Consider the following 72,089-nt stretch of genomic DNA (forward strand, 5'->3'; position numbering starts at 1 on the left):
GAAAGAGGAGCTCTGGAACAACCTGACAGCTGTGCTCGCTGCTTGTGTCACTTGGAGGGTACAGAGGCTCTGCTTTGCTGCATAAAATGAGTGGATCCAACAACAGCTGTGAGGAGTTACAGGGAAGGCAGGAACAGATCATTATGAAAATCTGTTGAATAATCTTGAAGCTCTCCATGAGAAAGACTGCCTTGGAAAATAATAAGTGAGCTCCCTTTCCTTAAGAGTGTTCTGTAGAGACCAGGTGGACATTCATCAGGAACATAAGAAGAGACTTCTCCTGTGGCAGGAAGGCTAAAATAAGTGAAATCTTTACATTTTCAACTCTAAGGCTAGAAATTCTGTTATCAGTATGGTGAGACTGAAGATAACCCCACAGGCTTCTACTTTGGTCAAATGGAGCTAAATATCATCTGGAAGCTTTCTAGCAGATTATGATGCACCATAAATTAGATTATCAAGAAACCTGGCACACAACTGGCTCTGTGCATGCATTTGGGAGTGGCTGAGTGAGGGAGCAAAGCTCCGGGTTGTAATGTTTGCCAATTACTGTGGTGTAATTACTCCCACCACAACAAACTTTAAGCTATCCATAGTTTAATAAGTGTGAATTATTTCCTGAAAATATAACACAGCTCTCACAAGTCAAAATGAGGTGACTCCTGCACACCACTTCTAGCTCATCACTTAGCAGTCAGCATGCAGTGTCAAGATAAAATTGATCAATCAGTCATATATTTGTTTGTTTGTTGTTGTTGTATGTTTGCTGTAAGTCCCATATGCTGAAAGGGGCTTACAGGTGACATGATCTTTTTCCTCAAAGAACAGGAAGCTAACAGGGAGGAGCAGTGGTGGTGGTGGTGTCAGTGGAAGGTTAAAGATTAAGACACACAGAAAAAAAAGAGTTTTTAAGACATGGAAGCATGCGGACCATAAAGGTCTGTGCTAGCGGAGCTCAGGAAGCAGTGAAGGGACAAGAGGTAACATTTATCGACATTGAAAGGCTCATGTGCTGTGTGAGTCACCACTTTTTACATCTCAAGAAACATAATCACAACCCTGTGAGGTAGCTTTTGTGCTCATTGTATGGATGAGGAACCAGAGCTAAAAAATAACAAGATATGTACTTCAGCTCACTAGTGTAGCTCTGACTCCATCAGAGTCTACAGACCAAATCCATCCTCCACTCCCTCCTTTGCATCGTCAGGGAAGGAGGAAAGTACAGACTGAAGCTTAGCTGGAAGGACAGATAGAATTGAAATGCTTCCTTCAAAACGAGAAGCCTACAAGGCAGAGAAATAGTCCTACCTGGCTGGGAGGCAGCCTGCTGCAAATGACTTGAACAGCTCTTTGAGGCCAGTGTCACTCCTGAGCCATGGCTGATTTAGAAAGCAAGGCAAAGCAGACAGCAATGAGGCTGTGCCTCAAACCCCGCCCATCGGCACTAAAACGCTTCCCACTGCCAATCTGTCAAACAGACTTGGTCTTGGGTTTTTAGTTTTTGCTAAAAATTCTGTATGGGTGCAGTGGCATGCTCCTGTAAACTCAGTTACTTGGGAGGCTGAGGCAGGGCTATTGCTTGAGACTAGGAGTTTCAGACCAGCCTGGGCAACATAGCGAGACCCTGTCTGAAAAAACAAAACAAAACAAAAATTCCAGCAGTATGAGATGGGAAAGTAAATCATTCTCTGAGCATCAGTTTCTTCTTTTGTAAATAAAAAGAAATACTGTCTGATTCACATTTTGTTGAGAAGACTAGATGTGCTAACTTTATAAAAACGCCTAGCACAATGCCTGGCACAGAGTAAGCATTTGATAAACATGCAGTTCCTTTCCCTCCACACAGTTGCCCGGTTGCCTCCCTAGCTGGGCTGTCACAGCATATACACATCTTTGCATCCCCAGCAACTAGCACAGCACCAGGCAAAGTGTGCAGGTAAGCCCTGTTTACATACAGTGCTGATTCATTACTCTGGGCTCAGAAATACTTCTTACGTTAAATAAAACAAGTATATACGCACATACATAAATCCGCTGTAGTGTGAAGTCAGTGTGTGCCTTCCTCGGGGCTGGTCATCGCATGCAGATGGAGAAGTAGCAGCTCTCTGGCAAGGCATCCTGGTGGGCCACTTTCTCAGTCTGAAAGCTGTCTTGACTTGTTTATTTCAACCAGGTTTCATCTCTCCACCATGTTTTCTTTTTCCTTTATGGGCGCTGTGTGTCCCATTTCATTAACGAATGATAGTGCTGGCGTGGCCACTAAGGGTCCAAAGGAAAAGTGTTGTGCTGGATGCCAGAGTTCATGTATTATGGCAGCACAAGGCAAGTTCAGTCTAGGAAACCATAAACAAGCTCACAGGGCTGTTAGGGAGGTCTGATTTTTAGGAAGGGCCTCGTGTCCATCACTGAAGCCTGGAGGATTGACTAGTAATTGTATGAATGGGATCTGGAAGGAACTGTGGTCTGAGGCTTGTCATGACTTCAGGGGTTGGCACCGTACAAAGCCCCGTAAGGATCACGCAAAGGCACCCAACCATACTAATTCACCCTTTCCGGGAACTCAGCTCCCCCGCCCAGTGCTGCCTGCCAAGGTATGCCCACAGGCACTCCCTGCATGTGGCTGCAGGAACCAACTATGAAATCTACCTATGCATTTTCTAGTGAATCTGGCTCTGATTTTAGCGGACAGCAAGAGCTGTCATCTGGTTTTTATTAAATTCCATAAGTAAGAGAGTAATTCATACTCCAAAATGTTATACTGTGTAAATAGTGAGACTGATTGAAAACTATTTTGTCCTTTTCTCTATTTTGTGAATTTTCTTTAATGAGCAAGGAGTACTATATATGTGTGTGTTTTAATTCAAAGGATAATTCATGGCAGAAATACAAGTTTAGGGACCGAAACTTTCATTACTGGAGGCTTTGAGAACCATATTCCTGCAGCTCTGATGAACAGAAAGTCATTTTATTGGGATGTTTTCCTCCATTTCTGTGAGTTTGAGTGAGCTTCCTTCTAAGACTGCAATTGAAGACTGGGAAATATGTATTGTAACCAGGAGGATGGGTTACTGATGGAATTCCCTGCACCTCCTTTAGTTTGAATTCTAGGTTAAGTTCTTGGAAAGCAATGGCTTTTCAAGAGCTGGGCTTCCCTGGCATGGAATGCAAGTCACATGACAGCTCTTGTCCAGTCATACACTGAGCATCACCTGTGCATCAGGCACTGTGCGGGGCACCTAAGATGGAAAGATAATTGTGTCTTCGCTGTAGTAAGATGGACAGGGGCCGGGTGAGGTGACTCAGGCCTGTAATCCCAGCACTTTGAGAGGCCAAAGTGGACAGATCATTTGAGGTCAGGAGTTTAAGACCAGCGTGGCCAAGGTGATGAAACCCCGCCTCTACTAAAAATACAAAAGTTAGCCGGGGGTGGTGGCGTGTGCCTGTAATCCCACCTACTCGGGAGGCTGAGGCAGAAGAATTGCTTGAACCTGGGAGGCAGAGGTTGCAGTGAGCCAAGATCATGCCATTGTACTCCAGCCTGGGCAACAAGAGTGAAACTCTGTCTCAAAAAAGAAAAGAAAAAAGGAAAGAAAGAAAGGTAGATAGGACCGCAACATGGCTATACTAGGAGTGAGTTATGTATGAGAGGGTGTGGGTGAGTGGCCAGGGCAGGCTTCGCAGAGGCCAGGACATTTCAACAGTCTTCCCTTTAGAGTAGGAGTTTGCTAAGCAGACCAGAAGTCTGGTTGGCTGGCAAAGAGGTGGGTCAGGGTAAGGGGAGTCCAGCAGAAGGAAAAATATGCGTAAAAACACAGAGGAATAAACCGCTGGCCTGAGGGATCATCATGACCCCCAGATCAAACTCATGTAAGTTTCTCCAACACATAACAGTTCTTGTCTCAAGTAAGACACTAGGAGAGTAGGCCACTATGAGCCCCAATTCCATCAAACGCCTCCTAGCCCTGTCATGTACGCAGCATAAGTACAGGGGATAATACAAACATGTGATATCACCATCCCAGGTCACTGAGGATGAGAGCGCTGTCTTCCTGTGATGCTTTCTGTCTTTTTTATGAACTTGCAGAAAAAAATTCAAAAAGTCTGAGGCTGCCCCTTAAGAATAAGAAATTGCATATGAGGGTTAGCATACTATGTTTTGTGTAACCTACTGGAGACCCTGGGATGGCTTTTCCTGAAAGAAATTATCTGAGTCCTGCCTTACCACCTAGACAAACAGGAAAGGGAGGGGGTTGATTCCATCAACAGTGTGTGCTTGTGTCTTAGGTGGGTTTCCAGTCCAAGAAATACAAATAACTGTAAGGCAATTTTTAATCTTTACTGAACGCTCTTGAAGCCTATTGAAGGGAATCCCAAATGCACAGCAAAATATCTTAAAATTGCCTTTCCCTATCTCTCTCAAGTCATATATATCACACATTTATGGCTCTCTCCTCCTAATTTTTTTTCTCCCTCTTTCCATATTCCTCCCAAACTCTCTTAAGCTCAACGACAAGAACTCTTGTCTTTTCACCCCAGGCCCCTTGTCCCCTTCCTGGATTTATTCCTCTGGTGGCTGGTAGCTCTGTCTCCTTTCTAAAGTAAATCAATTTCACATTTTTGGCCCCCTACTCCAGTCAACAACACCATATTATTTTTATATTTGTGGCAGAAGTTTAATAGGTGGAATGAGGGGATGCTTTGCAGAGGCTAGAAAACACAGGAGAAAAATTTGTTTTCCTTGTCATTTGAACAGTAAGCATATATAGCCCCTGCTGACAGAGTTTCTTTCTGTTGGCTTCCATATTTTAGGCTACTGGCCACCCTAAAAAACCTAAGTCTTCCCATGTAACAGAAGCTTAATGTAAATGACTTGCATAAGCCTATTCTCCCCTAACTTAATTTTTTTTCTCCTTTATCCATACCAGATTTAAGTCTGGATTCCTTGACTCGTCCAAAGTGGTCAAATGCAAGAATGTTGTTTATTTTTAATGACTGTCTTCCCCATTAACTCCCAGAGACCAGGGGCCTTGGCCATCTAGGTGACCATGAGCACTGTCCCTGGAAAATGGAACATACTCATTTATTCTTCTTCTTCTTTCTTTTATTTTGATGGAGTTTCACTCTTGTTGCCCAGGTTGGAGTGCAATGATGTGATCTTGGCTCACCACAACCTCTGCCTCCCGGTTCAAGCAGTTCTCCTGCCTTAGCCTCCCGATTAGCTGGGATTACAGGTATGCACCACTATGCCCAGCTAACTTTGTATTTTTAGTAGAGATGGGGTTTCTCTAAGTTGGTCAGGCTGCTCTTGAACTCCCAACCTCAGGTGAGCCACCCCCCTCAGCCTCCCAAAGTACTGGGGTTACAGGCATGAACGATCATGTCCCACCCATTTATTCTTATATTCAGCATCTGTTGAAGGGAATTTGAATGTGAGCATAAACTTCTTAAAGGACCTTTCAGTCCCTTGAACCAAGTGTGAACCAAGTGTCATCAGCATCAAAGTTATGCAACCTGGAGCACATACAATTAATAATTGCATTTCACTCTAATTCAAGCCATCACAAGAATGGGTGACCCAAGAAGCAATCTTAACCCCTCATAGATTTTTCTCCAATACTTAATCTACAAGCCAAAGACTTTTGGGGTACAGAAAAAGTCATTTTTTTTTCTTTCCTCTGAGGGAAGTGACCAAATACAAAGTTTTCATACTCAGCTCCCAACTGCTCCCAGCCCATTCTGGCATCTGAAGAGTTAATCTGCTGCCACCTAGTGGTTCTTGGCCAACCTGCGGGAACCTCAGCTCACTTAAGAGGGATGAGGGTGATGGTGATGGGTGGGCGTTGGGCTGTCTCCGTAAAGAGCACAAGGTTCCCAAGTGACTTTGTCTTCCCACCCCAAAGTTTCTCTTTCTCTCTCTCTCTCTCTCTCTCTCTCTCTCTCTCTCTCTCTCTCTCTCTCTCTCTCTCTCTCTCTCTCTCTCTCTTTCTCCTCTCTCTCGCTCTCCCTCCCTCTCCCCCTCCCTCCTTTCTCTATTTCCCTCCTTTCTTTCTCCCCCCTCCCTTTTTCTCTCTCTCCTTCCTTTCTCTCTCTCCCCCCAACTCTGGGCCCTGTTTCCTGTAGACCTGAGGCAAAGCAGTAGTTCAGGCTGGGATTTCTTGCAAGTTTTCCACTGTGGGGTGCCGCAACAGCTGTGACCCTGGCTTGATTTTGATGTAGACTTCAAGGGCGCCGTCCCCAGCGGGGAGGACATTTTTACCTCGGGAGCCTATTCACATTGGTAGCCTTGGCAGGGAAAGTTCCAGAAGCTTTGATTACACAAATACCTCTGCTAGGTACAGGCCCGTCTTGGCAACCTGGGGAGAGAGAATGTGCACACGGGCTGATTAAACCAAACGACCCGTTTCCTTTGCCGGGTTTGGGGGCTGGGGGTCTTCGGCTTGGAAATGATTTTTCCTTGGCTGTGTTGCCTGGAAACTTTGAGGCTTTAATTAGGACTGGGGAGGTTTTTGGCTCCTGCAGCTGCCTCTGCTCTCCCCCCGGGTTACTGAGTGAGAATGCGTGCATGCATGTGTGTGTGTGCGTGTGTGCATGTGTGTGTGTGTCCCCTGCAGTGCAGGCCAAAGCCGTCTGGAGAAGTTAATTGTGTACTGAGGCAGATGTGGCTCTTTTTATTTCAATTGATTTCAGTTAATAACTTTTAACCTCTGAACCACAGTGAGGCTGCGTGTGGTTTATGTATCATGTACTGGAGCCTGGACAACTGAGTGGAAATGGTAGCTATTACCTTACGGCTGCCATCCATCTACCGCTGATCTTTGGAAAGTTTTCTAAATGTTCCTAAGCAAATCCAGAAAGGACATCCTCTGTCAGTGTCTCCCTGGCTCTGTGAGTTCCTAGGAAGAAGTAAGACAAGAGCCAGCCCACCCCAAAGCAGTTATCTTATTTGGTCAGAGAAAAAAGTTAGAGTCAACAAATTAAAATGCAACATTTTTCATCCTTTATTGACTTCACGTTCTTTTTTTAACCTCAACATTACCAAGCAGTTAGTCTCTCATCTGGAGACCTGGAGAAAAAAGAAGAATTTTCTTCTCTGCTTTTCTTTGGTATGTATATACGTTTGTATTTCAACTATCAATGTTATACGTAAACATCTGATGATGATATAAAGATTAAGTACAGAAGTATAAGCCCTTTTGCTCAAAGGCAGATTTTGAGGTCCTGCTGGGGTCAAGGCAGGTGCAGGCATATTGTGGCCCACCCCTTTTCTTCCTTCCCTCCCTCTTTTCTGCTTTCCTTTCCTCCTTCCTTCAGAGGAAGATTCAGAAACACAGGTCTTTCCTTCATGGAGCACGTGGAAATGAGCTCCCACATACCATGTGTATTTGTTTGCTAGGCCTAATGTAAGAAGGTGCCACATGAAGATCTAATATCTAGCATCTATAAGGAACTTAAAAAATTTACAAGAGGAAAACAAACAACCCCATTAAAAAGTGGGCAAAGGACATGATCAGACACGTCTCAATACAAGACATACATGTGGCCAACAAGCACATAAAGAAAAGCTCAATATCACTAATCATTAGAGAAATGCAAGACAAAATCACAGTGACATACCTCCTCACACCAGCCAGAATGGCTATTACTAAAAATCAAAAAATAGGATGGACACCATGGTTCATGCCTGTAATTCCCACACTTTGGGAAGCCAAGGCAGGTGGATCACCTGAGGTCAGGAGTTCAAGACCAGCCTGGCCAACATGAGGAAACCCCATCTCTACTAAAAATACAAAATTAGCTGGGTGTGGTGGTGCATGCCTGTAGTCCCAGATACTTGGAGGCTAGGGTAGGAGAATCTCTTGAACCTAGGAGGTGGAGGTTGCAGTGAGCCAAGATTGTACCACTGCACTCTAGCCTGGGCAACAGGCTACTCCGTCTCAAAAAAAAAATCGAAAAATAATAGGTATTGGCAAGGTTGTGGAGAAAAGGGAATGCTTATACACTGTTTGTGGGAGTGTAAATTAGTTCAACCATTGTGGAAAACAGTGTGGTGATTCCTTAAAGAGCTAAAAACAGAACTACCATTTGACCCAGCAATCCTACTTCTGGGTAGGTACCCAGAGAACTATATATCATTCTACCATAACGATGCGTGTACACGAATGTTCATTGCAGCACTATTCACAATAGCAAAGGCATGGAATCAATCTAAATGTCCATCAGTGAAAACTGGATAAAGAAAACATGATACATATACACCACGGAATACTATGCAGCCATAAAAAAGAATGAGATCATGTCTTTTGCAGGAACATGGATGAAGCTAGAGGCTATTATCCTTAGCAAACTAATGCAGGAACAGAAAACCAAATACTACATGCTCTTATTTATAAGTAAGAGATAAATGACAAGGATTTATAAACCAAAGAAGGAAACAAAGACACTGGGGTCTACTTGAGCATGGAGGGTGAAGGAAGGGAGAGGAGCAGAAAGGATAACTTTTGCATACTGGGCTTAATACCTGGCTGATGAAATAATATATACAACAAACCCCTATTACAGGTGTTTACCTATGTAACACAACTGCATGTGTATTCCCAAACCTAAAATAAAAGTTAAAAAAATAATAATATGATGAGTTAAGGCCGGGTGCGGTGGCTCAACCCTGTAATCCCAGCACTTTGGGAGGCCGAGGCAGGTGGATCACGAGGTCAAGAGATCAAGACCATCCTGGTCAACATGGTGAAACCCCGTCTCTACTAAAAATACAAAAAATTAGCTGGGCATGGTGGTGCGTGCCTGTAATCCCAGTTGCTCAAGAGGCAGAAGAATTGTTGAACCCAGGAGGTGGAGGTTGCGGTGAGCCAAGATCGCGCCATTGCACTCCAGCCTGGGTAACAAGAGCAAAACTCCGTCTCAAAATAATAATGATAATAATAATAATAATAATATGATGATGATGATGAGTTAAAAAAAAGAGAGAGAGTACCAGAGACTGGGTGGCTTAGACAAGAGCAATGTGTGTCTCACAGTTCCGCAGGCAGGGTTGGTCCCTTCTGCGGGCTGTGAGGGAGGCTCTCTTACACGCCTCTCCCAGCTCGCTGGCAATCTTTGCTGGTCCTTGACTCGCAGACGCATTGCCCTGATCTCTGCCTTTGTGTTCACATAGCTTTCTTCCTGGCACTGGGAGTGACATGACTTGACTGTTTTCTAGGGAACCCTTACTTTAGGCTTCTCCTCTTGGGTTGGTCAGTTGCCCAGAGAAGACTCTTCAGTCCCCTACTTGAAGAATATGCACCTGGTTGCTGTGTTCTGGAAGCCACGTGTGAGAAGAAGGCTGGAACCCAAATATTCAGTCAGCTACTCTATAGTCTTTTAATTCCTCCGTTTTCAGTACATCGTCCTCCAGATCTCCATGCTCTCTGGCTTCTCTAGTTCAGAAACCTCCTGGTTACTGTCTTCAGAAAATAAATCTCTCCTACCACTTACTGCAATAGAGAAGAAGAAGGAGCCATGTGGATGCATGTCATGAGGGAACACGGTACGGGGAGAGGCCAACTGCTTCTAGAACCCTTCTTGGCCAGGTGCAGTGGCTCACGTCTATAATCCCAGCAGTTTGGGAGGCCAAGGCGGGTGGATCACCTGAGGTCAGGAGTTCAAGACCAGCCTGGCCAACATGGTGAAACCCTGTCTCTATTAAAAATACAAAAATTAGCCAGGCATGGTGGTGCATGCCTGTAATCCCAGTTACTCAGGAGGCTAAGGCAGGAAAATCGTTTGAACCCAGGAGGCCGAGGTTGCAGTGAGCTGAGATCATGCCGTTATACTCCAGCCTGGCAGACAAGAGCAAGACTGAGTCACTGAGTCTTTAAAAAAGTAATAATAAAATAAAATAAAACCCTCTCACCAACCCTCCTTTTTCAGCCCCACCTTCACTCTCACCTCCAGAGGTACCAGGTGTCACCAGTCCTGCGCTGTTTTCACTGCTCTGAATGTGAATCAAGTTGATCTTGGAGTTTCCCGTGCAGACTGTGTACAGTTTGATGGGGTCTGGCAGGCCAGTCACCGCCTTTCACCGCATTTTCACTTTCAAAATTCTGCTATCTGTGTTAGTGGGTTTCGGGAGGAAAGAGAGCTAACTATACGCGTCCAATTTTCCAACTTTGCCTTTAAGGCCATTCTTGTGTTTCAAGCAGTATGTTCCAGAGACATTCTCAAACCCCAAAGGAGTCATCCTATTCCTGGGCTATCTGGATGTTCTGGGTGAGTTTAGATAAGAGAGGCCCTTCAAACATCCTACCATTCACAACAATGTGGCTGAACCTGAAGGACGTTAGTGAAATAAACCAGACACAGAAAGAAAAAGAAAACTGTGGCATGATCTTACTTATATGTGGATCTTACTTATATGTGGAATCTAAAAATGTCAAATACATAGAAACAGAGACTGGAATGGTGGTTACTGGGGTGGGGAGGAGGAGGAAATGAGGAGACATAGCTCAAAGGGTACAAAGTTGTAGCTATGTAGGATTAGTCCAGAGAACTAATGCCCAGCATGAGAACTATAGTTAATAATACTGTATCGTGGCCGATGTGGAGGGATTGCTTGAGCCCAGGAGTTTGAGACCAGCCTGACCAACACAGCAAAACTCCACAAAACAAAACAAAAAATAGCCAGGCATGGTGGCATGTGCCTGTAGTCCCAGCTACTCGGGAGGCTGAGGCAGGAGGATCACTTGAGCTGAAGTCAAGGTTGCAGTCAACCGTGATTGTGCCACTGTGCTCCAGCCTGGGTGACAGAGTGAGACGCCCCCTCTCAAAAAATTAATAATAATAATAATAATACTGTATTGCATACTGGAAATTCGCTGAGAGAGTAGATTTCAGATGTTCTCACCATCCCCACTCCCGCAGAAAAGGTAACTGCGAGGAGGTGTATATATTAATTTGCTAGTAATCATTTCACTATGTGTATGTATATCAAAGCATCATGTCTTACAACTTATATATATACCATAAGAGGCTGGGAATGGTGGCTCATGCCTGTAATTTCAGCACTTTGGGAGGCCAAAGCAGGTGGATCACCTGATGTCAGGAGTTCGAGACTAGCCTGGCCAACATGGCAAAACCCTGTCTCTACTAAAAATACAAAAACTAGCCGAGTGTGATGGCGCATGCCTGTAATCTTAGCTGCTTGGGAGGCTGAGGCAGGAGAATCGCTTGAACCTGGGAGGCAGAGGTTGCAGTGAGCCAAAATTGCACCACTGCACTCCAGCCAGGGTGACAGAGCAAGACCCTGTCTTAAAAAAAAAAAAAAAAAAAAAAAAACAAGAAAAGAAATATATATACATATATACACACACCATAAGAGAGGGCCCTCAATATGCTTCATTTAATATATGAACATATGGCTGCACATTCGCACACACAAACACACACACTCATGCTGCATATTTTCTCTACAAAATCTATAGCCAACCTCAGTGGAATATGTGGATTCACCAGCCCGATTCTTACTTTGTTCTCCACAAAATTCTCTAAGATTCCCCCAGTTCCTTCTTTCTTCCTGCTCCAATTTATTCTTGACACTACAGCCAGGGTATTCCTTTTATAAAGTAAATACAATTACTGTATATCCTTTGCCTACTTCAGAGCCTTCAGAGAATGTCTCCTCTTTATCCTTAGAATAAAGTCCAAAGCTCTACCCTTGTCCTCTAAGTCCCCTCCCACAGCCTGGGCCCTGACCACCTGTCCAGCCTCTTCCTTGCTAAGGTTTGGCTTCTTGGCCATTCCTCAGTTCTGTTAAGCCCTCGCACGCGCTCTGTTCTCTGCCTGGAAAGCTCTCTCTCCTCAGGCCCCCACATACACCAGGATAAACGTCACACTGCATGCTGCCATCACATCCTGTACTTTAGCTTCCGTAACACTTTAGTTACATGTCGAGGTTAACTGGAAGCACCATGAGCACAGTGGTTTTTTCTGTCTTGTTCACACCAAAACCTTAGTGCCTTAGAACCAGACCTGACAACATGGGAGATATTCAATAGATATTTATCTAATGAATTTTACTTTTTACCTTAGCTTTTTCTAATCTTTGCTCTTAGCTTCACTCCCAGCCCACTCTTCATTCTAACTTTACAGTTATAATCGGGGAAAACATTAGCTCAATATTGGAAGTTTCTGGTCTGAAACAATGCTTATAATTCTCTTTCTGAAAAATGGGGCTTGGTGCCTTTCCAAGGAGAAAACAGTCCTGGATGGCCTCAGAACACTGGAGGAGGTGACTTAAGTTTTGTTTTTTCTAGGCAATCAGGGAAGTTGGTTGTAGTGATAAAGTGAGCAGGTCACATGAGGATTCTCATAAAATCAACTGAACATAGGTCTCTGTTGCAGAATTATAGTTGCAGTAAGATATGAAAAGTCACCCCAGATTTTTTTCTCATTGCTTTCTTTACATGAAAAAAATGTATCCCATTGTATATGACAACCGAAAGCTTGAAACTGAAACTATTTGTTTCCTCATCTGTAAAATGAGAAGGTTGAACTAAGTGCCCTCTTAAGGCTGCTCTAAAACTTGATGACCTTATTCTGATTCCTTATAAGAGCTATTCACAAACAGCTTCTGGATTTCTGAAAATACATTGGTCTTGAGGAAATCAAAATTTTATTGCAGGGTTTTAAAAAATATATAAACACCTTGATGGATTCGGCAGGGAGTCAAGTGAAGAATAGTGTGGATTTGAGATCTCCCAACAATGGCACCATTCTAAAGAGTTCAATAGCCAACATTTGAGGACTCAGCACAGAACTACTTAAGGGCTGGAAGGGCTAAAATCTTCAGTAGCAGCTTTGGAATTTAGCATCTCTGCGCCGTAATAAAACTGAAACAATACCTGCCCAAATGAAAAGGATTAAGTTGACTCAAATGTTATGAAAAAAACAAATAAATAAAAGGACTGTACAATACTTTGTATTGCTATTTAGTAAGCATCTACTCCCCTCCTCTTGCCATCATGGGTACCTCTCTCCCACATTGATGTTGAGTTTAGCCATGCAGTTTGCTTTGACTGATTAAGTGTTCATGGACACCACATATGCCTTAAATGTGCATGCTTGATACAGCTTCAATCTTATGCGCTGGTGGCCTACCTTGACATGCACGTGGCATGGATAGCTACTGTTTCTTTAGCCTAGACACCAAAATAAACAAATTTGGAGCAAACACAAACACAGAACTTCTCAGATGAGCTCAGCCAAATCATGGTTGATCAGCAAACCTTTGAACACAAGAATAAATGCATGTTGTTTTAAGCCATTGAGTTTTAAAGTAGTTATTACACAGTATTATTGTGGAAAAAGCTGACTAATACAGAATGCAAAATATGGATTCTCATGAGATACTACAACACAATGGTTAAGAGTGTTGTTGGTTTTTTTTTGAGATGGAGTTTCACTCTTTTGCCCAGATTGGAGTGAAGTGATCTCAACTCACTGCAACCTCCATCCCCAGGTTCAAGCTATTCTCCTGCCTCAGCCTCCTGAGTAGCCGGGATTATAGATGCCTGCCACCATGCCCAGCTAAGTTTTGCATTTTTTAGTAGAGATGAGATTTCACCATGTTGGCCAGGCTGGTCTCAAACACCTGACCTCAGGTGACCCATCCATCTTGGCCTCCCAAAGTGCTAGGATTACAGGCAGGAGCCACCATGCCTGGCCAAGTGTGTGTTTTTTTTTAACTTGTTAGTTTTAAAGTAGGGCAAAAATATTAAAAAGAGAAAAAAAATGAGCATGGTTTTTGAAGTGTAGTATATCTTATTTTTTTGTTTTGAGTCAGGCAGCCCCTGCACCAGAATACATTCAGAGAGGCTCCTCCATATCTTGCTTTGAATCTCACTTCTGTTATTCACTAGGGGTGCAATATTATGCAACTTAACCTCTCTGATACTCACTATCTTCATCTGCAAAATGGAGGTTATAGTACCAATCTCAGAGCACTGTTGTGTGAACCAAATGAGACCATGTGTATCATATAGCTAAGACAGTTCTTGGTACATAACAAGGATTTAATCAATGTTTGTATTATTAACAATAATAATAATTGTCATCCTATTAAGGGAATTTACCTTTCCTGTTAACGTACATTTTAAAGCTGTATGTAGGCCAAGCGTGGTGGCTCACTTGTAATCCCAGCACTTTGGGAGGCCTACGTGGGTAAATCACAAAGTCAGGAGTTCAAGACCAGCCTGGTCAACATGGTGAAACCCTGTCTCTACTAAAAACACAAAAGTTAGTCAGTAATGGTGGTGCACATATGTAGTCCCAGCTATTTGGGAGGCTGAGGTGGAAGAATCCCTTGAACCCATGAGGCAGAGGTTGCAGTGAGCCAAGATTGCACCACTGCAATCCAGCCTGGGCAACAGAGCGAGACTCTATCTCAAAAAAAACAACAACAACAACAAAAACTATAATTTTTCTTATAAAACTGGATATTGGCGAAATCTGGGAAGATGGCAGAGTAGGGAGCACCAACAATCTGTCTCTGCACTTAGACGACAATTATACTGGTAGAATCTGTCTGATGCAACTATTTTGGACCTCTAGAGTCTATTGAAGGTTTGTGACTTTCAGAGGAAGGCTTGCAGAGTAATCGTAGTTAATTTCAATCTATTTCAACTCTTATCACAGCAGTAGCTACTCATCACCCTCCTCCTCCCTTACACACAGCTTACAGGAACTGTGGTGGGGACAAATCACCTTGTCCTCCAAATATCATAGATCTGTGCTCTGATAACTGGTTGCTGCTTCCAACCACAGAGCTACAAAGAGGCTGGAAGTAACGTTGTTGCACCTCCCACATTGTTGCAAGCCACTTGTCCTCCAACTGAGGTGGCTTCTATAGGATTTAAGGGACTAGCACCCTCTCTCCCCTTCCATTTTCCTCTTTTACTAAAGAATAGGGCATTCAAAACAACTGCATATTTGGGGAAAATTAGAAATGGACTCTGTATGCTCAGGGAAAGGCAAGGCTCAGGAAAAACCTAGGAATAACTTACATTTATGCCTTAGACTAAACCTTGACACAGAGATAGCCTACAACAGCAGACAAAAATAAAAACAATAAATAAAAGCAATTGTAAAAACCAGTAATGTCTGGAGAAGAATTAAATGATTTCCTGAGTTACATTATTAAATTCAAATGTGCAATTTTTAACATAAAGTCAGAACTGATACAAAGAAATCGAAAAATGTGGCCCATTTAAAGAAAAAAAATACAAACTGTTTCTGAAAAATATCTGATAGTCAATCTACTAGACAGTAACTTTAAAACAACTGTTGTAGAGACCCTCAAAGAACTAAAGATGTGAAGAAAGTCAGGAAAACAATGTATGAACAAAATTTAAATATCAATAAAGATACAGAAAACCCAAAAAGAAGCCAAAAAAGTAATTCTGGAGCTAAAAGGTGCAATAACTGAACCAAAAAAAAAAAAATTACTAGAGGTATTCGAAGGCAGATTTGAGCTGGTAGAAGAAAGAATCAGCAAACTTGAAGATAAGACAGTGGAAATTACTGTAAATTAGCCAGGCATGGTGGTAGTCACCTGTAGTCTCAGCTACTCAAGAGACTGAGGCAGGAAAACTGCTTGAACCTGGGAGGCAGAGGTTGCAGTGAGCTGAGATCATGCCACTGCACTCCAGCCTGGGCAACAGAGTAAGATTTAGTTTCAAAAAAAAAGAAAAGAAAAGATTACTCCATCCAACCAATAGAAAGAAAAAGGATTGAAGAAAAGTGGACAGATCCTAAGGGACCTGTGGAACATGCTCGAACAGAGTAACATACATAATGTGGGAGCTCCTGCAGGAGAAGGAGAGAGGTAGAGAGAAAATTTAAAGAAATAATAGCTGAGAACTTCCCAAATTTGATGAAAGACTTGAATATAAACAATCAATAATCTCAATGAACTCTAAGCAAGATGACCTCACAGAGCTCCACACAGAGGTACATTATAATCAAAAAATTTCAAAAAAACAAAGGATATTGAAAGCAGCAAGACAGAAGTGATTTGTCACATATGGTCATGCACTGCATAATGACATTTCTGTCAACAATGGATAGGCAGTGGTCCCATGAGATTCTAGTAGCATAGTTTTGCTGTACCGAATTTCCCATGTTTAGAAGCACAGATACTTACCGTTGTGTTGCAGTTGCCCACAGTACTCTGTATAGTAACATGTTGTACAGGTTTGTAGTCTAGGAGCAATAGGCTATACTATATATCCTAGGTGTATAGCAGGCTATTCTATGTAGGTCTGTGTATGTACACTCACTGATATTCACAGAATGACAAAATTGCCTGACAATGCAGTCCTCAAAATATATCCCTATCACTAAGGAGCACATGATTGTACATGAAAATTTAATATTATCAGCAGATTTCTTCTCAAAAACTTTAGAGGTCTGAAGGCTATGGGCTAATACATTCAAAATACTAAAAGAAAAAAAAATCTGTCAGCAAAGATCTATATATCCAGAAAAACTGTTCTTCAAAAGTGAGGGAGAAATTAAAACATTCCCAATTAAACAAAAGTAAGAGAGTTTGTTACCATTACACTTGCCCTGCAAGAAATGCTCAACAGAGTACTAAAGGGTGAAATGAAAGGACACTGGACAGTAATCTGAAACCATATGAAGACATAAAGTTCTCAATAAAGGTAAATACATGGAAAGTTATAAAAGCTAGTAGTATTATAACAACCATTTTTGTCTCGCCTTTTTTTCTATATGATGTAAGATACTAACATATTTTTAAAGTGTTAGTCTCAAAGGTAGTATTATTGTAACTTTGGAATGTAACTCCACATTTTGTTTTCTACATAAATTAAGATACAAATGCATTTAAGAGAATCATTAGTTTATTTTTTGGGGAATACAATGCATAAAGATGCAATTTTGTGACTTTAACCACCAAAAGGAGAGGGGATGGAGCTGTGAAAGAGCAGAGTTTCTGTATGTTACCAATGTTACCCTGGTAACATTCATTCCAATTAGAATGTTACAACTGTAGGATATTAAAGTAATCCCCAATAGAGAAAATACCAATATAATTAAACAAAAAGAAATGAGAAAGGAATTTAAATGTTTCACTATAAGGTATCAGCTAAACACAAAATTGGACAGTAATGCAGGAAATAAAGAACAAAAATCTATAAGGTATAGAAAACTAACAGCAGCCAATTCCTCCTTATGAGTAATTACTTTAAATATAAATGAATTAAGTTCTCCAGTCAAAAGATAGAAATCAGTGGAATGCATTAAAATTATGATCAATTCATCTCCTGTCTCCAAGCGACTTACATTAAATCCAAAGACACAAATACATTGAAAGTGAAAGGATGGAAAAAGATAATCCATGCAAATAGTAACCAAAAGAGAGCAAAAGTAGCTATACCAATATCAGACAAAACAGACTTTTAATCAAAAAAGTTTAGAAGAAACAAAGAAGGACATTACATATTAATAAAAAGTTGAATATAATAAGAACATATGACAATTATAAATATTTATATACCTAGTGACACACCACCAAATTACATGAAGCAAAAACTGACAGAACTGAAGACAGAACAGACAGTTCTACAATACTAGTTGCAAACTTCAATACTTTTTTTTTTAGACAGAGTCTCGCTTAGTCGCCAGGTGCCAGGTTGGAGTGCAGTGGCATCATCTCAGCTCACTGCAACCTCCGCCTCCCGGGTTCAAGCAATTCTCCTGCCTCAGCCTCCCAAGTAGCTGGGATTACAGGAGTGCACCACCACGCCCGGCTAATTTTTGTATTTTTAGTAGAGACAGGGTTTCACCATGTTGGCCAGGATGGTCTCGATCTCTTGACCTTGTGATCCGCCCGCCTCGACCTCCCAAAGTGCTGGGATTACAGGTGTGAGCCACCACGCCCGGCCCCTCAATACTTCATTCTGAATAATGAATAGAACAACCAAAAAGAAGAAAGTAAGGAAACAGGGGACTCAGCACAATAAACTGCATAATTGCATCTATGTACTAGACATATGCAGAACATTTCAGGATAGACAAATGCTAAGTCACAGATTAAATCTCATCGATTTTAAGAGACAGATATCATAAAAATATCTTCTCTAATCACAAGATAAAGTTAGAAATCAGTCAAAAAAAAACAAAATGAAAATTCACAAATTTGTAAAAATTAAACAATACATCCATAAACAACCAATGAGTCAAAGAAGTAATCAGAAGAGATATTAGAAAATACTCAGAAATGAATGAAAATGAAAACACAACATATCAAAACTTAGGAGATTCTGTGAAAGGAGTGCTGAAAGAAAAATGTATAACTATAAATGCCTATATTTATAAACAAGAAAGACTTCCAATGAACAACCTAACTTTACAACTAACTTAAGGAGCTAGAAAAATAAACAAAACCCAAAGCTAGCAGAAGAAAAGAAATGGTAAAGATTAAAGCAGAGATAAACACAATTTAGAACAATAATATTGAAAATCAATGAAAACGAAAGTTGGTTCTTTCAAAAAATCAACAAAATTGATAAACTTTTAGATGATGGGCTGGAAAAAAAGAGAAGTCTCAAATTACCAAAATTAGAAATGAAAGTGGTACATTACTACTGATTCTACAGAAATAAAAGAGATCATAAGAGAATACCATGTATTTGTTCATTTCATCTAGGCTATCCAGTTTGTTGAATACCATCCAAACAAATACAGTTTGCTGTTGAATACCATCAACAAACTGGATAACCTAGATGAAATGAACAAATTTCTAGGAGCACAAGACCTACCAGGACTAACGTATGAAGAAATAGAAAACCTGAATGCTGTAATGAGGTACCATCCCACACCACTTAGGATATTACTATTAAAAAAAAAAAAGGAAAGTAGTAAATGTGGTGATGATGTCCAGATTGGAATCCTTGTGCACTGTTGGTAGAAATGTAAAATGGTATGGTCACTATGGAAAACAGTATAGCAGTTCCTCAAAAAATTAAAATAGAATTACCATATGATACAGCAATTTCACTTCAAGGTATCTTCCTAAAAGAATTAAAAGCCGGATCTAGGAGAGATGTTTTCCCATCCATGTTCTCATCATTCACAATAGCTAAAACATGGAGACAACCCATGTCCATCAGTGAATGAATGGATAAGCAAAATGTAGCATATACATACAATGTAAAGTTATTCAGCCTTGAAAAGGAAGTAAATTCTGACATATGCTACAACATGGATGAAACTTGAAGACATTCTGCTAAGTGAAATAAACCAGTCATGTAAAAACAAATACTATAGGTTGGTGCAAAAGTAATCGTGGTTTTTGCTATTTTTTTCAAAAAAGTAACACAAAAACCACAATTACTTTTGCATTAACCTAAAACATATTCCCTTTATATGAGGTACATAGAGTAGTCAAAATCATAGAGACATAAAGTAGAACGGTGATTACCAGGAGCTGAGAGGGAGGAGGAAACAGGGAGCTACTGTTTTATGGGTAGAGAACTTCAGTTTTACAAAAGCAAAGAGTTATGGAGCTGAATGGCGGTGACTGCTGCCTAGTGTTATGGATCTATTTAATACCAGAAAACTATAATTTAAAATGGTTAAGATGGTAAATTTATGACGTGTATCTCGCCACAATAAAAAAATGGAAGAAAAATTCTAAACATAAAAATTTATTTAGAAATTTTTGGCAAAGAAGATAAATATCCTACCACAGGTCTAATAAATTCCATATAATATGTAAAGTTTCTTGTATATGGGAAGTTTATTTTCTACGACAGAAGTCTCTGTGTGTGTGTGCATGCGTAAGTGTGCCCTTGCATATGCATGCGTGTGTGTGTGTAAAACACTTAAGTACTGCTATGATCTGAATGGCATGTTTCTTCCAAATTCATATAAAATCCTGGTTGAAATCCTAACCACCCTGCCCCGTGTGGTATTACAGGACCAAGTAGTTTGCAACAATTTCTCAAATCTGAGCTCCTTCTACACCACAGTTTATATTCCCATATCCCAGAGTCTGGAGTATCAAGTATGGTGTCAAGTATTAACAGTCTAGGTCTGACACCCAACTCTTAGCACCAAAAACTGTTCCTCAGAGTTCACATGTAATAGTTCAATGCTGTCATGCTTTGTCATTCATGTATTTAACAAATATTTAGTAAGCACTAGGCACTGGGTTAGGTACTAGAAGCAGAGAGATAAATAAGACATGGTTGGTGCACTCATGGCATGCACAGTGTCGCTATAAAATGGCAAATATGTTTCACTCTGGTGTCAACTCTGATGGTTTTAGAGGGTTGCCTAGAGCACTGGTTAAAAATAATTCTAGGCAGTATTTGAATTCAGTGGGAAAAAGAGCCATAGATGTGGAAAGAAGGAATGACTTTGAACATTTGTTCAACCAGGTTTGGGGTGGCAGACACATATAAAACAAAATATAATTTAATGTGGTAAATGCTATCCATGAGATAAGAACAAAGTCATATCAGAGTGCAGAGAAAGGAATTAATTTTGCCGTGAGGGAACTGGAGTAAGCAAAGGCTTCATTGAAGAGGCTAAATTGTAGCTGGGACTTGACGGATGACTAAGAATCCAGTAGGTGATGAAGTGGGGAAAGAAGATTTTAGGCCCAGAATATATCACGAGCAAAGGCATGGGGGTGTGTAAGCGTGTGGGGTGTGGAGGGAACGGTGAGTAGTCTTGTTTGGTGAGAACACAAGGTGTGGAGATGATGCTGATAGAAATGAGGCTGTATAATAGTAGGTTGAGACCAGATTCTACTGCCTTACCCAATAAGCCATAGGACTCATTGGAGGCTTTTAATCAAGAGACTGTATAGCCAAATATGTGCTTTTTAAAAAGTTACTCAAGAAGAACTAGATTGGCAGTAGAGAAAAGAGGAAGAGGTGGGGGAGCAGAGAGAAGCCTACTGCAATTCTACAGACAAGGGACAGTGAGTGCCCAAATGGGGGTGGCATGGGGTGGGGGCAGAGAGAGAAGGAAATAGCACCATTTATGCTACGCGAACGACTAATTTGGCAATGTTTTTATCCACCTGTACTATATGTTGAATCGCCTACACACATACCACTTCTTTTCACTTATATATGTGAAAAGATAGATGTCTATGAAGACATAAGGTAACCCAACAAGCACAAGAGTGCTCTTGTAAATGACCTGTCATAACAGCTTTGGTCAATATAAAGACAATTCATTAGTCTAATTTTTTCATTGCTCGTGTTCTAATATTATTGTTTGCATGTGTGTATACATAATTAAATTACACTTACAAGTGAGATTTCTAAGAGTAACCTCAAATTTTACAATTTGTCCTCATGACAATCCTATAAAGCACTGTTACTCCCATTTTACAGAGAAGAAAATTGAGGCTCAGTGATTTTAAAAGCTCAAGATAAGTGATGTTAAACCACACATCTTCTAAGTCTCAAAGACAGCATGTGGACCCAGAGCAACTCAAGATTAATCACTGTTCTATACCATGTGAATGATTAATTTGCCAATTTTTTAATCCACCTGGACTATATGTTGAATCGCCTACCTACATACCACTTCTTTTCACTTATATATCTGAAAAGATAGATGCGTATGACCCAGAAGGTAACCCAATGAGTGTTAGGGAAGTGATGAAGGCAGGAGAAAAGCACTAAGAAACATACAAATAAGAGTGACTGAACCCAACCTCTGTAGTAATGCAAATGACTTGGGCTTGCAGTCTAAGAAAAGCTATTAAAATTTTCCTGAGTGCTGATTCATCAAGTAATTTTGATTCTCTGATGCTACTACAATCAACGCATTAATCAATCCCACTGGCAGTACCTAGCACCGTGCTGGGGGAATACACTGTGCATCTTCCCAGGGGAAAGATCCCAGGACGCCGAGGCTTTGAGACAGCATGGTTGGCAGCCCTGGTTCTGCCGTTAGCCTGCCATGTGGCCTGGGACTGGCCACTTGACTTTTCGGAGCCTCCCTTTCACCACTGGAAATAGCATTGATGATAGCAAAGGTCCTTATCACGCCTTCAATGTTCTCGTGCCTGCCTTACAGGATTCATTTCAAGAAAAAATTAAGAATGGTTAGTATTCAGCATGAAGTATAGCAATAAAACACATTCAGTTGCCACGACTGGTTAGTAATCACTTGGCCTCCTCTAAAACAGCCTCCTAAATATGCAAGGGAGTGTTTATCATTCCTGTGCCTATGGAGCCTGACACTTCACTGAGAGAATGAGCTTTATAATTTCTTACTTTTTCAAACGTTGCTGTGTTGAAATCTTGCAGGATGTTTCAAACGGCTTTTAGAGGACTTGAGGCACTTTGAAGTGGGTGGAGTCGTTCAATGCTTTATTCCTCCTTCCATTTCATCTTGCCTAGAGAATCCCCAGTGGTGATTTTTAAAATATATTAAAATTTACAATTTGTGTACATGTTAAGGTACTTAATTGAGACCTTTGGAGTTTGGGCAGCAAGTAGTTTACTCTGAGACAAAATATTTCATAAAATGGCTGGATACACATGCTGTTTCCTAGAACTAAATATTGCAAATAGATGTTTGCATCCTGCTCCTTGCAGAGAAAGACCGACCATAAGGTGGATGGAACATAAACTCGCTTTTGCCGCTTCAACAGCACCGTCAGTTCTTGCTAGCATGCTTTTGACTTCTGACGGGTCTGAAGAAGCACATGTTGAGTGTGTTGAGTCTTGCAACAGTGCAGTCCCTGCTGCCTCCCAGCTCTAATTGTCAAGATACAAGTCTCCAGAGAGCGAGGGCTCCAAACAGTTATTAGAGATGATGACATTCCCAGAGTGCGAGGGCTGCACGCTCTGCCCTCCAGAATAAACGGTGCTCTTAGGGCTTCACACGATGCATTCCTCCTTATATTAACGCAGGAGCTGACAGATTGGTTGAGAAGCTGCAACTAATATTTTCGAGGGCATAAGAGATGATTGTGTTAGTTCTAATTCCAGAGCCGATCTTTTTAGCAGATTATGATGGATGACTCGCCGTGGTGGTCAGCGCCTCCTGTATATTTTAGGTGGCATGCTTTCGTTTGACACATACTTTACAGAGACATATGTGTATCCTATTTTAATTAATGGAAGAAATGATTCATTCACAAGTGAAAGATTTAATTAAATAAAGGGTCAGCATTGGTCAGCCATGAATTGCAAAATACCTCAGGTGTTTATTAGACTCTCTGCCATCTCTGCATGCTACTGGGGGTGGTAGATGGCAGTAAAAGCAGGTCTTGAAAAGAAATGAAATAAAGTTTAATTCGTTCATCCATTCATTCATTCAATCAACAAATAGTAATTGAGCCCCTACTGTGTTTGAGGCACTGTGTTAGGCTCTGGGGATATCATGGTGAAGAAAGACCTAGTTTTTACCTTTATGGTGACTATGGTACAGTGGGGGAGAAGGGAAAAACATGGGAAAGAGCAAATAGGACATAGTTATTACAAACTGTAACATGTCTTATGAAGGAAAAATAACAGTTTTGAGGCGGCTTTCCTTGCAGTGTTTTGTAATCGGTTTTTATTGTCTTGTTTTGTTTTTTGTTTTATTTCTTTATTTTATTGCATTTTTGGTTTTGGGGTACAGGTGAAGAACATGTAAGATCGTTGCATAGGTACACACATGGCAATGTGGTTTGCTGCCTTCCTCCCCATCACCTATATCTGGCATTTCTCCCCATGTTATCCCTCCCCAACTCCCCACCCCCTGCGGTCCCTCCCCTATGTCCATGTGTTCTCATTGTTCAACACCCGCCTACACCATGAAATACTATGCAGCCATAAAAAACGATGAGTTCGTGTTCTTTGTAGGGACATGGATGAACCTGTAATCGTTTTTTAAAGAACTTAATACTCAGCTTTATGATGCCGTACTTGTTTAATTTTGGAATATATATCTGAAATCAATCTGATCCACCTGCAGTAGATAAAATATTTCATTCCTATAAGCAGCAGCTATACATATTGAGTTGCTCAAACTTAGGATCATTGTTATTTTCAGGAAACTTTGGAGAACACAATTGCTTATCTTGTTAGCTCCTTCCTCTAAGTTGGTCAACCTTGCGCTTCGGAATCAGACAAACCTGGATTCGAATCCTGACTTCTTGGCTTGTTCATTTTCTAACCTATAGTATTACTTTGCTTTTCTGACTTCAGAGAATAATACTAACAGTACATAAGACACTGAGTCATTATGAGATAATACATACAGAGTACCAAATACACAGAAAGGACTTCATTGATATTTGTAGTTCATGTTCTTGTTATGTTATTAGTAGTAGTATAACATTTTCCTTCTCATCTGGAATTTTCCTCATTCTTTTTTCTAGTTGCTCATGTTACAGAGGTCACAACTCTTTTGGCACTGAACCCAGGTGATATACGGTTGGTAATAAATAATTGATGAATAAATGAATAAAATTCTTTCTACCTCTTTTTGGAACTAAGAGAACAAATTAACGATAGACAAAGTCTCCAGAAATCTTCCCATGACACTTGGAATGAAGTGCAAGCTTCTTATCACGCTAGACAGGAGCCTACAGGCTTTGGTCTCTGCTTACCTTTCTAATCTCAACCACCAGCACTTCACTCCCGCACGGATTTGAGCCATTGGCTTTGCCTTTCTACCGAATGCATTTCCTCTAGAACTACGTATGGCTCACTTTTCCTGTCTTTCTGCTCAGATATCTTCTCCTCCAAGAAGTCTTCTCTAATCACCTTACCTATTCATTTTCTATATCCTTATCTTAATATAGTGCTTGATTTTTTTCTTAAAGTGTTTTTGTTGTTGGAAATTAAATTTAAATTTAAATTTAAAATTAAATTTAAATTTAAATTTAAAAATCTATAAGTTGATTGTATATCTCTCCCACTTAGAACATGCAAACTGCTGCGGGCATGAGACATGTCTGTCCTTGTTCATCCCTGAGTCACCATGCCATTGAATGAATCAGACAAATGAAAACTCTATTTGTATTTTCCTAAGAATATGTAGGTGTAAGAACTATCCCCACAGTTTCCACGTATGGTAGCCTCTAAAATGTAAGCAAGTTCCTTAAAATCTCTTGCTTGTGGCACTGAACTTAATTTCAGAATGACAGGAAAAGGGAAAATAAATGATTCTAGTCACAGGGAAAATGAAGATACAATCAAAAGGAGGTCTCCTACCCTCAAATTTTAATAGATTCCCTAAACAGTTTTGCTTTCTCACTACGAGTCTAACCTTTTTGTAACACTTCCTTTGTGATTAAAAAGTAGTTGGTTACTCCCATTCTCCAAGCCAGGAAACATGGATTTTCTGTAGTTTTCACATGATCTGGCCCAAAGCATCGAGCAGGAAACTTGGATGTTTCACTTGGCATCTTTCACTGACTGAGAACCAAAGAACTGCAAACAAGAACGATGTCTCCGTTTGCCTAGGGTGTCTTTGTGGTAGAGGAAAGGCGAGAATCATGTATACCAGGATATTATCCAGGAACTAACAACTGTGATGAACTCCCACTGGATTGGAAGAAAGGAGGGGAACTGCTATATTTTCTTCAACTTCTGAAAATGTGAGCCATCAGAGCCTGGGTGTGCCATGTGCAAGTTGTTGCATGGTGTGGGGCCTTGCATTGGTTGTTTGGAGCATTTCGTCCTGGAAGTCTCTCCAAAGAGCCTTGCCGGCTGTTCCTGGCAATGTTGGGCCTGGCTTACTCAGATTAGTGTTGTAGGAGAGGTGCTTTGGGGTAACAGAACTGGCTTCATTTCCACCATGACCACATCGGCCCTGGTTTCCGCCGTGCAAAAACAAAATTCTAAAAAATGTTACCATACTAAATTGTATGCTGCTTTTGTTTTATAAACAATTTTTTTAGTCTGTGGAAACTGTAATAAAGACTAATAACATATCCAGTTGTTTTCCAGAGCGCCAACTAAACCTGGGGGACTTTTTCTCTCAGCATGAGGTCTTGTCTTTCTTTCCTAGCAGATATTCCTGAAATCCGTCTCCATGTGGTCATGTGTGTAGCCGTGGGGTCAAGTACTTTGCCCCCTACCTTGGAACCATGAGCTTCTTTCTGCTTTTGAAAGAGGAGGTTTTAGAACCACCAATAGCACACCAGTGGGGACCAGCTAGAGTCAAGAAAGTGTTCTTGGAGTGGATCTCGGTTCTGCCAGGCAAGGAAGAGGCTCCCTTGTAAAGGGTGTGATGCATTTGGGGCTCACATTTCCCACAGGCAATGAGAATATTTCACAAAGGCTTTGATACTCCCAGATGCCTAGGCAATTCCCTGAAGCTCACTGCTTCCAAATGCCTCACTGCTCTGAGTACGATTTCATACGAGGCAAGCAAGATGAAAGCTTACAACAAGATGTCACTGATTTTCAAACACAAAGCAGGTGAGGGTGATAATATTAATGGAACAAATGTGCTCTAGGAGAAAATCTAGTAGATTCTTATCATTTACACACATGACAAATCACAAAATCGAGGTAAGCGCCAGAAGCCTTTCCCTTGTAACCAGGAAAATTGGGCTAGCTGCTATAATCCCCTGAGGACAGATCCCATTTACAAGTGATTCCAGTGGATCATTTACAGCTGAGGGAATGTGTGCAGTGTTTTCACTCCCAGGCTGCAGGAAGCCATGGTTAAGAATCAGACTGCTGTCTTCAAATCTGACTCTGCCACCCACGACTGTGCCTTAAATTTCATATCTATAGAAAGAGAAAAATAATATACTTACCTGAAAGTGCTGTTATAAAAAATTAAAGAAACTAATCTACAAATGTGCTTGGCATAGAGTCTGGTGTATAGTGAGTGCTCAATAAATATTACTTATAAAATAAAATTATTCTTGCCATTATCACTTATGGCATTATTATTACAGCCTAATATTTGTTGCTAATGATTCCTATCCATTTATTCCTGTTCTTTTCTTCAATTTTTCACTGTCTTTTGAATTGAAATTGTCTTGTAGCCTGTGTATTAAAAGGTAAAATACAAAATCACTGCTCTTGAAGACAAATTTATTGAAAAATACTAGATGATATTACAGATTTCTGTAAGCATGTTCTTAACATTCTTTTCTACTACTAGACTATAAGACCCCTTTTAATATCTTCTTTCTTTCTTCAGTGCCTGACGCATGAGACTGCCCAAAAAAAATTTGCTGAGTAAATAAGTGTTCTTTATTCATACAGGAAAATTAATTCATACTTTCAACCTAAGAAAGCTGATTGAAAACAACAGTAATAACTGCTGCCTAAGTAACCTGTACTATTCTTCCGTCTAACACGTTTTCAGCAAAGAAATTTCCCTGGTGAGTATAAAAGTCTTAAGATCAAGGTCATTGTGAGCAAGTGAACTCCATCCTTGCATTTCCCTCTCCCTGGAAGTCTGTGTTAAAGAGATCTCACTCTTTTTTTTTTTTTTTTTTTTTTTTTGAGACATAGTCTCACTCTGTCTCCAGGCTGGAGTGCAGTGGTGCAATCTTGACTCACTGCAATCTACACATCCCAGGTTCAAGTGATTCCCCTGCCTCAGCCTTGGAAATATAGGTGGGTACCACCACGCCTGGCTAATTTTTTTTTGGTATTTTAGTAGAGATGGGGTTTTACCACGTTGGCCAGGAAGGTCTCGATCTCCTGACCTGGTGATCTGCCTGCCTCAGCCTCCCAAAGTGCTGGGTTTACAGGTGTGAGCCACCATGACCAGCAGAGATCTTTTTCTTAAGAACAAAATCTACAAGACTGGCTAGAACATCTCCTTAGATACATCATTTGAAACACTGACTCATTATTTTAATAGCATCTTTCTTAAATTAGGGTCAGAATTCTTTTCCCAGCATCATCCTCTCCATCTATTTTAGGACAGAGCCATCACTGTCTCATGTCCCCACTAATTGGATAAGTGAGTCTTTCTGACCTTGCAACAACTAAGTAGAAAGCATACTCAGTGACTATAAAATTGACAGACTTCTCTTTTTCTAAGTGGCATGTATAATCTAGGACTTTTTGAATAGCACTTTGAGTTCCTACACTACTCTATAAAGGAGTTTATATGTGAGTTGGCAAAAGATGGGGAGTTGACAACGCAGGGATCTACCAAATTCATTTCAAGCCATGTGCAAGGGGTTTCCATTGCACCACATGGAGAGAGTATCGTGTTGGCAGATACCACCATGGCTTATATTCTGACTCCTACCTGGGAACTAGAAGCTGGGCCATGGGTTAATTGGCCTTTTTGATGGTGGAGTCAGGAGAGGGCAGCTGGGACTCCAGAGAGCTTTCCCTGCCTCTTCTTTCATGTGAGGATATAATGAGAAATCAGCTCCCTAGCAGGTCATAATGAGGCTCTTATCTAGTGCAGTGAGAGGGCAGAGAAGGTTAAGGTCAAAGTGGTCAAGTGCCAGAAAAGGTTAAATGACCAACCAGAGCATATCTGTTATACAGGGTCAGGGCCCTGGCTGCGAAAAAAATGGAGCTGAACACTTGGGATCATCTGGTTGAATGCCCCTTCAAATTTTGAACTCCTAGACTTCTCTGAATTCTCTCAGCCTGAGAAATGGCCCACTCCTCCCTATTAAGAGCAAGAACTTCTCCTGGCCTGAAGACAATGAAGAGGCCTCTACTCTGAAAGACAACACATGCTCCCTCAGGACATTTTCCCAATTTCCCCCTTACCAGTAGGCCTATAACTAGGATCAGGTCACAGTATAATCCCACCAGAGACAGACCATCTGTGGCTTGATCATGGAGGAAAGGGACTATTTTTCAAAGGTACTGCAAAACATAGTTAATATGTACCAGCAGAAGTTAGGCAGTTGGTACTGGGCTGAATTCTGAGGGTACTTGATCAAGGAGACTGGAATGTAAGATTGAGTGGGATGAGCTTATTGATTTGGGAGCACTCTGACAAAATACAAGATTTAACTTTCTGGCAAGGACCCCAGGAGACGATGTAAACGTGCTTCTAGGATAGCTCCTAAAAGTAAGGAACAGCAATGGACCACATTAAATAAATCAAAATGCCCTAATTGCTGTGCCAGATGGTTGCAAAAGTTATTAAAAGGCTCAGAGAAGTAGGCATGCTGGAGTGGACATAAGACCAGAAGATTCATCAAATGATTGTGTTTCATGAGAAGGCCAAGACCAGAAGGAATGTGCTGGTGAGAACGGCAGAAAGCTGCTAAAGTAACCTCTGTGAAACACAAGTTTGACCCCTGCTTAAAACTCTTTGATGACTTTCCATTCTTCTGGGCATCATCAAAATGTTCCGGAGTTCTCCTCAGAAGGGGGAGGTACTAGTAGGAGAAAGACTTACAAAGCAATGGGTACCATGTGGCCCCCAAAGCAGTGAAGGTCTGGTGATGGAGCTGGACCACCAGAAACTAAGTAGACACAATTTTCACAATGAAAGCATGGCCTCAGTGGCAGCCAAGAGGGCCTAACCTGTGGAGATGTACCGAAATACCTAACAGAACATGGTGCCCATCAAGGCAAAAGAGATGGGCAGCCAACAAGGTTTATCACCAGCACTTACCTCCAAGTAAATCAAGGACAGATGACAGGAGGCTGAGGGCAGATACTTCTAAACAATGTCTCAATCTCTTGTCCAATTCCTGGACTTGAATCTGTTTTCAGACTTAGACTCACTAGCTGAACTGGAGGCCAGTTCTCCAGGAGGAAGTATTCTGTAACACCACAACAAATGTATATGGTCATCATTTCCCCAGTCCTTCCCTGAGGCACCTATGCATGTACTTAGGTAACTACACACTGAAGAAAAAGAAATATTCAAATACTGCAAGGGCTGTTGGACAGAGCTGACATGAATACTCAGCAATCAGAACCATCACCATGCCCTGGATACCAGGGGCAGGACTACAGGGCTAGGCAAAGGATCAAATCCTAGTCAAGGTCCAGTTTATAGTGTGTTCACTGGATCCATGAACTCACACAATTGTCCTTTCCCCTGTCCCTGAATGTATAAGTGGGTTTGATATACTTGGAGGTTGGTGCAACTTCCATACTGGGTTCTTGACCCATAAGAATGCTACCATAGTGGGTAAGGCCAAGCAGAGGTGTCTGAAAATGCACTACCCTCTCCTCAATCAAAAGAGAAAATCAGAAACAATATTGCATCTCAGAGAAATGGCAAAATTTAGTTGAATAATCTATTGTCATCATTCAGTATCCATTTGATGTATTCAGGAGCTAGAGTGACAAATTAAATGGAGATATCATGAGACCTCCATGAGGGGCCTGTCAAGCTGACTGAGACACAATCAGAAGAGAGGTGGGAAAAGAACCAGGAGAGAGAGAAGCCATGAAAAGTGAGGGATTAAAGCACTAACACTAGCAAAGAAACAAAGTAAGGTCTGAAGGCGTCCATTGAATTTGGTGAAGTGTATCACTCATGGCCTTAGAAATGGCAACTCTAGTCAAGTCATTCGCTCATTCATTTTAACAAATAGTATTGCATGTGTCATGGGAGAGGAGAGAAAAGGAGAGGAGAGGGAAGAGAAGAGCTCCAGGCAGTTGGGATAGGATGTCCAAAGCTCAGCAGTTGATGCACGGAAGAGGGTGCTTTTCTCTTCCAGTTATATTAATTGGTAGGGAAGGAAAAGTCTATGAAAATTATGTATGATTTCCTCAAATTCTTAATGAAATAGGAGCAGAACCATCTTCATGATAGGAGGAAGTCTCATGGTAACTGGGCAGCCAGGTATGGGTTGACTGTGTTCAAACAAAATGACCACAGACTCTTCCTCAGCCTAATGGGGATCGCTGCTGTATCAGATAAGGTTCATTCAGGAAAACAGAAACCAAGAAAACCAAGCTAGGTGTTACAAATAGAGGGCAATTAATACAGAGAACTTGTTGCAAAGATGATGGAAGCTTAAGAAGGCAAAAAGGCAAGCAGGGACAACCCAAATATTAGTAACTACAGGAAACAGCTATTAGTCAAACGTTAGGGAAACAAAGGAGAAAAGGTCTAAAGCCTAGGTAAAATGAGGGCCCCCACCTACAGGCTGGTGCTCAGACCTCAGGAAAGGGTGTGGCTGGCTGGTGCAGGTTCTCCAAAGAGGGAATGGTGCAACTGGTTTGGGGAGTGCCAACTGAAGCTGGGCCTGAAGCCATAGCAGCAATTTGCTGCTGTTTTTGCCTTAGAGACACCAATGCTAGAAAAAGAAAAAGTCCCTCCTCTTTTCATTGTCTAATTTCCCTCTTTCCATTAGCCAATCTCCCATTGGATAATAGAGAGCCAATGAGCAAGAGTTTCTGGGAAATGTATTTTGCAGACCCTGACCCCACCATCACAGAGCAGTGCCAAGACCAGCTAAGCCATGAAGACCCCAATCCAGGCGGTGCTGAAGGAATTAAGAAACAGACACAAAGATAGAAAGCAAAGCAGGAAACAGAATGGGGCGTCAAGGGACTAACAGCATTTCCTAGCTGAAAGCCCAGAGTAGACTCTGACCCCCACTTGTGCACTCTATCTTTGTGTCTGTTTCTTTTAATTCCTTCAGTGCTGCCTGGGTTGGGGTCTCCACGACTTAGCTGGTCTTGGCAGAGCACAGCATAGCACAATGGTTTGGGAGCTGAAAGATAAGAGGTGAATGCTATGGTCTGAATGCCTGTGTCTCTTCAAAATCTATGTTTTGAAATCCTAACCCCCAAGGTGATGGTAGTAGAAGGTAGGGCCTTTGGGAGGTAACTAGATCATGGGGTCTAATCTGGTGTCTGGTGAGGGCCTGTTTTCTGGTTCATAGGTGGCACAGAGCCCTCATGAATATGATTAGGATCCTTATGAAAGAAACTCCAGAGAGATCCCTGACCCCTTCTGCCATGTGAGGACACAGTGAGAAAACGCCATCTGAACCAGAAAACAGGCCCTCACCAGATACCAAATCTGCCCGCCCCTTGATCTTGAATTTCTGAGCCACCAAAACTGTGAGAAATAAATTTCTATTGTTTATAAGTCACCCAGTTTATGGCATTTTTTTAGAGCAGCCAAAAAGGACTAAAGCCATAAATAAACACCACAACTATATCAGAGTACAGAGATGACTAGAGGGGCATAAACAAAGAGGCTGGTGCTCTGTGACCCCAGAGCCAATGAGCATGGGTGTTTTTCCCCCCAGGAAGCCCAGCAGGTGTGAACTATGACCGGGCATTTCATTTCCTCTTTGGTGGCTGGTATTGCCATCTGCAGAGAAGCCACAGAGCCTGACAGCAGAGAGAACACAGCATTGGCAATGGTCTTGAGCACATCTGGCCGGTGCTCTTTGTGATTCTAGAACCTGGGGTTTGAGCAGGCTCTCCATAGTCTCTTCCTTTTTCTTATGATTTTCCTAGGTAGAAAAGCATTCAAAGGGCTTTCTAGGTCAGCCAGACCATATGAACTAAATTTAGAGGAAAATACATTGCAAGCCATGTTTGGAAAAGAGTTGAAACATCTCCTTTTTTCCCTCCTTAACAACATGGGAAGGAAATTTTAAACATAAGTGAAAGTTTAAAAATCAATCACTTTCTTATGTAGCAAAGGCAGCTAATTAGAAAATACCATAGAAAAGTATCCCATTCTCAATATTAATAGAAATTATAAATATCTAGGAATAAACTTAACAAGAAACATGTAAAATCTACTTATAGCTGAAAAAAGCTTTGAAAATATAAAGGACCGAAAACAGCACTGGAATAAGAGGAGAGATATAGTCTATTGGAAGGTCAAATATCGTGAAATATAAATAATTCCCCAACTGATTTAGATGTTTAATAATGTTACAAAGCAAAACCCCACAGGAGTTTTTAATATATGTCCAAATATGAAAACAATAATCATTTTATACAATTTTTAAGAGTATAAGTGATAAACTTAATCTAAAAATCAGGTTGGTTATATGAATCAACGGCTGTTTTAAATCAAGCCTGAATGGCTCAAGGTCAGGAGTCTGAGACCAGCCTGGGAACAGAGCAAGATCCTATCTTTACGAAAAATTGAAATTAAAATTTAAAAAAGAGAATCTTAAGTAAGATATTTACACAGACAATTAAAAAGTACGTTATGTTGAGCACTCAATGATATGAAGCAGGGACAATGGCTCACACCTATAATCCCAGCACTTTGGGAGGCTGAGATGGGCAGATTGCTTGAGCCCAGGAGATCAAGACCAGCCTGAGCAACATGGCAAAACTCCATCTCTACAAAAAATACAAAAATTAGCTGAGCATGGTGGCACATGCCTGTGGTCCCAGCTACTCAAGAGGCTGAAGTGGGAGAATCACTTGAGCCTGGGAGGTAGAGTTGCAGTGAGCTGAGATAGCGCTACTGCACTCCAGCCTGGGTGACAGAGAACCTGTCTCAAAAGAAAAAAAAAAAGGATGTAGGGAAAAGTTCAGGATAAATGTTTAACAGAACTCAGAAGACAAACACCTAAATGTTATCAATGGTTAACCCAAATTAATAAAATTATCAGTAATTTTTATTTTACTCTTTATATTTTTGGGTGTATTTTAATTTTTACCATGAAAACCTTATTTAACCAGAAAGGGAAAAAGAACAAACAAACCCTATCCTTTCAAAAAGAGGAAAGAAGGGCACTTGATTTTCTCTAATTTTTCTCTTAAAAATTCAACAACTCTAAGTGCTCATATATGCCAGGCACTGTATGGCAGTCTGCCATTTTGAAGGTCAGATCCCTATGAGCAGAGTTGAGTGTCTACATTAGGACGTAGGAAAAAATGGGGCTAGAAAGAGAGATTCAGCCAGATTGTTCATGGCATTCCAGTACTTTGGGAGGCCAAGGTAGGTAGATTACGAGGTCAGGAGTTTGAGATCAGCCTGACCAACATAGTGAAACCCCCGTCTCTGCTAAAAATACAAAAATTAGCAGGGTGTGGTGGTGCATGCCTGTAATCCCAGCAACTCAAGAGGCTGAGGCAGGAAATTGTTTGAACCCAGGAGGTGGAGGTTACAGTGAGCCGAGATCACGCCATTGCACTCCAGCCTGGATGACATAGAGAGACTCAGTCTCAAAAAAAAAAAAAAAAATGAAAAAAGAAAAGAAAAAGAAAGGAAGAAAGAAAGAGAAACTAGGAATGTAGCAACTGCCTATTGAAAAAAAAAAAAGGTAGACTTTGATCCCATCCTTGTTCCTACTCTTTGGAGGAAATGACTAAGCACCACTCCATCTTTGATATTACCGGGGAGCTATCTCTAAATTCTGAAGATTAAGCCAATAAAATGTAAGTATTGAAATTCCCACCTTTCTGGACAAGGTCCATAGAGATAGGAGCAATCTGTACCAAAGCTGTGTCAGACATAACAAAATCACAGGCGCTTCAGACAGCAGGAAGGGAAATGTGGTTAAAAGAGATGGACTGTTAGCTGGGTGTGGTCACTCTGACCTGTAATCCCAGCACTTTGGGAGGCTGAGGCAGGCAGATCACTTGAGGTCACAAGTTCAAGACCAGCTTCATCTCTATAAATAATAATAAAAAAAAAAAAATTAGCAGGACTTGGTCGTGAGTGCCTGAAGTCCCAGCGACTTGGGAGGCTGAGGTGGGAGGATGGCATGAGCCTGGGAGGTGGAGGTTGCAGTGAGCAGAGATCACACCACTGCACAGAGCCAGAACTTGTCTCAAAAAAAAAAAAAAGGTGTACTTTTTACCAGAGTGAGGCAAAAAGGGATCATGAGAAGTCATCTTGTCCCCCTCTCTATTGCAGACAGGAACATCTTCTGCAATATCTCTAATGAGGTCATCTAGCTTCTGGGAGCACATCAGATTTGCATCATTAAGATGCTGCCCAAACCCAAATTTCATGATTTTTTGCCAAAAACTTCTGATTGTTTATGCTGGTGAATTATAGCACCTACTGAAAATAATAATCATGTGAGACTCTTCTCTTTCTCTCACCAACAGCATCCAATCACTCACCAAATTCTGCCAATCATATCTCCTGAGTTGCATTATTTAAATTTAGGTCTTCGGGCAGGGAGTGGTGGCTCACGCCTATAATCTCTGCCTTTGGGAGGCCAAGGTGGGCAGATCACTTGAAGTCAGGACCGGCCTGGCCAACATATCGAAACCCTGTCTCTACTAGAAATACAAAAATTATTTGTATTTTAAAAATAATTTGTATTTGCCTGTTGTCTCAGCTCCTCGGGAGATTGAAGCAGGAGGATTGCTTGTACCCAGGAGACGGAGGTTGCAGTGAGCCAACTGCGTCACTGCACTCAAGCCAGGGTAACAGAGCGAGATTCTGTCTCTAAATAAATAAAGTTAGTTCTTCATTGTTTTTCACTCCAATTACCGTGACAGGTCCCTTCCTCCAGTCCATTTCCCTCCCAATCTATGCTGCCATCAACACACACTTGGGCCGGGCATAGTGACTCATGCCTGTAATTCCAGCACTTTGGGAAGCCGAGGTGGGTGGATTACTCGAGGTCAGGAGTTCAAGACCAACCCGGCCAACATGGTAAAACCCCATCTCGACACAAATTATCTGGGTGTGGTGACAGGTGCCTGTAATCCCAGCTGCTCCAGAGGTCGAGGCAGGAGAATCTCTTGAACAGGGGTTGCTGAGATTGCAGTGAGCCGAGATTGTGCCACTTCACTCCAGCCTGGGCCACAGAGTGAGACTGTGTCTCAAAAGACAAAACAAAACAAAACACACACACACACATGCTTGATCAAATAACTTGCCTGCTTTAAATATTTCAGATCTAAGTCACTTAGACCCTTCATAGTCTGGTCCTGCCTGATTGCTTCTACAGCCTCTTTCCCTGACATATCCTGGGAACATGCTGCATTCCAGCCATTTCAAACTATTTCGAGTTCCTCTAATAGCCCTGACCCTCTGACATCGCCTTGCTTTTAGTTGTGCTGTTTCTAATGCAGTCCCCCATTCATTTGATAACCTCTGTTTGTTTGCCTATCAAGATTCAACCAAGGGGTCCACATCCAGGAAACAACCACTGATCCCCCAAATCTGAGTTCTAAGTCCCCACTCTGTGTTCGTATAGTCCTCACCTGCCTTAGCATTCATTTAAGTGCTGTAGCTGTTTAAATGTCCATCTCACTCACCATACAGAGAGTCCTGAGGAAGGGACAAAGTCTTTTATTGTTATACAGGTCTGTCCAGGACCATTCTTTTCCACTGGGAAAGTGCTGCTCCTTTATCCCATGTGGTTCAGCTGAGACAATTAATCACACTTCCCTGTCTACCTATTTGCAACAGCCTTGGGCATGTGACCCAGGCCTGGCCAATCATGGTGCCATATCTTCTTAATAACAATGTCTCTTCTAAGCACAGGCAAATTGAAGAGTATTTTTGTGACATTAATAAGTGGATTCAGAAACAGAAGATTCTTCTTTTACTTTGGAATCGAAAAATGACAGTGGTCCTTGATCATCAGCAGCCATCTTTCTACTCTCATGAAAGACCATGTCCACAGATTAAGTTAACCCTAGAGAACGTACAGTGAGAATATGGAAATAGAGCCTAAATAAATTTTTTTTTGCATATGAGAAGCAAGAATGTTCTGCATTTTCCAGTTTATAAGCCAAAAAATTCTCCTTTGTGCTTAGGCGTTTGAGTTACATTGTGATACTTGCAACCAAGAATCCTGACAAATACATCTTTGGAATTTGTATCCTCTCTGAATTACAGTGACTGGTACATAGGACTCAATAAAAATATGTTACATGGATGAATGAACAGCTTAGCAAAAGGTCTGGGAATGACCTCTGTGTAAAGTGAATTTCTTCTGCCCCCAAAACTGCCTAGCATCTGCTGTTCATCAACAGTGCACCCACTTCTTGCAATTTGATGTAGAGAGGCCACACCATCTGTGTCTACATGTGGTTACTATACTTATGTAGTTAGCAAGTGGCCGAAACGTCTATTAATCTGTAAACACTTGGAAATAATCCAGTTTGTATTCTTATTTTCCTGCTTTAAAGTGCTAAATGAACCAAAAGTTAGGAAAGCTCTCATCAGAAAAGCCATCATGCCTGATCCAATTCACTGAACAAAAGATTTAGGAGCTCTCCATCTAATATTAGTCTTTGAAAAAGTAGCCTTGACTTAAGTGTACTTGAGCCTGTGACTGTGGGTGAGAGTGTAAGTGATGATCTTCCTTCTTACAGGTACCAGTCGGGTACATTCTCAAGTGTCTAGCTACCAAGGACTCTGCCTCAAATGGAAGAAGGCAGAGCTTCCAAACCATTAGTAAGTTCATCTCTTCCCTTTTTTTTTTGGAAAATAAAAGGTGGGCTTTTTTTTTTTTTTAATGAGCAAATTTTGTTCAATTTCAAAATGTTTTTCTCCATATAAGGTAAATGTTCTATTCAAAGTTATTCTCTTTTTAAACACAGCAAATCAAATCTTCTTTTAACACACATGTGAAAGTCATAGCATTTTATGTTCTAAAAACAAGGTTCTCTACATGAGAAACAATTCTGCTTGAATCCACTTAACTTACACAAATATTCAGCAAGGTCAGCAAGGATGCATCTGAAATTTTTTCTTTCAGTTATTTCTTAAAGTCAATAACCTAACATTGACAAAAATGTGGTGTATTTTTATAGCAAAAAATAACTGTGTCAAGAAAAATGAAAGCAAAAATTAGAACTGGCTTGTTCGTGTGCTTTTGAGGGGTTAGTAAAATCTAAGAGTATATGATGGTTTCTGTTTGAAAATGAAGGGTCATGAACAAGCCAAAACCAGGTATGACCCGTTCCCAGCAGGGAGTGAGAAGGAGGAGTCTCAGAGAAAGCAGTGGGTCATACAGTGATTTTGAAGTTTTCACAGAGTTCTCACATTTACAAAGAAAAGTCAGAGATTGCAGGGATTTGGAATAAGGTGGAGAGGATTTGATTGCTTTCTGTAAACACTGCGAAGAATCCGAGAAAGCCTTTTTGTTCCTGGGAAGGGAGTAGATGAGAGACTGAGTAGACGGGGGAGAAGGAGGGAAAGGAAACCACCAGCAGGCAGATGCAGGGGCTAGACAAAGAATTTATAAGAACAAGCCTACTGGGTGGGCAACAGTGGTTCACACCTGTAATCTCAACTATTTCAAAGGCCGAGGCAGAAGGATCACTTGAGCCCAAGAGTTTGAGACAAGCCTGGGCGACATAATGAGACACTGTCTCTACAAATATATATATTTTAATTAGCCAGGTGTGTTGGCACACACCTGTGGTCCCAGCTACTTGGGAAGGATGAGATGAGAGGATCACTTGAGTCCAGGAGGCCAAGGCTGCACAATAAGCCATCATTGTGCCACTGCACAGCAGCCTTGGAACAGAGCGAGCCTGTTGAGCCTATCTCAAAAAATAAACATGCATACATACACACATACATAAAATGACAGCTAAAAGTCATATATATTGATGGCATAAAACATTAGAAATGTAGATGCACTGTGGAATGGCTACATCAAGCTGATTAGCATGTGCCTTACCTCACAGGCTTATCGTTGATTTGTGATGAGAACACTTAGAATCTACTCTTGGCTGGGCGCAGTGGCTCACGTCTGTAATCCCAGCATTTTGGGAGGTGAGGTGGGCAGATCACGAAGTCAAGAGATCGAGACCATCCTGGCCAACATGGTGAAACCCCGTCTCTACTATAAATACAAAAATTAGTTAGGTGTGGTGGCATGCACCTGTAGTCGCAGCTACTTAGGAGGCTGAAGCAGGAGAAATGCTTGAACCTGGGAGGCGGAGATTGCACTGAGCCGAGAACCCACCACTGCACTCCAGCCTGGTGACAGAGCAAGACTCTGTCTCAAAAAAAAAAAGAAAAAGAATCTACTTTAAAGTTTTATTTTAAGCTATGTTGCTCCATCTCCCATTGTCTTAAGGACTTTAATTTACCATACATATGGAGGTCTTTTGTGATTAAAACAAACAAAACATTAAAAAAAGAAAAGAAAAGAAATAACCACCAGAGAGGCTGGTGTGGAATGTGGAATGGTAACCTTTCAAAACATAGTGGAAAGAGGGAAAAGTTTATAAGCGCAATTGTGAAGGGTAATAAATAACTATAGTCAGGCTTGAGCAGAGGAAATCTAGACTGAAAAAATCTATATATGCTATATAGGAATAAAAATGTATTAGAATCATACGATTATTTCAGTATGCACATCATTTGTAAATACAGCTAGAAACTGTAATTATAGAAATCATTTCACATGGTCTTTAATATTTAATTAGTCTCCCCACTGGAAATCAACCACGTAGAAAAGAAACGCTTTCTCAATAGGTTAATATTAATTACTTAACAACCCTGACATCGATATTTATGGAATACTTATGAAACAAGCTTTCATGAAGTGGAAACACGTTCATCCGTCTACTGGGAGGCTTGCAGCATTTTTCAAAGTGTCAAATTCACTTTGCGCTCTGCCTCTTTATGTTGTGAAAATTTGAAATTACTGTTGATTTGAAGGCTCTTCAAAAGGCTCTTTTTTTATCCCAGCTGAGAATAAAAAAAAAAAAAATCAGAACAGATTAATCTCGTATTCTTAAAGTATGTCACTTCCTAATCTTGCAAAAGGGAAATGCTAACCATATGAGAAAAAGAAGTCTTACGAAGTAAAAGAAACTAGAGAGGTAACACCAATGTATGCTGTCAATGACACAAAAATATAAAATTAGAAACCAGCCTTCGGAGGAAGTAGAGAAAGACAGTGAGTATCTGGTGTGGTTTGGAGAATGTTGGGAAAGATGCCTCGCCACTAGAACAACTTTGCTCAGAAGCACAACACAGCGGTGCCTACTGATCATGTATGCATTCACCCATTCTTTCAGTGATGTATATTGAATGCCCACTCTGCCCTATCTTGACCTGGGAGCTGGGTGCAATGACAAACAGAGTCCAGTCCCTGTCCTTGGGAGCTCATTGTCCAGGTGGGGAGGCACACAAGTAAAAACAGTTGCAGTACACTGTGCTAAACATATCACAGAGATACTGGTGAGAACGGGAATTTTAGCGAGGCACAGTGTCTCATGCCTGTAATTCCAGCACTTTGGGAGGCCGAAGGGGGTGGATCACTTGAGGTCAGGGGTTTGAGACCAGCCTGGCCAATATGGTGAAACCCTGACTGTATTAAAAATACAAAAATTAGCCAGGCATGGTGGCACATGCCTGTAATCCCAGCTACTCAGGAGGCTGAGGCTGGAGAATCACTTGGAATCTGGGAGGCAGAGGTTGTAGTGAGCCAAGATCGCACCACTGAACTCCAGCCTGGGCAACAGAGTGAGACTCTGTCTCAAAAAAAAAAAAAAAAAAAAAATGGAATTGTAGGTTAGGAGTGATGACAACTTTGTATGTAAACGTATGTTAAATATCAAATACACAATTCAAAACACTTTTTTCTCTTTAACATTTGCAGATTCTTCTATTAACTAATCCTGTTATGAGAGCTTATGTATAATGGGGCAAGGTACACTAAACTCCAAACCAATTCCAGTTCTGACTCTGCCCCTTACCAGCCCCAAAACCCCCAGCAAGTCCTGTGAGGCCTCAGAGCCTTAATAGCCTTTTCTACAAAATCAGTGCATTTGTCCTGATGATCTATAAGCTACTTGTCCAGCTTGACGGTCTAAGAAGCTTCATTTAAAATGTAAATGTTATCCTCAAAGGGTGATGCATGAAGCCAGTGGGACTTTATTGTGCATTAGTTAATTAAATTAGATAACCAGTCACCTCGCAGAGCCCTGAGAAAAAGGGACACAGGTAAGATTGATCTCAAAAGATGGGGGAAGAGCTCTAGATGTGGAGTGGGTAAGAGAATTGGAGGTCTTGGCAAATAGAGGCAGTGAAAGGCATTGAGCCCCTGGAGGATGTAACAGGGAGGAAGGAGACCCACAGACAAATTTTTAACACATTATAGGAAAGCGTTTTCAACCTTGCCTTCAAAATAAAGCATTAGAACATATAATATGATCAAAAGCTGCAACAGCTTCAAACTATCTATATAGTAAGGGCTTGGGCCAGCTGTCTGGTTGAAAAGAGCACTCAGGGAACGTTCTTGAGGGTATGTTTGCATCACATCTGCACAACCCACTTTTACTTGAACTGTAAGTTTATCTAGGATGGTGGATATGTAGGGGAGTGAGGATGAGATTATATGGGACAGTTTAGGGCCCAGCCAAGTGACTCCCTTGATACTGAGACTGACCAAAGAAAAAGAAAGGAATTGAAAATTATCTTCCTTTTCCTTAGAAAGCACCTTCCACATTTCTACTCAGCTCAAGCAGTTAGCTGAGACTTCACCCCTCTGCTCACCACATACCTTCCCACACTGACCACATCAATATGAGTAAGAGAACTGATCTGTGCTTTCCAGGTTCCCTGACACACAAAAGCCCCTGCTTATGTGCTATGAGCTTAGCAGTCCTGGCAAAGGACTGCTAAGGAAAGGCAGGTTAAAAAAAAAAAAGGAAAGGAAAGACAGGTTGAAGCCAGGTGTGGTGGCTCATGCCTATAAACTCAGCACTTTGGGAGGCTAAGCTGGGTGGATAACTTGAGGCCAGGAGTTCAAGACCAACCTGGCCAACATGGTGAAACCTCATCTCTACTAATAATACAAAGAATTAGCCAGATGTGGTGGTGCATACCTATAATCCCAGCTACTTGGGTGGCTGAGGCGCAAGAATCACTTGAACCTGGAAGGCAGAGGTTGCAGTGAATTGGGACACCACTGCACTCCAGCCTGGGCGATAAAGGCAGGTTGCATTCTGACCTAGTTACCTGCTTTTGGTCTTTTTGCATAGCTTAGCCCAAAAGTTTTGTTCTTATCATATTCACTTCTAAGAATAGACATTTTTACAATGTTTTACCTTAGTGTATTATTTTCCCCAACCAAAGATAACTGACTTCTCAGGGTCATACAAAGAGCCATGTCAATGATGGCTAGAGTTAAGTAAAGGAGATCTGATGGCTAGTGGAAATGGAGGATCCTGTGTACAAACGAGGTTTGAGCAGAGCCATGTTGAGTCCTGATAACCCACTGATCCATTGTTGGTCAGTTTCACATATCTACAAGAGTGCACAACTCTGATTCCAAGTAGTTGTGGAATAGCGTTCATATTTCACACACTACATGTTAGATTATATTTGTCCTAAGTAAACATCTGACAGCAACCTGTTTAAAGTAATTTGAAAGATGAGATGCCCCCAAATAAGTTCTTCATTTGAAAAAAAATAAAAACTATATCCACATCCAGTTGTCTCTTTTACACAAACCGCTCTGGTATGACTGAAGCACACATGTGTTCACCTATGATTATGTACCTTTATTTCTCACATCCAGTAGGGTCATTGCATGGGTCAAATCTTTGCATGTTCAAGGTCCCGGAAGATGCCTGGCTTTCCTCAGAATAAGGCTGCTCCGTTTGCTTTCCTGTTTGGGGTCAACCGTGATTCCTATAACCCTGATTCCTGCCTCCCTTCTTTCTCCAGAGCTTGTTTCATCAAACGCCCCTACTCTACTATCCTATATCCTCAACCACCCTCTCCTTTATCTTCCCCTCAGCCCGTAACAATGCTTAAATCTCTTACATCCAAATAAAAACTGTCCCTTTCTTCTGTATTCTCCCACTAGTTACCATCTCATCTCTCTTCTTCGTGTATAAACTTCTTTCTTTGTTTTCTTTTCTTTTTTTTTTTTTTTTTGAGATGGAGTTTCGCTCTTGTTACCCAGGCTGGAGTGCAATGGCGCGATCTCGGCTCACCGCAACCTCCGCCTCCTGGGTTCAGGCAATTCTCCTGCCTCAGCCTCCCAAGTTGCTGGCATTACAGGCACGCGCCACCATGCCCAGCTAATTTTTTGTATTTTTAGTAGAGACAGGGTTTCATCATTTTGACCAGGATGGTCTCGATCTCTTCACCTCGTGACCCACCCGCCTCGGCCTCCCAAAGTGCTGAGATTACAGGCTTGAGCCACCGCGCCCGGCCTCTTTGTTTTCTTTTACTGTTTTTATAGCCACATTTTCATTAATCTTTCACAGGCTATTATCCTATTGCTATTTCTGCTAACAAGCAGGCTCATGAATACATGAGCATCAAGAGCAGCTATGGGGCGGTGATGACCAGACTCAGAACCTGGTTAACACGTTTATGGATGTCAAAAACATTTCAATGTGACAAAGGAAGTGGCTTCCTAAGCCCCAAATACCTGATCTCTGAATAGAATCTATGATGATGAGCACTGAGCTGAATAGTTCCAGTGGTGGTCTCCTGATTCATGCTACTCTAGCATTTCCAACCATTTTTAAGTCACCTTATGTTTTTTTCCAAGACAGAGTCTTGGTCTGTTACCCAGGCTGGAGAGCCGTGACACGATTTCAGCTCACTGCAACCTCCACCTCCTGGGTTCAAGCAATCCTCCTGCCTCACCGTCCCGAGTAGCTGGTATTATCGGTATGTGCTACCATGCCTAGACAATGTTTGTATTTTCAGTAAAGATGGGGTTGGCCAGGCTGGTCTTAAACTCCTGACCTCATGATCTGCCTGCCTCGGCCTCCCAAAGTGCTGGGATTATAGGCATGAGCCAGCGTGCCTGGCCCTCATTTCTTATATAAAATTCTCTAATTATGTAAAATCCTCTAATGCTTCTAACGCCTGCCTTGTTTTCCATCTCCTATATTGAGCCCTGACTAATAACAGTTCTTGAGACTGGAAGTAGTTATAGACAGCAGACTCACCAACAAGGATTTGGGAATGGTTATCTGATTTGGTTGGGTTTGAAGACAGGGCTGATTCAATTCCCACTGAAAAATGGGAAACTGGCAGCCCAAGGTACAGTTGCAAAGAGTTCCTTAAACTATCACACGGCTGGTGGGCTTACATTAAGTGCCTATTGAAGCATGCCTTTTGCTGGATCAGTATGGTAAGAATGGGGCAACCAAGGATGATGGGACAGGCTAGATTCTTCTGAGCGAGCCCCAAAGAGCTTAAAGAAAGGCTCAGGCCTTTAAATTTCTTTAAATTCTAAGCTCAAGGCAAAATTAGAAGATTGGAGAGTTTCTGTAACTGCCATCAAACAATCTCTAATCTCTTAAAGCGAATGGGATGATGTCCAAAAATGAGATGCCAAGGCTGATCGTGCAAGTTTTAAATCACAAATTAAATTGAATTCACAGCCTCACCGGGTCCTCTATGTGCAAATTAGACTTTGGTTAAGAAAGAGTGGAACTTTGAAAATTGAAATCAGAATGTTTGTGATTTCAGATGAATATGAGTTCTTGGAGCCCCCAGTAGGCACTGTGGCTTGCTCACCAGCAGAAGCAACCCTTCTTCTCCACCCAATCATGCCTGCTCTGCTTTGTGTGGAGACCCTGCAGTGACTTCTTCAAAAGGATGCCAAATATCCTCATGTTCCACCACAATAATTTTCATGGTCTTTTGACCTATTAAAGAAAGCCAAATTCCATCATGCCTAAGAGAGACAAAATGTTTACCTATTTAAATATTTGCAATTTTCTGCTTATTCATATCTCTAGAAGACTAGGGAATATGTGTCATAATGGAGCCACATAGGGAAAAGGCTACATCAAACAGAAGGGATTATTATCATGATGGCTGCATTTGCTAGATTTTGAATCGAGTGAACTAATTCAAGAGGATGAATCTGTTCAGTTGATCGACTGAAATCTAGTTTCAAAAGAGGCCTACCCTAAGTGCTATCAAAAATTCCTTGATATAGGGCCAGGCACAGTGGATCACACCTGTAATCCCAGCACTTTGGGAGGCCAAGTCAGGAGAATCATGAGGTCAGGAGTTCGAGACCAGGCTGACCAATATGGTGAAACCTCATCTCTACTAAAAATACAAAAATTAGCCAGGTGTGGTGGTGCATGCCTGTAGTCCCAAGCTACTCAGGAAGCTGAGGCACAAGAATCACTTGAACCCAGGAGGCAGAGGTTGCAGTGAACCAAGATCATGCCACTGTACTCCAGCATGCATGACAGAGTAAGACTCCATTTGAAAAAGAAAAAAAAAATCCATGATATAATGTAGAGGCAAAAAAATTCAAAGACTTGGGGAGTTAGTAATGTTAAAATGGAAATACTATGCATGACCTGTTCAGTCACCATCTGTGCTGACCAAAAGAGACCAAAGAACGTTCCCTTCACTAAGACACAGAGAAGTACATCTGTGGTTCAAGCACCAATATCCTTTAAAACATTACAGTGATTGTCTTTTTTTTTTTGAGATGGGGTCTTGTTGTGTCATCCAGGCTGGGGTGCAGTGGGGTGATCATGTTTCATTGCAGCCTCAATCTCCCAGGCTCAAGTAATCCTTCCACCTCAGCCTCACAAGTAGCTGGGAATATAGGCTCCACCACGCCCAACTAATTTTTTTTATCTTTGTAGAGATGGGGTCTCACCATGTTGCCCAGGCTGGTCTTAAACTGCTGGGCTCAAGCAATCCTCCCACTTTGGCTTCCCAAAGTGTTGGGATTACCAGTGTGAGTCACCGCACCTGCCGGTAAAGCTGTCTTATGTAGGAGATACTGCTATAGAAACAGGCTCTCTGAGTGCAGTTGTGATGATAGGATTCTGGAGTGGCAGAGGACAAATGGAAGTGGTAACTGCCTCCCATGTAAGTGGCAGGAATACAGTGGTCATCAGAATGTTTTGACCCTCAAGAACGAGGCTATGTATTACGGTCTTCCTAGGATTGAAAGAGATAGACAGACACAAAGTCAAGGAAAAAAAAAAGTCCTAAACGTGGTGGAATGATTTGAGTTCTCTCAATGGAAATTCAGATTTCCTTACCCAGTTTCCAGAAACTGATCCAATTTACTGTTTGATTCCATTGAATGAAGAAGCCAGATACCCATGAGGAAGGATCCTATGGCACTGTCCCAAGTATGAATTGTAAACTTCTTGTCTCCTTAAGAAAACTAAAGACATTTGTCAGGGTAATTGTGCACTGGGGAAAGGGAAATATCTAGACTTGGGAGGCGTTACTGAACACTGTTTCTTAGTGTTACCCTTAGGGACACCAAAGGCAACTGTGATCCATTAGTAAGAGAAAGAACTTAGGAGAGTCAAGCGATACATGCAGTTTTGGCCAGACTCCATCTTGGCCAAGGGAGTTCATGAACCCATTCTGTGGTTATTTTCCGATTCCAGAACACAGAGTTGGAATACCATTTTGGCAAGTGGCAGAATCTCCACGTTGTGTTCCTTATCATGGAAGGAAGAGACAAGTGAAGTGAACCAAACAGGGAATCAAAAACGATATCACATCCCTGACGGATTATGTGTGAATACCACTGTCAAAAACTTGAAAAATGAAGATAGGGGCAGCAGTGACAGCATAGTTTTAGATCTCACTGAATTCTTCCATAAAAACATACAGAAAAATTGATGTCAAACCAGACACAACCAATATTTACAGCAAAGCTAAGTGATGAGGTATCCCCATAAACCCCAAAACACAAATGAGTGGGGGAAAAAAACGCCAATAGTAACAACAAGATTTACATGTTATCAGCGCCTGTGTTGGAGAAATCAGAGGAAAGCTACAACGATGCAACTGATGAACTGAGAATTCCCCAATAAGGCAACAGATACTGACTCCAAGTGCAGCGGGCCAGTTTAGGAAGAGCGGTATACATTTCAATAGTGGGTGAATGTAAGGGGCCAGGAGTAAGGCCTTCAAGGCACTGGAGCAGTCAAATCCCTCTGAACTCTTCAAACAGACCCAACAGGGCTTCCTTTCAGAACAGAACCACGCAGGATAAACTTCTGGGAGTGGAATAGGACAAAGGCAGGGTAGGAGCAACAGAGTTAAATGAAAAAGAAGGTCCAGATTGAAGGACAGGAGGGGAAAAGAGCCAGGAAATCTCAGGAAACAAATGAAAAAAGAAAAAAAAGAGAGAGAGAGCTCTGCAAAGTGAACAAAATCTGATCTCAAGCAAGCCTCCTTTTAAAAGTTCAATAAAACCAAAACCAAATTTACATTAAAATGGTTAACAAACAAAAAAAGTATCAAGATCAAATATTATACAAAGTTTCAATTAAAAGGTGAAGAAAACTAAGAAAAGAAGGAGAAGGAGAGGAAAAGAAGCAAGAGAATAATATCCCTATAGACAATGAGAGCACATGCTCAAAAACAGATCAACTCAGGAGGCTGAGGCAGGAGAATTGCTTGAACCCAGGACGCAGAGGTTGCAGTGAGCCAAGATCATGCCACTGCACTCCAGCCTTGGTGACAGAGCGAGACTCTGTCTCAAAAAGAAAATGAGCTGAAAAAAAAAAAAAAAACAAATCAGAATTAGAACTCAGAAACAACATAACAGACCTCAAGGAAAAACTACCAATAAAAGGAAAAAACTTTTTTTTAAAGTAAAGATTACCATAGGGGAAAATAAAAGCAAATAAATATGACTAGTATATAATAAATCAGAATTAGAAAAACTCATAAATGACATAACAGACCTCAAGGAAAAATTATCAATAAAAGGAAAACACTTTTTTTTAAGTCAAGATTAGCATAGGGGAAAAACAAAAGCAAATAAGCATGACAAGTAATGCCTTAAAATTGGAAGGTAGAAGGAATGACAAATTTTACAATAAAAAAATTAATGTCAAGAGAAAGTGACTAATGTTGATGACGGGCAGATAAAATTCAACATATGGATAACAGGAGTACCTGAAGAAACCCAAAGCAGCAGAGCAGATCAGATACAAAAGTCTTTCCTGAAATAAAAAATAACAATATTTGAAATTACATACTGAAAAAGCACAATGTGCCTAGTAAAACAGTTATGCCATTTATATCATTATCTCTTTTATAATAAATTCTCAGCTTTTTTTTTTTTTTTGCTGTGGCTCACTCCTGTAATCCCAACACTTTGGGAGGCCGAGATGAGCAGATCACTTGAGGTCAGGGATTCGAGACGATCCTGGCCAACATGGTGAAACCCCATCTCTGCTAAAACTATAAAAATGAGCCAGGAGTAGTGGCAGGTGCCTGTAATCCCAGCTACTCAGGAGGCTGAGGCAGGAGAATCGTTTGAAACCGGGAGGCGGAGTTTGTGGTGAGCTGAGATTGCGCCACTGCACCCCAGCCTGGACGACAGAGCAAGACTCCATCTCAAATAAATAAATAAATAAATACTCTCTGTTGTAATTATTGACGTGGTTTTTGTCTCCTGACTGGACACTGACTGATACAGAAAATGGTACCAGGAGTGGTCCCAGGACATAGACCCTAGGATCTCAAAGATTTGATCTGGAGATTGAGTTTTGGTCATGTCCATGGACTGGAAAAAATGCTCAACTCTTCATTAATAAAAAGTGGAATCCTCAGTAATCCATGGCCGGCAGTGGCATTGACAATTAATAAAATTATCATCTCTGGTTGATGTGATGTCTACTGAAGCATTAAGTCATATTCTAGTAAAATGACTGAGCTGTAAGAAGAAAGAAAAAAAAATCTTTCAGGCATCTAGGCAAATAGTGCACATGACTCCAAGGGAAAAAAAATTATATTATCATCAGATTTTTCAACAGCAATTTTTTATGCCAGAAGAAAATGGAGTAACGTACTTAAGATCCTAAAAGAAAGAAAACGTGAGCCAAGGATTTTATATACAGCAAAACAGACCTATAAATATCAAAGGAGCAGGCAAACTGTTACCAACATGCAAGAACTCAAGGAATATTGTTCCCATGAGCCCTTCCTAAGAAACTACTACCTCTGAGCTGACCAGCATGGTAGCTACTAGCCACATACGGCTATTTCTATTTTAATTTGAATGAACTAAATGAAGTAAAATTAAAGATTCAATTCTTTGGTCAAACTAGCTATATTTCAATGCTTAAGAGCCACATGTGGCTAGTGGCTACCACATTGGACAGTATAGATATGGAGCATTTCCATCATCACATAAAATTCTATGGGATGGCACTGTACTAGCTTACAAGCTTCAGACCACCAAAATGACTGGAGAGTCCTTGACATAAGAACTAATGGTGGGTACTGGATGTATATTTAATTGCATAACTAAGACTAAATAAAGGCTGAAGGAGAGAGATTACATTATATATCTACATAATCATGCAAGTTAGATATATAAAAACCATCAAAATGACGGAGATAGAACTAACACAGGCAAAAATAAAAATATTTTTAAGTTATGCCTTCAGTAATCATAATTCATGATGGTAGTCCTAGTATTGCTATTCTGAGACTAATATATGTGACAAAGCAAATAGATAATTATAGGATATTCTACTATCATGTCCTTGAGAAACAGGCTTCTCGATGTGGAAGAAAGGAGATACAGGTGTAGTATAGAAGAGGTTTAGGTAAAACAAACCCTATAGCCTGCATATAAATCGGAAATATCAGTCCCAACTAGAAACCATGATCAGCCCAGTAATAATGAGCTTCCCTTGGGTAGACTGTAGTTTTGAAATACCATTTCCCATTTAAGGAAACCATAGGTTTTTGGAGAAATGGCTTACGAGATGTGCCTTGAACGTGTTGATAAGCCAGACAGCAAAGCCTCTGTCAAAGACCACTGGGATCACGTCAGAAAGATTCAGGAGGCAACTTGAAGAGGCTCCTATTCACCAAAGATGGGATGATTTCAGCTTCAGTAAATACTGCAACAGATTAAAATTCATCAAATATGTTTCAATCCATGAGTTTATAATAATATTAACAGGAAAAGCAGTGAATTATTCACCTTGTGAGGATAAAAAGGAATCCAACTCACTTTCTTCAGAATTAAAAGAAAGAAGCCTTTGCCTATCCCACATGAACTGGCTAAACCACATGGTACATAAAGAGAAGGATCTTTTTATAAAATTATTTCAGCTCATATGAAAACAAAATGATAAAGTCACAATTTTAAAGCCTCCAATAATTAAATCAGTCTAGGCCTTGAGCATCACTAGCTGCTAAAATCATAAAAAGAGTGAAAATTAGATAGATATGATATGTCTTCTGATGAAAGACCATCACCTACAGTATTGCCAAAGGAATTGAATTTGAGTCCAGTCAAGCCTCTGGGTCCAGCTGCCAAGCCACAGAAAATCAGAGGATAGAGAAACACATTGAATTGCTCCATGCATGTGCAATTTAAAACTGTAAAACTTTGGGAAACAGTTCAAATGGGCTGGCATAAATTGTAAGAAAAAAAGGAGGCACAAAGAGGAGCCTTAGGTTAAAAGTGACTGAAACATATAAACTTTAAAATGGGCATAATTCAACTATAATATTTAATGATGCACATTTAGATGATAAAAGCTTTACAAATGCAAGGAAGTGATCACTTCATAGAATTTAAGATCATTGCTACTTTTGAAGGGAAAGCAAGTGCTATAATTGGGTCATGGCACTTAGGGGCTTCTGGGGTGGCTGGTAAACTTGAATTTCTTGATTTGTTGGTTACAAGAACGTTCACCTTAAAGTAATTCAATAAACTATTAAAAATAAGATTTGAACCGGGGCGTGATGGCTCATGCCTGTAATCCTAGCACTTTGAAAGGCAAGGCGAGATCAAGATCATCGTAAAACCCTGTCTCTTCTAAAATACAATAATTAGTTGGGCATTGTGGTGCACAACTGTAGTCTCAGCTACTTGGGAGGCTGAGGCAGGAGAATCACTTGAACCCAGGAGGCGTAGGTTGCAGTGAACCGAGATTGCACCACTGCACTCCAGACTGGTGACAGAGTGAGACTCCCTCTCAAATAAATAGATAAATAAGATTTGAAAGATGCTGGAGTCATTATTTTTGTCATAGTCCCATTTAATTCACCACTATGGCCACTGCTAAAAACGAAAGGGTTTGTTTTGCTTTCTTTTGTTTTTTAAAGACAGGGTCTCACTCTGTCACCAACACTGGAGTGCAGTGGTGCAATGATAACTCACTGCAGCCTCAAAACTCCTGGGTCAAACAATCCTCCTGCTAAAACCTCCCGAGTAACTGTGACTACAGGTGCAAGCCACTGTGCCTGGCTGGAGTTTTTGAGAATAACAATGGATTCTCTTAAGTTTAGTTATGTGGAGCATATCAACTGCAATTACTTTTTCAAATACGTTCTCTTCACTAGAATAAATCAACACAGCCTTGGCAGTTGGAAAGCAATTATTGATCTGATAAATGCTTTGTTCTCTATCCCAATAAACAGAAAATACCAGAAGAGTTTGCTTTCATCTGGCAGGAAGGCAGTTCACCTGCACTATTTACCTGAAGACCACAGCAACTCTGGCTGTGTAATAATTTAGCCAATAGGCCATTGATCGCCTCCCAATCGCATGAGACATCATGGCAGTTCAGTACATTGATGGTATCGTACCCTTAAAACACTGTAAGTAAAAAGCAGCTGTAATCCTAGACGCCTTGATGAAATGCATGAACATAAAAGGGCATGAGGGAAACCATATGAAAATCCAAAGCTCTGCCACCTAAGTACAGAGATGCTCAGACGGCATCTTAGGATTTCGGAGCAACTCATACCACAGTTGGATAAGCTGCTGGGCCCATTTACCAAATAACACCTAAGGCTGCCAGCTTTGATTAGGTACCCAAGCATGTAACAACTCTCCAGCTGGTCCGGGATGCAAGCTATCTAGCAGCAGCATGGCACTCAAAGTGTATATGACAGATGAGGACACTGGACAGATAGCTCTGAGAGAATAATCAGAACACAGGCACCTGGGGGTTAGAGCAAAGCCAAAAAAAAATTATGATCAAAGAGATCAGAAACTCAGCCACTCTTCCACAAACACATAGTCTCTTTTTAAGAAACATCTATCTTTTCGCTGGTAGAGACTCACTGCTTGGCCGTGGGACACCAAGAGACCACGTGATCTGAGCCTCCTGTTATTCACTGTTGTTGTGTAACATGTCAAGCCATCAAATTAGGCATGCATAGCAGTACTCCAAAGTTAAGTGGAAGTATGGAACGTGAGATTGTACTAAAGGAGGTGGTAAAGGCAGTGGTGAGCTGTGGGTCACACTCCCAGCACACCGACTCCAGTGGGACTGCCACCTCTTCTTTAGCTCTCTCTGAAAGCTTTGTGGGGAATTGCTTATAAAAAGTAACTCAAGGAAGCAAAAAAAAAAATCTGCAGGACTATGCACCAGCTAAAAGCGGACCACAGGAGCGTGATGCTCTACTTAAGGGTGACTCTGAAGGAGAGTAATAAAAGGTACTATCATTCTTTTAGTAGCAGAACCTCGAGTGGTATATATGACAGTCCCCTTTGCCTGGAAGGAAACAGCTGAGGTACAGAGCTACAGCAATATCTGGCTAGTGCCGATGGTTTCGCTAGATGGTTAGACTTTGGAGAAACAAGGTTGGAGGGTGGTAACAAGAATCAATGGGAGAGCATAGCAATAATGGATCTCACAGAACGGCCCCAGAGTGTAAGAATATTTGTATCCTGTGTGGATGTTCATCAAAAGGCACCCACTGCAGAGGAGGTCTCAGCAACAGTAGGAAAAGAATGATCTGATCTGTATCAGTCAGCACCTTTCCCACTAATCCAAAGCTTGCTCACTGTGTTCACAAATAAAGTGTCTATAGCAGCAGAGACGGCTGTTATTCATGGGTTCAATAACATAGAAAGATTTCTCCCCTCACCTTGTCGGGTCTGGACACCACTGCTGCTGAGTGCTTACTCTTCCAATGCAGAGACTCAATTTAGCCCTCTCTGTGATGCCATGCCCTAGGGAGACCAGACAGCCACCTGGTTTCCTTGGTAACATAGAAATTTGCTCTAGAGTGCCAGGCCCAGTGGCTCATGCCTATAATCCCAGCACTTTGGGAGGCCAAAGGAGGTGGATCACTTGAGCTCAGGTGTTCGAGACCAGCCTTAGCAACATGGTGAAATCCCATCTCTACCAAAAGTACAAAAATTAATGGGGCATGGTGGCATGCATGTGCGGTCCCAGCTACTCTCAAGGCTGAGATAGGAGAATCACTTAAGCCCAGGAGGTAGAGGTTGCAGTGAGCTGAGATCACACCACTGCATTCCAGCCTCAGTGACAGAGTGAAACGCTGTCTCAAAAATAAATAAATAAATAAATCTGTTCTAGGTATGGATTTACCTAGAGTAAAGGTATTATTACCATACTCTACCTTAAGAAAAATCAGACAATGATGTTTGAGGGAAGAATGAAGGATAGAAAGATTGATCGGGCATGACAGCTCACACCTGTAATCCCAGCACTTAGGAGGCTGAGGCAAGAGGAATGCTTAAGATGAGGAGTTCAAGTCCAGCCTAGGCAACATAGTGAGACTCCCCCCCATCCCCATCTCTACATAAACTGTAAAAATTAACCAGGTGTGGTGGCACACCCCTGTCATCCTGGCTACTCAGGAAGCTGAGGCAGGAGGATTGCTTGAGCCTAGGAGGTCGAGGCTGCAGTGAGCTGTCATCATGCCATTGCACTCCAGCCTGGGTGACAGAGCAAGAGATTCTAGCTCAAAAATAAATAAAGAAATAAACATAGGAAGATCAAGTACAAAATACTATTTAAAAAAAACCCAAAAGCTACTTAAAGTCAGGTTGTATCTGCCAGGTGCTACCACAATCCTTGTAACCTCCCTGCTGATGACATACTTCTCATACTTCATGATGAGAACAGATGCAGTGTCTCTGTTGCTTACTGTTTTATTTGCTAGCATTTAGCACTGTTCCTGAGACATAGGAGAGCTCAACAGACATGTGCTAAATGTTTGCTGAATCTCATACATTTTAATATTTATTTGCTACCACTTAGCACTGTGCCTGGGACATAGGAAAGTTCAATAGATACGTGACAAATGATGAATCTCTTACATATTTTAATATTTATCATAGTGCTTTAAAAATATTTTGGTCTATGCAGGTGATCAACAGACACTTGTTAAGTGAGAAAAAAAAAAGATTATGATCAACCAGGTCAGGAGTCAGCCAACTACAGCCTGTGGGCCTGCCACCTGTTTTTGTTCTACCCTTGAGCTATGAATGGTTTTTACATTTTTAAAAGGTTGGAAAAAATCAAAAGAAGAATAATACTTTACAACCCATGAAAGTCATCTGAAATTCAAATTTCAGTGCCCATAAATAAAGTTTTATTGGAACACAGCCTCACTCATCTGTTTACATGTTGTCTAGGGTACTTTTGCACTACAACAGCAGAATCGAGTCGTTGTGACAGAGATCATACGGCCTGCCAAGCTAAAAATATTTACTATCTGGATCTTTACAGAAAAAATTTGCTGACCCCTGAGCCAGATCTTCCAAAGTACAGAACACAACAATTTTCAAGAAGAGGGTTAATATAGGGCTGTTTCCTTCTTTTGCTCAATATCACTCCTCCACCTCAATTTCTACCAAAGAAAACATAGTGATTTTCTTGTATTTCATGGCTCTGAGGTGAGGTTTATTCCAAAACTTGCCAGTACCTGTAGCCTCCTCTTTGCCATATTTGAAACAATTAGATATATGGTAGCCGAGATATATAAATAGACACAGAGAGATGGAAGGAGAATGAGATGGAAGAAGAATGCACTAAATCCATAAGGAAATTTTTCTTCTGTCAGAATCAATTCAAAACTATGTAATTAGAACCATTTTTATTATAGTGAGATGTTTATTGTGATGACTGACAGAACTGTCGCAAAACTGATATTTACGCTAGTAGGGCTTGACCTGTATTTGGCAAAGCTACATTTCAAAATAATACATTGAGGTTCACGAAGGAACCATCAACACTTCCCAAAGATAGAAACTGAAGAATTTCATTTCCTGAAATAATCGTTTCATTAAATGTTAGAAGTTCATACTTTTTAGTTATTTAACTTCTTCAGTCACTGCAAAATGCATCATTCCATCTCTACTATTCATCTGGAGGAACCACATGCTCATAACTGACTTCCCTTTATTTTTCTCTACATTCCAGATTCTTTATCGTTTAACTTTATTACAGGCAAGCAGAGCTTGGTCCGTATTAGAGTGACAAGGACTATTTTCTTAATTACTGTACAGAGATAATAGCATTTATTCTGGCAGTTCCCATGCTATTCAATCAGGCAAGATCCAATACAAAAAAAAAAAGCTGATTTGCCAAAAGGGAGATTAGCATAAGTGCCTACAGTCACATTCTATTTTCTGAAGTTTACGGCTTTCAGGGAGCACGTCTTGTTGGAAGTTCTATTTAAAAATTACGGAAGGATTATGATACTAGCGTCCACCTGATAGAGGAAAACAAGGAAGGCAAGTGGGCCAGTTTAGAAATCACAACTTTTAAGCTAATTGCAATTTTGAAAGTAAACCTAATAGTACTGCACAAAACAAGAACGACTCTAATCTACTCCTGGCGGCGTTGTGATTTCAATGCTAAAGCACGCAGTATGTGAACTTTTCCTTTGTGTGGGCTTGCACATTCACCTTCTCTGAGGCTCTTTCTGTTTCACGGTTATACACTGCAGCACTCATGACTGATGAATTATTGTCAAGGACAAACTAAGGCTCTTGCTTTTTACCAAAACAACTTTTCATGAAACACAAAATTTTTCCACAGGAGAAATGCAGATTTAGCATTTTGCATTTTCATCAACAGGTTTAACAGGAAGGCCTACTACAAATGATGAATAAAACCAGAGCAAACTTGGGAAAGCAAATGCAAAGGTAAGATTGAATTAAGGGTAAATATATGCAAATTGTCCCAGCCCTACAGCTGTCTTCTCAGAAAAATGCCAGTGCTACTGATTATTTTTTGGAATTTAAAATGGCAATCGCCCAGTTGTTTTGCCCTTTACTGTGATCACTAGAAGGAAACACTTATAACCCAACCCAAAATGTCACTTCTAAAGAAAAGTTATATACATATTCCCATAATGACCACGAAGCATAGGAATGTTTTGTTTTATTTTACTTTTTTATCCTTTTCAAATTGTTAAGACACTCTTTTTTGTTTTTTAATTTTTTTTTTATACTTTAAGTTCTGGGGTACATGTGCAGATCATGCAGGATTGTTACATAGGTGTACACATGCCATGGTGGTTTGCTGCATCCATCCTCCCGTCACCTACATTAGGTATTTTTCCTAATGTTATCCCTTCCCAATCTCCCCACTCCCTGCTTTTCCTCCCCACCCCCTAACAGATCCCAGTGTGTGATGTTACCCTCCCTATGTTCATGTGTTCTCATTGTTCGACACCTATTTATGAGTGAGAATATGCAGTGTTTGGTTTTCTGTTCTTGTGTCAGTGGGGTCTCACTATGTTGCCCAGGCTGGTCTCAAACTCCTGGGCTTAAGCAATCCTCCCATCTTGGCCTCCCAAAGTGCTGGGATGACAAGCATGTACCACCAAGCCCTACATTCCCAACAATCCTCTTCTAGGGTTCCTTTTAATTTTATCTACAGTATAGTTCAGAAATTCTCATTGAGTCCATTTCAACATCTGAAAAGACGTGCAACTTACAGCTACTTCTCTGTAATGTGATACACATCCTCTTGGTTAAAGTCTTTTAAAGTATCTCAGGACTTAACTTACAAATCTCATAAATAAATACTGTAGTCCAAGTTTGGCCTTCAAAAACAAGAAAGGATGCATAAAAGACAAAAAAAAAAAAAAAGATCTGATGGAAATAGGGAAAAAAAATATTTGTTAATCCTGAGTGGTGAGTACAGAGATGTCTCTCATTTTCTGGTTTTCTGTATTTGGAATGCTTCACAACTTTAAAAATTGTTTTTTCTAAAGCAAAAAAAAAAAAAAAAAACTAAAGAAGTTACCAGGTGTTCAAATTCTAAATGAAGAAATGAGAAGGAATGGGGAAAATTGCACCGCATTTTTCTTTTTCAGGGGTAGTAAGTTGAAGAAAATGCTGAACTGCAGTTGCATTGAAGGGACAATGATCTAGGGGGTCCCTGGGAGCAATATTCCTATTCCACTGAAGGAGGTGAGCCAAGATACTTATAAGCTCTAGAGAACCTTTAACACAGGAAGCTATTTATCATAACAAGCTTGGTTGATACTGTTCCCATACTGAACCAATTAGGTTCGCCTATTTCGTCATACTTCATAACTTGGGATGATAGGTTTCCAAGTATGGTACAGTGTAGTAATTGAATTTTGATCAAACACACATGGCCCATAACCCAGTATGTGAAATTTTCAGAACAGTTCACAGCTTTTAAATATCCAGTCAACATGTTGCCAAAAGTACAGGATGTACTTGAGGCAAGCGGGAGAGAAAGGGGAGGGCTGAATCTTGGTAGAGCTGTAAAACAAATATTTTTGTTCTTGTTCTCTTCTTATTTTTCAAATAGCGGTGGGGAAGGGCCATGGGATATCATATCAAAACTCAAGTCTTCCCTTTGCTTGCCCCATGTGCATAAACATCCTTGAGTCTCATTTCAAATTAGCGTTTTCTTTGCATGAAACTATTTTCATGTCACAGGCCTGTTACATATGACCTGCTAGCATTCTCCTTCTGGCACTATCCAAAAAGTATTTCTTGACAACCTACTATATGTTAGGCTCTGGGTCTATTGTGAACAAAGACACATGATCCCTGTCCTCATTTGATCTACTGTGGATGAAGAGACATCAAATACGTACAAACATCAATAATTTTTATAATTGCAACTGCTAATAAGTAACACAAAGGAAGAAGAGGGCATCCGGAGTAACAATAATGAGGATGCGATTTATCCGGAAGGGATGAAGTGGAGAGGAGAAGCATGGGCTGCATTTCCAAGGAAGTGCCATGTGAGCTGACTTCTGAAAGATGAGAAGTGATTCAAGAGAGTGAACACGGAGAGGAAGTATTCCCAAAAGAAGTAGGCAAGTAAGCATATGGATAGGCCATGAAGTAGGCAAGAGTTTGGCAAGTTCAAGGACCTGAAGTCTAGTATATTCAGTGAGAGAGGCGCTAAAAAGATAGTGGCGGCCAGACCACACAAGGCCATGCAAAGGATTATGCTAAGTGCAGTCACTGAAAGCTGGTAAGCCAGGGAATGACATGATGGGAGGCAGGCAAGACTAGAAGCAGAAAGACTAACTAGAAGGCTTTGGCAATTGCCCAGCTGGGAAGTGATAATGGCTTGGAACACAGCAATAGCAAGGATGGAGAATGGTGGGCAGATCCGGGAGATATTTTGGAGAAGAACTGACATGATTTGGTGGTAACTGAATGTGGGAAGTGAGGGAAAGGGAGGCTCCGAGGACATTTTCAGGTTTCTAGCTTGAATGACTTAATGAATCAAGTCTAATGAATAACACCTTGTTAGTATAACTCACAAGGCTACACTGAAGCAGTATGAGAACTGCACAACTTTCACAAGCTCCCATGCCTGCGGGGGTGTGCTGCTCTCTTTGGATTCTGTAGGAACAGAGGCATCAATCAGGTGCTGGGAATACAGAAATTTTCCACCAACGTGCTCATCAAACTTTCCTTTACCATACGCCAGAAGAATGTCTCTGAGCTATGAACCTCAGACTTTAATATAAACTTTAAAATCTTACTCTCAGCTCTGTGGACATGGTTATAGGAAAGCCAGAAGTAAACAAATTGTCCCTTGGAAATTGATGAAAAAACCAAGCATATTTCTTTATTTACTCAACAGATTTTACTGAGCATCTTTAGTTGAGAAGTATGAGGTAAATTAGATATGTTCCCTGCCTGAGCAAAGAGTATATTCTAGTAGAGGAGAAAGAGGCATAACAAGATGGGCATAACACAGTTATGCAGTATGTAGTATGTTACAGAGATCCAGCAAGAGAGTGGCATTTAACAGATGATGGGGCGGGGAGATCAGTGCACGGGCATGGCTATGAAAGACTTCATAGAGGTGGTATTTGAGACAAGCTTTGAAAGACCAACTAGAGTTCACTAAGCAGAGAAGAGGATGGGGGAGAATTTCCCAGAAGAAGAAACAACACAAAGGTATGAGGGTCCTGACAACCACTGGATATTTGGGGCTAAAGGGTAAAATAGCAGGTGTCCGACTCCAGATTAAAATATCATCCCTCTATTCTGAAATCTGAAAAATACTAGCAGCTTGATTTATGTGCAGTCACGTGTGCCTACATAAAGTCGTGTAGGCTCAAACCAACAAGGACCTCTCGATGTGACTATGTCTGAATAGGGCAGCGTTCATGGGAGCTTTGAGTTTACCTATCCAGGCGGGAGAACCTCTTTCCTGAAATTCATAAGCAGCCCCACAACTCGGCCAAGGTTACAGGACCCAGATTTCTGAGGTGCCTAGAAAGACGTGGCAGTGGCCCAGGGTGATGCTTATGTGAGCTGGTGATGCTTATGTGGGCAGGCGAATGCACACAATAGAATGTCTGTGACATTTCACCTCATTCTGGCAAACTGGTGCAGCTGCCCTTGTACAACAAACAGGAAGGCATAGTGAGTGGCCACCAGCAAAAACAAACAAAACAACTGTGTGCGTGCGTGTGATCTTTAAATTTTAATAGCTACTCAGACAGTCCTCAGAGAAGGAATTGGCAGCTTCGGCCTCCAAGACGGCTCCCCCACCTGTCTCCAGGCACTGCAAACACAGCTGTGTAAGAAGGAGATAGTTAACGCTTCCAAGGAAAGACACAGTGCAGTCTTGGGGGTGGGGTGATGATGAGAGCACCTTTCTGGCAGACCCACGTGGGATAGGGCCTGTCCAGCGACCGCAAAAATAATCGAGCAGGACGTGGTCAGGCTGTTTATAAAACTTCATTTTAAGTAAAATCATTGGAGATCCAACTCAAGGGCCAGTTTAAACCCATGTTTTAAAAGGATGAGACAGCACCCAACTCACGCTCAAGGGAGAACGAGGTAGCACGCATTCTGGCAAGACGCACCCTCAGGTGTGCTCCCTGTAAAGGCGATGTATGCGCTGTCATAGAACTTGTAGTTCCTCACACAAAACACAGGACTTCCTGGGAAAGTGCCTAGAAACTTCTTTATCTGTATTTCCCCAGGCTGCAAAGTGCACACACTTTTAAAGTTCAACTCTTAAAAAAAAAAAAGTCAGCAGAGGCAGGATTTCAACAGACGCCGGTCCAAATGCTAGCAATTCTAGAGCGGTCAGTGGTTTGCCGCTCCCAAAAGTAACGGGGGAAATCAGAGGAAGGAAAGAAGTCGTTTTCGAAGATGAAAACCAAAGCAAGGAGGTATTTTTGGTATCATTTTAATCACAAAATAGCACGAATGCGGTCTGTGCCTGTGCGCTACCCAAACGTCGATTTGAATACCACTGAACGCTAGTTTGAAAATTTCCATTTTTGTAATTTGCTTTCTTTTGTTAAGCCAAGACTTGAGAGAAACCTGGCAGCCGTCTCCAAGTCTGGCACGATTTCACCTCAGACGCACTCGGTTGGTTTGGATGTTGAGGGAGACCGCACAAGAGCGAGGGAGAAGGAGGAAGAGAGAGCTGGAGAGCAAAGCTACCGCTCGGCGGCCGCCGCAGAGAGCAGGCCCGGGCCTCTCAGCCAGGGGATCTGGCTCCACCTGCAGGAATCAGAAGGCAGACCTAGAAGACGCCGAGGCGTCTGCAGAAACCCGGTGAGGGCTGGGGAGAACTTTGGTAATTCCCTAGAGAATTGCCTTGCAGGTAGAAATGGGGGTGAGTGGAAGTGGTAAGGATTGGGAAGCAGGGGTTTCCATGTCCAGATCACCCACAGTCATATCAGATTCAGCGATTCATGTCTGGAGGAGAAAAGATATCATGTCACCTCCAATGACATAGGAACGTTAACTGGTTACAGGTAAACCCCATTTGAGGGCAAAGGCAGCATCTGGTCCCAGGACAGATCCCAGCAGCACATAGCATGTTCAGGCAATAACATTTGAATGAATGAATGAATGAATGAACTGAATAATCCAATCTATCAAACAACAGAGACCTAATGGGATAAAAAGAAACAACTCTCTGACCCCAACACTTTTTCAGGTATATGTATGAGTTTTCAGGCATTTTTGATGGCTAGTAATTTCTACAAAAATCCTGTGCCACGTAGACTAGTCATGTTCCACCTCCAATGTGCATAGCAGTGATTGAGAACCACGGATTTCATCCCATGCCCTCATTTGCCCACGAGTACACAGAAGCTTAAAGAGGTTAAATGCCTTTTCCCAGGTCAGCCAGTTTGTTGGTGACAGAACTGGTTTGGGGCTAAATTTTCCTGACCTGTCTGGTGTTTATTTTCTAAAGGCGGGAGACTCATTTTGCATCGGCCTGCTGGATGCCCTCAGCCTATTGACTGGCTCTCACAGGAGGAAGGTAGCTTCCCCCACCTACCTGCTGGCCTGTCCCTGGGCTTCTGCCCCAGCTTCTGCTCTGGGCCATGGCAGCTGCTCATGCTGCTCTATTCCAAAAATCAAACGCTGCCTGGAGCTAATGCCAATGGTTGCTAAACTTCTGAATTCATTTCTTAAAGCCTAAGGGACAGATTCTTAGAGCATGTGTGTTAGTAAGCTACAAACAGGCAGGTGCTGTGTTTTGGCAACATGGGTGTCTTACATACAATATCTCCTCCATCTATTTACCCAAAGCACTTAATAAGCAGTTACTGAGTTTCCCAATGATCATTATAGATGAAGATGGTATTTACCAATTGAAAAGGAATTTTTGCCATAGGCAGCTAGCGCTCAGTTTCCAGATGAAAAGGTGAAGATCCTTCTGGGAAGTAAGATGCTGTGTGCATATTATGTGAGATTAATATGATCCAGAGAAAGATGGGGATTAGCAAATCCAGATTCTTTTTTTTTTTTTTTTTTTTTTTTTGAGTTGGAATTTTATTCTTTTTGTCCAGGCTGGAGTGCAATGGCATGATCTCGGCTCACCATAATCTCCACCTACCAGGTTCAAATCATTCTCCTTCCTCAGTCTCCCGAGTAGCTGAGATTACAGGTGCCTGCCACCATACCTAGCTAATTTTGTATTTTTACTAGAGATGGGGTTTCTCCATGTTGGTCAGTCTGGTCTCGAACTCCCGAACTCAAGTGATCCACTCACCTCAGCCTCCCAAAGTGCTGAGATTACAGGCATGAGCCACCATTCCCGGCCTACCAGATCCAAATTCTAACCACAATCTATCTATGCAATGGAACTAACACTGTCAGAACTCTGAATGGATTAAAAATTAATCGTTATTATTAATCACAATATTAATAGTAACCCTGAACTATTACTAAGTGCTTACTACATTCCAGGCTTTCAGATGACCACTTCATGTGCATTATCTAACTTACCCTCATAGCAACCCCATGTAAGTTACAATTATTACCCCCATTTTTTTTTTTTTCTTTTGAGACGGAGTTTCACTCTTGTTACCCAGGCTAGAGTGCAATGGTGCGATCTCGGCTCACCGCAACCTCTGCCTCCTGGATTCAGGCAATTCTCCTGCCTCAGCCTCCTGAGTAGCTGGGATTATAGGCACACGCCACCGTGCCCAGCTAATTTTTTGTATTTTTAGTAGAGACAGGGTTTCACCATGTTGACTAGGATGGTCTTGATCTCTTCACCTCGTGATCCACCCGCCTCAGCCTCCCAAAGTGCTGGGATTACAGGCTTGAGCCATCGCGCTAAAGCAAATCCAGATTCTTTTTTTTGAGTTGATTCTTTTTGTCCAGGCTGGAGTGCAATGGCATGATGTCGGCTCACCATAATCTCCACCTGCCAGGTTCAAATCATTCTCCTTCCTATTACCCCCATTTTAAAGAAGAAGAGAATTGAAGCACAGAGGGTTTAAAATACTCACCTATGGTGACAGTTTACAGTGGTGAGGCCAGTGGTTGGAGCCCAACTCATATCTGAGTTGGGGCTTCAAAACATTATGTAACACAATAAATGCCTATTAGCCAATTCTATGCCAGTGGCATTCAAATCTCAATCTCTAGTTCTGAGCTTTCAAAGGAACTCTGTGCTTCTATTCCCAAATGCTGAAAGAATATCATTAATTATATATTCCACTATTGTCTCAAACTTAAAAGAGTCTAAGCCAAACTTTTTCCTTTCATAAGCCTTTGCTGCGAACCATTCATTTTCAAACCTCCATGGTTTGGAGTCTAGGGCAGTGGTTCTCAACTGGGGGGGATTTTGCACTCCAGAGGACATTTGATAATGTCTGGAGACATGTTTGCTTGTCACCACTGGGGCTGTGGAGTGCTACTAGCATCTAGTAAATAGAGGCCAGGAATGCTGCTGAATGTTCTACAATGCACACAGTAACTTGCCCCCTGAAATAATTATTTGGCCCAAAATATCAAGATCTCTGAGGCTGAGAAATTCTGGTTTAGGAATATAAGGATGAATTTGATAGCTATATTCAATCATCTGGTGTAAGAGATACACATATAAATTGTAAGCACAAATTTTCCCTAGGAATCTGTGTGATGACAAGGGGTCCATCAAGAGCTGCGGGGTTTATTATGGGCTGGAAAGTCTTAGTGGAGCAGGGAGCACTTAAGCCAGGCATTAAGGGAGAGATAAGATCTGGATTCTGGATAAAAAAGAACAAACAGGCGCAGGGTGTGGGTGTACATGAAGAATGTTGGTTTATTTTAATTGGAGTGGAGGAGGTGTGAAGAGGAGTAGTGGAGAAATGGGGGTAATGTTTTGTTGGGGCCAGACCAGCAGGCCTGAATGCAAAGAGAACTTCGGACTTTAGGTGTAAGTCATAAGAAGCGATCTAACATTTCACATAGGAGAGTAATATGATCACGATGTTGTTCTAGGGAGATGAATCTAGCAGCTGAATGAAAAATGGATTGCAGAGAGTAAGGAGCTGGAGACAAGAAGACATAGTATAACACTATTGCTACAGATTTTGCTACTTTAAAGTAAACCACTTAGCCATTTTTGTTATTATTAGTACCAAACAAGAATTGAGTGATTATCCCCAGTATATAGATGACAGGGTCTTAGACTGGGTAAGAAGGTGGTAGAGTCAGGCTGGGCGCAGTGGCTCACACCTGTAATCCCAGCACTTTGGGAGGCTGAGGCAGGCAGATCACCTGAGGTCGGGATTCAAGAGCAGCCTGACCAACATGGTAAAACCCTGTCTCTTAAAAAAAAAAAAAAAAAGAGGGGGAACGATCCAAGATGGCCGATCGCTAACATCCCGGGATTGCAGCTCTCAGGGATGGCGTGGAGAACTAGAGGACGCCACACTTTCAGACAAATTCTGGTCGCTCACGGAGCAGAAGATCCCCCAGTGGAGGAATCACACAAGCCAGCGTGACTTTTGTGACTCGCGCAGTGGTTCCGCCAGCACCTCGGCGCCTCAGCTCTCGGAGCAGAGTAAACAGGTTCAGAGGACCCACACGGGCCCCCAGCACAACACCAGAGCCCAGCCCAGTGGCTGTGACGGCACCTCGGCGCGGCAGCGCTCGGCGCAGAGTAAACGGGACCGGTTCCCCTTCTGACCGAGGTTTGGAGCACCAGGAAGGCAGAGTCGCCTACTACGGACACAAGAAGGAAGCCAGACAGGAGAATCCTGGGCAGAAAAGCACCATCAGTTTTAACGCCGCTGCTCTGGCCCTGGGAACTAACAACCTGGACGTCCACTCAAGAGACCTAATCTGAAAGTTGGTAATTTCAAAGACGACAGAAGGATAAATTTACAATGACGGGAAGAAACCAGCGTAAAAAAGCTGAGAATACTCAAAGTCAGAACGCCTCTCCCTCTAAAGATGATCACAGTTCCACATCAACATCAACAAATGGAACAAGGCTTGATGGAGAATGAGCACCTCCTGATGACAGAATCACTCTTCAAGGAATGGATAATAACAAACTTCGGTGAGTTAAAAGAACATGTTGTAGCCCAACGTAAAGAAACTAGGAACTTTGAAAAAAGGTTTGATGAAATCCTATTGAGAATAGACAACTTAGAGAGGAGTATGAGTGAATTAATGGAACTGAAGAATACAATACAGGAACTCCGAGAAGTATGCACAGGTTTAAACACTCGAATTGTTCAAGCAGAAGAAGGGATATCAGAGGTCAAAGTCCAACTTAATGAAATAAAACGTGAAGAAAAGATTAGAGAAAAAAGGATAAAAAGGAATGAGCAAAGTCTCCAAGAAATGTGGGACTATGTGAAAAGACCAAATTTATGTTTGATAGGTGTACCTGAATGCAACGGAGAGAATGAATCCAAGCTGGAAAATACCCTTCAGGATATTATGCAGGAAAATTTTCCTAAACTAGCAAAGCAGGTCAACATTCAACCCCAGGTAATACAGAGAACACCACAAAGATATTCCTCAAGAAGAGCAACCCCAAGGCACATAATCATTAGAGTCACCAGGGTTGAAACGAAGGAGAAAATACTAAGGGCAGCCAGAGAGAAAGGTCAGGTTACCCACAAAGGCAAACCTATCAGACTTACAGCAGATCTCTCAGCAGAAACTCTACAAGCCAGAAGAGAGTGGGGGCCAATATTCAACATCCTCAAAGAACAGAACCTTCAGCCAGGAATTTCATATCCAGCCAAACTAAGCTTCACAACTGAAGGAAAAATAAAATCTTTTATGAACAAGCAAGAACTCAGAGATTTTATTACCACCAGGCCTGCTTTACAAGAGCTTCTGAAAGAAGCATTACACACAGAAAGAAACAACCAGTATTAGCCTTTCTAAAAATACACCAAAAAGTAAAGAGCACCAACATAAAGAAGAATTTACACCAACGAATGGATAAAACAGCCGGTCAGCATCAAATGGCAGTAATCCTAAATTTAAATTGACTAAATCCCCCAATCAAAAGACACAGCCAAAACCCAATGGCATGTTACATCCAGACCTGTTTCACGTGCAAGGATACACAAAGACTCAAAACAAAGGAATGGAGAAAGATTTACCAACCAAATGGAGAGCAAAAATAAATAATAAATAAATAAAAAGCAGGAGTTGCAATTCTCGTATCGGATAAAATAGATTTTAAAGCAACAAAGATATAGTGGTAAAAGGATCAATGCAACAACAAGAGCTAACGATCCTAACACCCAGATAGGAGACTTAGATTCAATGAGACAGAAAATTAATAAGGATATCAAGGACTCGAACTCAGATCCGGAACAAGTAAACTTAATAAATATTCATAGAGCTCTCCACTTCAAATACACAAAATGTACATTCTTGTCAATACATCACACCTAGCCATAAGTTTAAATGAAACATTGATTGGCCATTATTAATACCCAATTTTTGTCAAAATAAAGCAATATTTCCATTTACTCTCCCTCTTTCTCTTCCTCTTTCTTCCTCTCCTTTACTTATTATTTTTTTTCTTTCCTTCTCTCAAAAAAAAAAGAAATCAACTTGTAAACCTCTAGATCCAGGTCAGCAATATCTCTCTCATTGCTTGATTTCCTTCATTCTCTTCCCTCCCTCCCTCCCTCCCCGCTTCCTCCCTTCCTTCCTTCCTTCCTTCATCCCTTCCTTCCTCCCTACCGTCCTTCTTCCCTTCCTTCCTTTCTCCCCCCCCCCCAAAAAAAAAAAAAAGAGAGTGGCAGAGTCATTTTGGAGTCCAGTTCTGACTGCCAAGGCCTTAGCTACTTACTGCTTTGTGTGCTGGGCACATGGCCTGGATTCTTAACCTCTTGATCAAACCAGACCATTCTCATTTATAAGGTGGGCAATAAAACCACACAGCTCAGACCCTTACTGGGAATGAGACAGTATAGGACAAACAGCCTCAGGAAATCTGCTCCTCCTTGGAGGCTGAAGCTAACTGTAGGGATAAATGGAGTGTTTCTCTGGGCTTTGGGGGATGTGGGGAGCATAGGCGTATGTCCTGTTACAAATACACCTACATAATAGTTTCCTTAAATCTATTTTAAGTCTGTTCCTCCCAAGAAGATGGTAAATAACAGTGAAAGCAGAGCACAGTCTGGGACATCTGAACAAAAAGTCAGACTTCCAGTGTCAGGCTTCTCCTGCCTTGATGAGGTTGCAAGCGGAGGATATGAAGTGGGGAATAGAAAGGCTGTGACTCAGAAATTCCTTGTTGACTTGGCTCCTGATCAGATTGCTAACTAGGTTCAGGTGTGTGCTCCAGTTTTTGTTTTAGAGACTGTTGGCCATAGGCAAAGAAGGAAAGGAAAGGCGTCAAATGTCTGTGTAGTCAGAGCGGGTGGCAGCACTAGAGTTGGAGGGTGTGCCGGCAAAGGCACGGCCATACCTGTCTCCTGGCACCAAGTGGCAGTGACAGGCCTCTGGTGGGCCCTGCAACTACAGTGTCTTTGATGATCCAGCACTCCAGCTTTTGTTGTGAAAGAAGATTCATTACAAGGAACAAGAGAAGGAAAGGACCAAAATGGTGGCCACCGCTGAGTAGCCAAGGACCAGTAGGTGGATTACATGTGAGAACCTCCTTGAATTCTTCCAGAATTGTCAGCTAGAAAAAGATGATGGACATACTCACAGAGCAGGCAGGGCAGAGCCAGAGAGATGCTGTTTGATGGCCATCTGTGCTATTCTACCTGACTTCTCCCAATGCAGAATAATCTTGAAACTATTTCGGAAAGTTTGTGATCTACAATTTGAAGATCAAATGCTGCAAAATTCCAAGATTCCAATTATTCTTTCTAAAATCCCACAGATTTAAAGAAACATAGATTCTTTCCACACCTCTTAGTTTTTAGCATTCTAATAAATATACTTTTAAAAAATCAGGATACAGACTCCCTCTCTAGCCTTGACTTCCTCAAGGTCCGTGATTAAATCTGTAGCACTGGGCTCAAGAGGTGCTGAAGTAATGTCTGCTGGGTTTAACGGAGTCAAACATTTGCCCAAAGCATCAAGAATATTCACTACATGAATTAATATAATTTTAATCCAAATTTTATTTTCTCCTAATTATAAAAAATAACCTTATGCATCAAGATGCCTATTTTCACACAGCCTTTGCCCACAGTCTGTAAGTTGTCCTAATACGAAGACCAAATGCCAATGAGCAAATGGTTTTCCTTCCAGAAAATCTGGAAAAGGGAATTATACTAAAACATACTACTCAGAAGAATCTGTTTCACTGTTTTTGCTTATATAAGTGGCATAATTAGGCCTCTTCAAACCAAACAGTGTCCTGAGAAAAGAGTGAAAACCAGAAATCTAAGCTCATTGATACGGCCTCTTCTCCATTCTGTTGCCCTTGATGAGCTATTCTTTATGGAAATGAAGCTTGAGAGTAAAAGCTCTACTATCAAGACTTGAGGGTGTCCAGACAACTGGAAACATCCCTGGTCACGTCACACACCCCACACCTCAAACCATCTTGCTTGAATCCAAGCTGGTAGATCATATATTACCAAACACTGAAGTATCAGGTTGGCTTGGAATCCTTATTGAATGTCTACTATGCATTCAGTGAGGAGTTTCAAGTCATAGAGATTAAGAAGAGGCCAGGCACGGTGGCTAATGCCTGTAGTCCCAGCACTTTGGGAGGCCAAGGTGGGCAGCTCACGATGTTGGGAGTTTGAGACCAGCCTGACCAACGTAGTAAAACCCCCTCTCTACTAAAAATGCAAATATTGTCTGGGTATGGTGGTGTGCACCTATAATCACAGCTACTTGGGAGGCTGAGGCAGGAGAATATCAATTGGAACCGGGAAGCAGAGGTTGTGGTGAACCAAGATTGTGCCACTGCACTCCAGCCTGGGCGACACAGCAAGACTTCGTCTCAAAAAAAAAAAAAAAAGAAGAACAAGAAAGGCCCTAACGTTTGGCTTATAAACTGGAAGACGCAGTGGATGCAGAAGTGGAAAACATCATTCCTTCCTCGACTACTCAGTGCCTACTTTGAGCTAGGTCGTGTGCTAGACAATGGGAGTGCCAAAAGAAAATTGATTCCATTTTGTTCAATTCAACTCATTATTCATTCAGCATTTATTGACTGAATACTTTTGTGCTAGACCACTGCTTTTCAAACCTAAACCCATATGTAAATCACCTGTGGATTCTGATTCAGTGGTCTGGGCTAGAGCATGGAAGCCTGCCTTGCTAGCAAGCTCATAGGGTATGCCGATGCAGCTGTCCTGTGAACCACACTTTGAGTAGTAAAGGACTGTACAGTGTCCTAGTTTCTGGCATACAGAAGCAAATAAAATAGCCATGACCCCTGGCCTACTGAAGTTGATATGCTAACAATGAATGTAAATATCAAACAAGGAAGTAGAGTCATCCCTGTATTTCCACAAGTTCCACATCCGTGAATTCAACCAATCACAGATCGAAAACAACCAGAAAAAAACGACAACAAAACTAACACTGCAACAATAAAGAATAATACAAATAAAAAATATAACAACTTTTTTACATATTTCCATTATATTCAGTATTATGAGTAATATAGAAATGATTTAAAGTATACAGGAGTCCTCTGTCAATGGCATTGTGGCAAAAAATATTTTTTAAAGGTAAAAATGTAAAATTACATAAGAGAGTAAAAAATTTAATAATAAAATAAAAGGCTGGGCATGGCGGCTCATGCCTGTAATCCCAGTACTTTGGGAGGCTGAGGCTGGAGGATCACCTGAGGTCAAAAGTTTGAGACCAGCCTGACCAATATAGTGAAACCCTGTCTTAAACAAAATAAATAAATACATAAAATAAAATGAAGTATTCGGGAGGATGTGCATAGGTGATATGCAAATACTATGCCATTTTATGTAAGGGGCTTGAGTATCAGAAGAGTTTAGTCCCCGAGGGGGTCCTGGAACCCATCCCCTGACAATACCAAGGGAGGACCACTCAACAAAGTACAATGTTAGAGGCAGTCCAGAGCCATGTTGGGAGCATTGTGTGAGGGTACCTAACTTCATCTACAGATCAAAAAAAAGTTTCCTGAGGAAGTGATGTTTAGATTGATAAGAATTTGCAAATAGTAAAGCAAGGAAGAATATTTCAGGCAGAGGGAACAGCATTTTTGAAGGAATGGAGGTGAGAGAAAATGTAGGTATTTGACAAATATTTACTGAGTTTTCCATCGCCAGGCTCCATACTGGGTGGAAGACCCTGGCATGGGGGAGACTACACCAGGGGACACAGATAATGGGAACAGATGACTTCAGAATAATGTGGTAGGAGCTCTAACAGTGGTAAGCACAGGGTGCCAGCGGAGTATTGGAGAGGATTGCCTAACCCATCCCAGAAGAGATGGTATTTGAGCTGAGCCTTAACAGATGAGTGGAAATACAGAAAGAGAAGATGTGGCAGAGTGAGAGACCTGGTCCTTGCCCACATGGACGTGGTCTAGGGAGGAAGTTGGCAGGCTGACTATATAATACTGATTATAGTGCAGTACCGTAAGTGTCTGGGAACAGTGCCTGGCACATAGTAGGCAGTCATTAAATATGTGTCAAATAAATGAATGTATAAATACTGTATGATACCGATTATCATACTGTACAATAAGTGTCTGGGAACTGTGTCTGGAACATAGTAGGCACACATTAAACACGTATTGAATGAATGAATATATAAATGCTCTGTTAGTGGTAGATACAATCCGGTAGTCCTAAAAACAATTGGGTACTAAATTAAGAGTTACCAGTTCCAAGGGCCTATGGAGCTCAGAGCACAAAGAGCTCCAGAAGGGTGAAACATGAGCCAGATTGAAGGAAGGATCAACTCTGCAGGATGAAGGTCAGGTCAGTAGACCTTCATCCTGAGAAGGAGAAGCTACCAAGTGACACCACTAGAAGTAAAGGGTGAAGAAAACAGGAAAAGAGCACAAAGCAGGATTTCTTAACCCAGGGTCCATGGTACTTCTGGGGCATCTATGAAACCCCAGAGATTATATGCAAAATCCTAGGTATGTAGGAGCAAGGCTGTTTTACTGGTAAAAAACACTAGAACTTTCATGAAACAGTCAAAGGAGTCCCATAAGCCTAAGTAGGTCAAGACTCTCAGGGGGAGAGCAGGTAGCCTACTCTAGGTAGCCTGTGAATCACTTCACTCATGACAAATAATTATGCCAATGGACTCCCGCCACAGAAAACCCTGGGTCTCAGTGAGCAGCAGTGGTTTCAGCCCTGCCTTTAAGTGGCAATTTAGCATTTCCTTGCTGCTGCCTATCAATCCAGACCTGTCCACGTTGTCAGGGTGTCCTTAGCAGCCGATGGAGATGCCTCTCTCCAAAAGCAATTTACATGCACCAAAGTCCTTCCTCTTAATGAGTTTCAGTAGGGACAATGCCCTCTTGTTAGAAGTCAGTTGTGTACATTTATCTGATCTTTTCTCACAATTTCCATTGAGCAGCAGTTGCTACAACCACCTGAGTATCAAATGGGCAATTAATTGGAACAGATTTAGTACGTGTACTGGAGAAAGAAGCTGTATGTGTATGGACTACAGTACTTTCATGGCTATGCATAATGGACCAGGCACTTTTCCACCCAGCGGCTATGCCACCACAGTGAACACAAAATTTATATACCTGGAAGAAAACAGCTTCTCAAACATTACTAAGAAATGTAGTGAATTTGTCTGTTACAATAAGCTATGGTACCACCATGGCTTAACTTTGCACCATCCTATTCTTGGTTAAAAATATCTACAGTGTCGCTGGGCATGGTGGTGCATGCCTGTAATCCCAGCACTTTGGGAGGCTGAAGTGGGTGGATCACCTGAGGTCAGGAGTTTGAGACCAGCCTGGCCATCATGGTGAAACACCATCTTAAAAAAAAAATAAAAAAGATAAAAAATATCTACATCTTCTTTCTAAAATATAATTTTATATTTTAATTGAAATGGCCCTTTTCAACCAAGAATCAGGGGCATCGTGAAAGAGCAATGTGCATTCCTCCTGTTTGAAAGCAAAGGGAATGTTTAAAGTTTTTAGAATACAAAATAACTTTAGAGGGGAAACCTTAGCAACCAGATTGTACTAGTAGAAGTATAATTTTCAAAGAGGGGGACAATGGTCCCAAACCCCTCAAGATTAGACACACCACATAAGAAATATTTGTGGGGCCAGGTGCGGTGGCTCACGACTGTAATCCCAGCACTTTGGGAGGCCGAGGCGGGTGGATCA

The 72,089-nt window shown here is 41.5% G+C and overlaps 1 long non-coding RNA gene across 1 annotated transcript; it reads right to left on the reverse strand.

The window, feature by feature from the left end:
• Nucleotides 1–6,974: 6,974 nt before the first annotated feature.
• Nucleotides 6,975–47,445, reverse strand: LOC118142957 (uncharacterized). Its single transcript, XR_004726959.3, has 3 exons — nt 38,534–47,445; nt 9,940–10,101; nt 6,975–9,485 (listed from the first exon to the last, which is right to left on the reverse strand). It is a non-coding gene; the product is annotated as an uncharacterized LOC118142957 (long non-coding RNA).
• Nucleotides 47,446–72,089: the final 24,644 nt, after the last annotated feature.

This window comes from Callithrix jacchus, chromosome 7 (assembly GCF_049354715.1).
Source record: "Callithrix jacchus isolate 240 chromosome 7, calJac240_pri, whole genome shotgun sequence".
NCBI classification, from domain to species: Eukaryota; Metazoa; Chordata; class Mammalia; order Primates; family Cebidae; genus Callithrix; species Callithrix jacchus.